We start from the raw sequence: 72089 nt of genomic DNA on the forward strand, positions 1-72089 counted from the left end.
GGTGTGCTTCATTGATTTTCACCATATCAAAATATGCAGAGCTTTCACCATACCAAAATATGCAAAGCTGGGAACCACAATGGAGGCATGATTAGAAGAGTGAGCCCCCAGCATTAACTATATAAACAAGGTACAATTGACCAAATCATTATTTATGTTCCCTTTAAGGCACTTGTCACATTCTGCCTTAAATGATAGTTATGGTTATTCATTTCTTTCTAGGCTACTTGATAAATTCCCTGAGGGTGGGGATGTTGCTTAGTACATAACAAATGGTAATTTTTATAGAATAAATGAAATATTTTAACCATTTTTGCATACTCCTCATACTTATAGGCTTCCCCAGAAGCCTATTTAATAAACACATTGATTGAGTGCCTTATCATGCAACTACTCTGTGAGATTGGAAAACATTTCAAAAGTTAGCTCTTCCTAGGTTTTTCCTTCCTAGTAGCAAGTAGAGTGAATTGAACTAGAACTTAAATTGGAATAAAATGTTCAGATGTGAATTCATGTCTCTGACTTGCACGTTTGGTGTTTAGAGTACACCAGTCTATCTTTAGTTAACGACTCATTAGGGCATTTATTTGCAAGTAATTAAAATATACCTATGTATCACCTTTTTAGTGTGTCAGAGCTAGGGACACCAAAATTTCTTTTACCTCTTAAATCTGTTTTTTACATATTTATTATCCAGTGAACTGAGAAAATGCTTTCAAAGTGCCAATATCCACCCTCTCCTCTCTTTTGGTTTTTGTCTTCAGTGTTGATTCATAAGTAATAGTAGTTGCCATTTATTCAGACTCTACTACATACTGGGTGCTTTAACCATTTTTATTTAAGTTTTTACAACCTCAGAAGGTAAAAATTGTAATGCTTGTTTTCAGATAAGAAGTAATTTGTATATAACCTTTATAACCTTGTATTAGCCAGAGTTCTCCAGAGATACAGAGCCAACAGCATGGAGATACATATACGTATATTACAAATATATGTCAAAGAAAAAAATTTCAACAAATTGAGTTTCAAAATCTGATTGGCTTTTATTAGTGACTCATTAGCCAGGTAGCATCCAGTTTACAATGTAGAAAGAAGCAGCAATGAGCTAAACAGAGTGAGTGAGTTTTATAGGTAGGAAAAAAAAAAAGAGGAAAGCAGGAATAAGAGACAAATGGAGGACTGGTAATTTTAAGGTTACTTTCCTTATAGGGATATAAGGAAAATCTTGTTGGCTTAATGGTATTTGACTATCACCTTTCTCCTGCTTTCTCAGAAGGTCAGATCTCACAAGTAAACAACTCAGGTTGTGGTTAGGTAACATGGAACTTTAGCACAAATTACTGCATTTTGGACCCTTTTGCAGTTTTAGAGATAAGAGAGAGGGAGATAGATAGTTATTGGGATTTATTTTAAGGAACTGGCTCATGTGATTGTGAAGACTTGTCAACTCCAAAATCTGCAAGGTAGGTGGTCAGGCTGTAGATCCAGGGAAGTGCACTTCTAAGGCTGGTTACTGGCATAATTCCTTCTTGCTTAGGGGAGGTCAGTCTTTTTCTATTAGGCCTTCAACTGGATGACTCTCACACACATTATGGAGATTAATCTGCTTCACTCAAAGTCTACTGATTTAAATATTATTCTCATCTAAAAAATACTGTCACTGTAACATCTAGAATAATGTTTGACCAACTATCTGGGTACCATGACCTGGCCACGCTGACATTAATATAAAACTTAACCATCGTATAAAGTAAATATGACTATCCCATGTTACAGATGAGCACAGGAAAGCTCAGCGATATTAAGTAACTTGGACAATATCAGTTTTGTATGAGGCATCTGGATTTTATAAAAGGTGTTTTTGTTTTCCAGAGCCCAGGTGTCTTTCACTATTATACTGTCTCTCAAATTAATAGCTTTCCAGTTGAGCAGAAATATGTTTTTCCGGGGCCAAACTCACACTGAAAGAAGCATTTAGTGACGATAGCTATATTTTACAGTTCTAATTTATTCACTGATAAACATTTGCCAAAGGTGATGATCTCATCTAATGAGGTCCGTGCCTGTCATGATAAACAGCTCTCCACAAGAGGCAGAGACAAAAGCTAGGGAGTCATCCTGTCCTTCACATTCTCTGGAAACTTTTCCATCCTGTCTCTTCCTAATGCCAACACTTGACCCTACTACCTCTTACCTAGAACACATACTACAGCATTTCAAATCTCTACTCTTCACGTTATATTCCCAAAATCTGCATTTAATCAGGCTGCCACTGGCTCTCTTAATTACCCATTGAATAAATCTGAAGTACTGGGTAAGCATTAAAGCTTATTTCTACAAGCTTCAACTTCCCCTCCACAGCCATTTTCACCTTCACTAGGAACAAAATACTTAGGTTAAACTTGTCCCCTGAAGGGTTCATGGGTTCACATATTCTTTGATCTTTTTTTTGCCACTTATGCCTTTGTGTTCACCTTTCTCTCTAGGTGAACTCATGTATCTTCAGACTACAGCTCTACCTATCCTTCGCTTCTCAACGAAGTTTTCATGGTCACCCCAGCTAGCACCTACTCTCTTTCCCCAAATCGCCCTAGAGTGTTGAAGTTTTAGGCACTTCGTGATCTCCATGTATGCACTGCCACCTGTTCAAAGAGAGGGCTGGAATCAGTGCCCAAAAGGAGTCCTAAAGCCGGGTGCAATTGGTCCCCCACTACGACGATGTCCTGTATCCTGCACCCTGGCCATGCCAACGTAGGTGCTCAATAAATGCTTAGCACATTGACAGCTGAATGAACCAGAGAAGTGAACTGCAGTTTGCGGGACAAGGGCGAAGGTGCCTCGGAGTGAGAGGGCCCCTTGCCTGCTTCCACCGGTCCAGGGTCCCCGCCCCCTTTTCACGCCGACCTTAGGAAGGGGCAGACACTGCGCATGCCCCGTATCCAGGGCCGCCTCTGGGTGCGCCGCTCCTGCCGCCCCGCCCCCTCCCGGTGCTCGGGCGCGCGCGCTCGCTCCCGCGGAGCGTGCCCTGCGTGCGGGTGCCCGCCGAGCCCGCCGGGCGCTGGATCCCCGAGTGCCCGGCCCGAGCGTGAGGAGCGGGCACCGGGCAAGGCGGCGAGCGGTGGCCGCGCCTGAGGCGACGAGGAACGCGGGCGGTGAGTGAGGGCGCAGCGGGCGAGCGGACGGGTGCTTCCGCGCGTGCGCAGCGCGGGACCGCCGGGGCAGGGGCGCGCACCCTGCGGGCGGCCGGAGGGGCCCAGAGCGGCGGGGCCGGGCCGGGCCGGGGGCCTGGGGCCGGCCTTGGGCCCGGGGGTGCGGGGGCTCCCAGATCCCCCGCCTGGGCTCTAGAGGCGCTGGCCGGGCGGGCGGGCTGCCCGAGGGGCTCCCTGTGGGGCGTGTCAGGCCCGCGTGGGGGTCCTGGTGCCCGGGGCCGAGGGTCAGGGCCGCCTGGACGGAGGCACCCGAGGAGGGGCGAGGCGGGCTCGCGCGGGCTCCGGCCGGCCGCACGGGCGCCGCGGGGTGCGCGACCCCGGAGGTGGGGGAGGTCCGGGAAGGGGGCGCGGTCGGGGAGCCTCGGCGCCGAGCAGGTGGCGGGGGCCGCGCCCCTCTCGGGGGAGGCGCCCGGTTGGAAACCGGAGCAAACTTCCCCCGAGTAACTTTATTGAAGCGCCGCCGGCGGGGTCGCGGGGCGGGGTCCGGCCCGGGGACCCTGGGGAAGGACACGCCAGGCTCGCCCCGCCCTGGTCCCCGCAGGACCCCGGCGAGGGATGGTGGGCGATCGCGGGGGTCGGTTTCTTTCGGGTGCTGGAGTCCGTCCTCCAAGTTCTGAGAGACATTTGCGGCCCATTTGCTCTTAATAGATGTGGAACTTTGGTGTTTCGGTAAGAAGGATGTTTGCTCTCTTGGGAAGGAAAGGCTCACACTGCCTGCTGTTTTCAAAGAAAGTATTGTTAGGGCATGCTGGGGATTCCTATTTATCAAACAGCCTATTGTCCTGTGTGTGCTTGGAGAAAGCTAGCTAATTCTATTATTAGTCTTTAAAAAAAGAGAAAGGGCGATAACTGTGCTTGTTCGTTTTCTTTTTTAAATACTCCCCGCCACCTCGCCAAATCCTCTAATACAGTTTTCCCAAAGTTGGCTGCACAGAGGAGTCGCCGGGGAGTTTTAAAACTCACCGTGCTCAATCGCACACCAGACCAATTAAAATACAGTGTATTTTTTAAAGATCCCAAGGTGATTCCAATGTGCCGCCGAGTTTGGGAACCACGGGATTAGTATAAGGAAGTCAAGATTTTAGTTTTACGAAGTAGTAGCAGTTTGTAATTGATGGGATGAAACTCTAGTTCATTTTCCCTAGACAGGAACTCACAAAGGGTGGTTTGTTTCTTTCCACGGAGGGAGGAGAGCATCTCGAGTGGTTCAAAGTTTAGCTGAACTATGTATGACTCTAGCACACGGAACATTGTTCTGAGTGGTGGTTTGAATTTCTGTTGGGGTTACTAAGCCCGCCTTCACTGACCCTCTGCCACAGCCAAGGGGTTTCCCCTTCTTCTAACCTTTCCTCAACTCCCCTCCAAACCTTCCACCCAGCTACCCTCTTTTAACCCTAACCTCTGGGTGGACTCCCCTTGCTCAAAAGTTACCGAGCATAAGGGGTTACTACAGGTTCCTGTAGCAACGAGTTCTCCAGGGGAAGTGGGCGGGTCCTCTTGCCATTGGGTTTCTAAATAGGACTTTCCTTTTCGGAAGATTTTGAATCGCCCTTTTTATTTCTTGGCCTCAGCGCAGGTAAGAGTGAGCTTTTACAAATTCCAGGTTTTCTTTCTAAGATAATTACAGAATTATTTATTAATGGGATGGTAGCTACCAGCTGCTATGTTGGTTTTCTCTGTATATTCACTTTTTCCCAATCCTTGCAGTGAGAACTTGATTAATAATAAAGTTCCAGCATGAAGTGGAAACAACTTTTCATTTTTTCCAACAGTTTTCCTTTGGGGCACACAAACTTAAGAATTGTATGCACCATTTCTCTAAAGTCCTATGACATGTTTAAACATTTAAAAAGTGAAGTATAATCCTACATCTATGTGAAAAACTTTTGATAATTTGTGGCAAAAAGAATGCCATTACCAGCTTTTAAGTTATTTTGTTCCTAGAAAGTGCTTTGCTGGCATTCTTTACGAAAAGTTAAACCACTTATAATATTATACTTTAAAATAACAAAGGAAAGGCACAATTAGTCTACACGTTCACCCACTCTTTCCCTCCCCCAACACATCCAAAGATCAATTAAAAATTTTTTTTTTTTAATGCTCAACACAGGTATTCTGTAGCCATCTAATTCCAGTTTGCCTTACAAGGAACTGTTGAAACTCTTCTGAATAACATATTGCAGAAATATTTCATTTACATGTTTCAGGTTTTTTATTTTGTTTTTTGAAAGCTTTCAAATTTCACTATGTAAGTAATCAGAATTCAGTCAATTTCAAAATGACTTTAGGATTCCAATGATTTTGGGGTGTGTATTGGGAGTCCAAATGTTTTTCTCTTACTAACATATCTCCTTTTATGTGCTAGTTAAATTGCTGTTAACTGAGCTATCAAGCAAATTCTGTAAGGCTAATTTTTCCCATTTCACTATGAGAAAGGAATAGTGGTGGAGGCCTCTCTCATTTGTTGGACCTTATAGTTCCAGAAATGCTGGGCTGCTAGGATAGTACTCTCTCAGTCTTCCTCTTTTTCATTGCACATTTTAAAATTACCATAAGCCTTTTCAATTTAGTGTCTCTTTCAACCTAATTGTCTAGTAACAAATTCCTTGAAAGTGTGCAATTACTGATATCTTTTTTCAAATTAAGCAGCTATGATTGAGAATTTATATTGTTACTGTAGTTTTTAAGTATTTAAAAATAAAAAGTAGTTACCTCTGTTGTAGACATTTTGGGAATTACTGAAAAAATATTAATACAAATCACAGTCCATTCATCCAAAAATAAGTAACTCTTTATTGGATGGTGTACTTCTGTTTGCCACTTTTTGTCTGCATGGGCATACTTTTAAACAAATTGGCATTTTTATTTTATCTGTAGTTCTAAATACTGCCCTTTTACTTAATATATTGTATCATAGATGTGTCCTCTGTCCTTAAATCCTTTGAAAATAGGGATTTTAATGATGAATTGCCCAAGTTTACTTAACTAGTTTTCCATTGTTTGGCATATTTCCATTTTTAGTGGTTGAGAATATGTATACTCTCTGGTTGCAAATCCTAGCTTGACTGCTTCCTAAGGGATTTAATTACCTAATTCTTTAATTGCATTTTCTTGGAATAAGGGTAATGGTGCCTGCACCACAGAGTTTTGGTGAGGTGGAATGAACCAAATAGAGGAAAACCGACAGGGCCTCCTGGCAAAGGATGTAGGCTCAGTAAGTAATAGCAGACATACAGGCAGAGCTGAAGGTTTAAATATTTCTGAATTACTTAGGCTAGATTTGTGGCAGTAGATTTCTGGGGCAGAAGTGAACTCTTAAGACTCTTGAGGCTTGTTGCCAATTTGTTTATGCCACGACACATTCCCTTACCGACTGCATGGTCTCCCTGTAGAGTGTCAGCATTCCAGTGTTTAATCTTTCTTGATTGTCTATAAAACTGTCGTTTTAATTATATTTTTTGTCACACTTTTCTTTAAAAAAATCATAATATACTCACCTGTCCTTTCAGATAAAGATTATTATATTTTAATTAATACATGCACATTTTTAAAACTCTAAGAGGCTTATTGTAAAATAAGTGGTCTCCCATGCCTTCCCCCCAAGTCTCCTGAGTCTCTCTCCCCAGTGGCAGCCACTTTTGACGGTTTACTGTTTCTCCTGAGTTTTTCACTAGGGCCATTTGTAAAGTCTTTCTTCTTGGGCTGGTCAGAGAGTGGTGGTCCAGTGTTCTGCTCTGAGGGAAGAGTATAGCTTCCAGTGTTCATGGAGGAATCTGGCTGTGGTCTCAGCACGTTGCAGGAGAAGAAGGGGGAGCCTTCTCCAAATGACTGACCCAGAGACCAGGTGACGGAGAAGACGAGCATTTATTCACCAGTGAGGCTCAGAGGACAGGGTCCAAATTCTGAGCCCTGAACAAAGAGTGTAGCAGTCCTTTATACATTTTTAGGAAGGGTCAGAGGCACACCTACAATGTAGTTATCTCTATTCCTAGTGGGGACAGGGTCATGGGCAGTGGTCAGGCATGCATGTGGGCCTTGAGTTCTTATCTTTTTGGTGTAGGCCTGCTCTTTGCAAGTGAGTAAGTTACAGAAGTCATAAAGCAAGTTAGCAGTTTTACAATATAGATCCCTTAGCAGATTTTACAACTTTACAGCTTTAGTCCCTGGTGCAGAGATTCTCACAGAATTTCTTCCTGTTTCATAGGGGCCAGGGACCCCTACCACAAGCATCCTCTGTGTAGAGTCACTTTGGAGAAGGTTCCCACGCTCTCACCGTCTAGACTTATCTGTCTTGTCTACTCTTCCAAGAACAAATCTCTAGCCTTGTGGGTTCTGGGCTTGTCCACTAGTGGTCTACAGTGAGATGGGGAGGACATCTAGGGATTTTAGAGCTTCTCAAACAGATTTTGCTAACCTTATTTTAGCTTGCCCCCCTTTCACCCTCAGTCTCCGAGTAGCCTGGAGTACTTCTCAGCTTTCCTCACTGCTGGGGTAGCATTTCCTCTCTTAGGTCGGAAGACAGTTAATACTTGTCCATCTGCTTTCCACTTTCCTGATTTTGTTATAGTTTCCACTGTAGTTCTTTAAGTCTTCAGGTCTGTCTTTTGGAAAGATCTCTTGCTGTCACTTTAGTGGGGTTTAGAGAAAGGGTGTAATGGAACATATATGTTAAATATGCCATCTTAATCTGGAAGACTTGGAAGATGAATCCTTAGAACTAAAAAAATACTGGGTCATGTTGTATTTTGTTTCCTTGGCAAGGACTGACATCTGTAGAGTAATCAGTGTTTCTGTTAAGGGACAGGAAAGATTATTCAGACCTTTAATCTCTCTGAGCAGAGTTATTTTCTTCATCTGAGTTTTAATATTTTCTGTTAGGGTTTCTGCTTAGGTATATGTTTCTGTTGATTTTGTGATGGGTTCTTCAAATTGTCTATTGCTGGTCTAAGATGGTTGTTGATTTTTGTGCATGTATTTTATGGCTGGCTCTTATGCTAACAGCTTTGCAGTTTTTCCTCTTAGGTTTCCTATTTATATTATCAATTGCAGATAATGATACTTTTCTAATAATTATACCTTTTATTTTGGTTTTATAGCAGGTTGCACTACAGTTAACATTCTGGAACATTATAAAATGCTTCTGGAACATTATCAAATAGTAATAGTGATAATGTACAACTCTTTATTTTAATAGAAAAAGAGTAGAACACTGTTGGCTTTTTGGTTTATCATAATTCTCCATCAGAACAAAGGAAATCTATCGTTTTTACTTTCAGTTTACCTAAAGGTATTTTTATTTTTTTACGGGATGGAAATTGAATATTAGCAAATGACCATTAGCATTTGTAGTTTATCACTGTTATTTGTCAGCAAGTCTACTGATTTGATATTAAATTGGATCAAACCCTTCCTTGTGGATAATTCTTTACAAAAACAAATTGAATTCATCAGAAGATTGAAACATAACATTATATTCAGTGCATGATCATGTCTCCTAGAGTTGAGTAGAAGATAGTCACCAGGGCTTTTTCCCAAGCAAATATTCCAAGTTGTTAAATATAAGTCAGTTCCTATCTTTACCTGTAGGCAGCATTTGATATAATGGGTCCTTTCTTGATATGCCTTCTTCATTTGATTCTCAAGGACACTGCACTCTCCTGCCTTTCCTTCTAATACCATTGGGCCACTGGTTTCTTCTGTACATTTGTTTTTAAATTTCTGCTGGCTTTGACTTCTCATCAACCTGTTAATTTGGAATGTGCCAAGGCTCAGTTCTTGTAGGCTTATTGTCACAAATAGTCACAGGACTTTAGTAAAATGCCATGTAGCTGCTTAAGGATCCCAAGTATGTATTTACACATCAGACAGCTCCAACTACTATTTTGACTTCTTAACTTGACTATTTTGACTTCCTAACTTGACTATGTGAAAGACTCCTCAATCTTAGTAGGGCCCAAACTGAATTTCTGATCTTCCTCTGCAACCTGCTCCACCTGCAGCCTGCCCCAATTTGGTAGGTAGCAGCTCAGTTTTTCAAATTATTTAAGCCAAAAAACTTGGAGTCATGCTGACTCTTTTTTTTTTTTTTTTTTATCCCATGCTATCTATGTCCAGCTTGTCAGCAAATCTTGCTGCTCTATCTTCAAAATGTATTCAGAATTCAGAGTTTAACCACTTTTCCCATCTCTGCTATCAGGGTTTTTGTCCAAGTCTCCAGCATCTGTTGCCTGGATTATTGCCATGGCCTCCAAACAAATAACTGGTCTTATTTCTCCTTCCCTGGCTTCTCCTTTTTTAAGTCAACATAACAGCGAGTGATGTTTTTAAAATATAAGTCAAATTATGCTTAAAACCTACCAGTGGCCCATGTTACTCAGAGTAAAGGCCAGATTCCTTATAATGGTTGACAAAATTCTACACAACCTAGTTCCCACTAACTCTGATTTCTTCTCCGACTTCTCTCCCTCTTGTGCTTCACACTCCAGCCATCCTTACCTCCTTGCTGATCTTTGAACACAGCAGGCACATTCTCACCTTAGGCCTTTGCTCTGAATTTTCCCTCCTCACCTCCCAGATATGGCCATCACCCTTACCTCCTTGAGGTCCTCATTAAAATAACATCTTGTGAGTGAGGTCTACTCTATAAATACAAGACACACCCCATATCCCTCTTGCAGTGCTCTACATTTTCTTTTTCCATAGCATCTATTACCTTTTAAATTACTGTATATTTATTTTATTTTTTGTGAATTACCTTTCTTCCCCACCTCTGCTATAAGCTCCATGAGGACAAGCATTTTATGTGGGTTTATTAATGTGTCCCAAGTGTCTAGCACATAGAAAGTACTCAGTAAATATTTTTTGAATGAATGACTTCTCCATTTTTTTTTCAGTGAATTTCTCATAAAGCAACATATGCATAGTTCTTTGGTATTTGTGGATCTAACATTGCTGATTTAGCATCTCACCAGCAAAGGAGAAGTTCTAGAACGTGTATAATTTATGATAGAGATAATACAGAGGCTGGTTGTGAGGATTAAATAGGGTACGGTCTGTAAAGTACTAAACTCTGCTAATGTGTAAGACCGGGACACTTAACTGACAAAAAAGCCTGGTCAGCTGCCTTGATTCACATCTGAATAATGTGAATTGTATTTGAGAATCTGCTGTCTTTGGATTTCAGTTTTTAACCAAGATTAGGCAATGGCATCACCCTGGAGATTTTAGCAACATGCCCCGTTCCCTGGTGTAAATATCAGTGATGTACTGTATTGCATTTTGTTTTTTAACCGGTCTGCAAGTGTTTGTCTCTTAAAATGGACTGTAATCTTTTGTTTCCCCCTTTTAATGCTTTCATGCTGTTCTGGACGTTTTTCACGCCCCCTTTAAGACTTTTTTCCTCTGAGGTTCTTGCTGAAATCACTTTTATAAGGTGATTTTGAAACCCTCCAGAACCACACAGAGGTACATATTTGAATGTGATACTAAATCCACAAAATCAAAGGATCTCAGTTTTTTACCTTCAGTTTCCTAGACAAGAGAACATTGTAGTCATCACTACAGCAATCATTATAGCAGTTAAAGTTTTGTTTACTGTGTTTGTAGGCTCCTGTTGTGTCCTTTAAATCCAAGGATATCTCAGAAATATCAGACTCCTTTTCCTTCTCTTTCTTTTTAATAGAGCAAGAATATTTGTACGATTGGTACTGTTGCAATTGCTGTGTAAAAAAGTGGTGTGATTTGCAAGAAAAAAGATTATATTAGAGACTGTTTAAGCAACTGAAGAATAGACAATACACAAAAACATGATATGTGTATTTTAGAAATGCATAAACCCAATAGTTGTTACCTAAACACAAAATGTGAACATTTCTTCAATTTTATCTTTTTTCTCAATATGTAGCTAGTTTCTTATGTATATTTTATCTCTACTTAATTTTTCTGTGATAGTATAGGAGCAAGAACAGTCCCATATTTAATTAGAGGGTGTAAACATTTTAGTCATGATTACCACACACATTAGAAATAAAATTTCACAAAGCACTATTATTCTGAATGCATCTACCTGATGAATTTGCCTTGTCTTTGAAACTCTGGTTAGATCTGCTTTTTGAGGAATGAAGACTCATTCTTTTGAAAATAACACTGTTAGAGATTTATTTTATATTGAACCCTAAACAGTCAGTACTACTGACCAAGGCTGAGTGGCAAGCACTGACCTACCTACCTTTCTGATGATGAATCACATTTCCCTCAATTTAGGACATTAATGGATAGCTAAGTTGGAAAACACACTTTGTTTTAAAGTTCTGCATCTGCGTTAGAGACTCCTGTATTTGCTGCCTTTGTGAAAGTTTTTGTTTTTTATTTTTAATTGCCAACTCATTTCATCTACTTCTCTAGTTTTTTGTGTTTTGAATGTGGTGGTCTTACTTAACCCAGCATCAGCAAACATAACTACTCTATAGTGAGGGACTAATTTTGGCGCTCAGCTACTATGTACTTTAGATCTCTGTGGATAGAGAAGGGTTTATAATATAGACTGCTACCTGTTTTCGTAAGCTTTGTTCATGGAAAATACAGTGAAAAAGTCAAGTGTAATGAAGTCGAACAGCATTTAATGTGTTGTTGGGGAATGATGTACATTGCTAGAAAACCCAGAAAATGATAAAATTCTTGATGATTGGGGTTACACCAGGCAATTCTTTCCAAAATAACCTTATTGTTGACATTAAAAATGGTGAGAAGTACCTCCTGGAGCTCAGGATGCAGGTTCAGCCTCCAAGCAGCTATTGCTCTCTGTTGCTGTCTCTTGCACAGCCCTTGCCCCTTCCCCACAAAAGTAGACGCCAATGCTGGCGTTGGTGCATCCCGGAATGCTCCCTCCCTTCCTGTGGTTTCTTCTCTTACCCTTTCCTATGGCTTTGAGAGATAGGATGAGTAAGTGCTTGAAGCCAGAGCCCATCTGTTCAAGAGTGGGCTGTCATCTGAGTGTGGTCAGCAGTGAAGGGAGTGTGGTTAAGTGTGCACATGTGCAGTAACTTTTGATGCCCATGTAGCCGCAGGGCAGACTTCCCCACCCTTCCCTGGATGACTTAAACACATATTTAATAAATGCTGTATAACTTCTTTATTTAAATTAGTAGATTTTCTACTTAATACCATTTAATAAGTATTTCTGTGGGACCTGTGGGATTGGCCCATGCTTAATTTTGGGTTACTTTATTAGCTACTTTCTCTTATAAATGATGTGAAAGTCTCCCCAAAATGCCAAAATTAATCCTGAACTCCTAGCTAGCAAACAGCTCCTGACATGTACTCAAGATCACCACCAGGCAGTGATGTATTTGACCAGGTGGGTATTGATTAGGGATGTCAGTGTATAATGGTGTTTGGGTTGGGTTATAGGAAAATGGGATGCTGAAGATCAGGACAACTTGTATTTTGATTTTACAGTTATTTTATAATGTTACATAGTTATGGAGTATGAAGTAGTTATGAGGATAGAATCCTACTAAAATGTACAGCCTCTAAAGTGTTTTTTAAGAATGAGGCCAATGAAGTGTACCAATGCTAGCTGTTTAGTAGAAGACTACAAGTTGACTCTTGAACTACTAGGAGACTAGAGTTAGTGACACCCCTACCCCCAACGCAGAGTTGAAAATCTATGTAGAACTTTTGACTCACCAAAAACTTTAAAAACTTAACTACTAATAGTGTATTGTTGACTGGAAGCCTTACCGATAACATAAACAGTCAATTAGCATATATTTTATATGTTGTATCTATTATATACTGTATTCTTACAATAAAGTACGCTAGAGCAAAGAAAATATTATTATTAATAAGACAACCATAAGGAAGAAAAAAAATATATTTATGGTATTATACTGTATTTATCTATACCGTAAGTTTATATCATCTGTTTACAAGATGAATTGTCTGTCTGAAGTGGATGGCAACTGCAGCTTCAGTCCTCAATGTACACGTACGTAGCAAGCAATTTAGCTTTTTCTTGTAATGTCATGACTTTTCTCTGCTTTTTAGGAGAACTCCCAGCATCACTAGTGGCACTTTGTATGGATCCCCTGGTTTTATTCAGGGTTTACAGTATTACACTAAACATGAAAAATATGCGAGAACCATGAGAGATCCCATTTTATTGCGATACATAATTTACTGGAGAGATGAAATGCTCATGCAGAGATGATTAGGGTCACATGATGTTTTAGGTTCATATAAAATTTGAGTTCACTACAGTAGCAACAGGAGGTGGCTATGAAATTATTACAGTAGTGCAGTGTATACTATTAATTTTATGCATTTATGATTTAATGCATCTTTATGTTTGCATACACTTCTCTGGACTGTATATGTCACTATGTACAGTCTGCATGTGCGTAAGTTTTGACAAATTTTAACTTTTAATAATAGATTTATATATATTCTATGGTAGTAAGTGGTAAAATAGACTATATGCATTTATGACATACCTAATTTAAAAAAAAATTTTTAGGCTGTGCAGTTAGTCATCTGTATGTTTTTCAAATTGTTGCAGATCTTCAAAAAAATTGCCAGTGTATTCATTAAAAAAATCTGCATATAAGTGGATCCATGCAATTCAAACCCATGTTCAGTGGTCAACTGCATTTTTAAATGAAAAGTTACTACTGGTAGATTAAATATTTCTTTTGGACTTTTGCAGAGACCCAACCTAAACTTTATTTCCAACAAACCATTGTCTTCTATTTAGCATATAGGAAGATTTTCATATTGTATAGTATCAGATACCATACTATTTAGCTATGGTATAATATTAAAATGGCACTGTGGAGGAGACAGATTGTGCCTAATATGTGTCTTTTTAAATGAAAGAAAAAAGTGAACAACAACTTGTCTTAAATGTTGGCAGCCATGCTGAGGTTGCTATCCCTAATTCTCCTAAGGAAGTGTGATACGGGAAAAGTTTCTAGGGATAGTTGTCTACTTCAAAGCTGATTTAAAATTGTGTTCTTAAGGTCTTCAAAGAGGGTGTCAGTTAATAATGACCTTATACCCTCTATTTTGTGAATTTTCTGAGGTTGGGTCAATGCCAAGATGCCAAACAATGACATAGAACAAACAAACAGAATAGTAGCTCCTTGACTGCTATTAATTTTTGTGTTAAAGATTGTTATCTTTATCTTGTGTCCTCCATTCTGTCTACAATGTGGAAAAAAATATTTTGGTATGAATGGTTGAGAATTATGCTCTGAGAATTAGTTATGTTCTAGGAGAGTGAAATGAAAAAGCAGGTATATATGAAAACCTGGCCCTGATCATGTAGAGTTTCTTAAGAATCTTTTTGTTAATAACCTCTAGTGGTTTACCATCACGTTTGCAATAAAATCCAAACTCCTTATGAAGCAGAGCATCAGTGGATCTTAAACCTTTTTATCCTGGGACCCTTTTGTACTCTTAATTATTTTGAAAAGCCCAGAAAACTTGTTCAATATCATATCTGTGATATTCACTGGAATAGAAATTGAAACAGAGAAAAATTTTAAATACTATTTTAAAAATAAATGTTCTGATTGAAGCATATGAGGAAAATCTGGCCTGACATAGATGTCTAGCTGGAAAAGAAAGGAATATTTAGTAGCATTTTCAGATAATAGTTTGATACCTCATCAAAACTTGCTAAGTGGTAGTTTCTTAAAGGTTAATTGCCATCTGGAATCTAAAGCCATTATCAGTGAATTTTTTTGTTTTGATATCCTCAAAATCCATTGGTCTGTCCTGTACTTTGAATGGATCTTTTACCCATGCATGATTCTTGACTGTAATTGCATTGTTATTATACAACATTGGTTCATTGAGTTATGCAAATCTTTCAAATGTTGACAGATTCATTATATAACATCAAAAAGTCATATTCATTTAATACCACTACTTTTATCAGAACAGTCTTTTAAATATTAGGAAGTTGTCAGGCTCATGGTGGCTTAATCAGGGTTTCCAAATTCTGATTTTTGCTTGAATTTTACCATCAGCAATAAATACTCAGTTTTTCTTGAAGTGACAGGCTCACTTCATTTTTGAGAAAATGTCTGCCAGATACCTAAGTGAATAAGCATATTTTGCTTATTCTCTCAAATAACAATGATGTTTCAAGAAAAAAACACTGGTTTGATTTGTAACACAGTTGCACAAGTGCTTTTTCTCAAAGCAGCTGTTCTATTTCAATTTCACCAGAAATGCTTTATGCATATTTCCCATTTTATGACACAGAATATTAAAAAGCTGTGTACTCAAGGGTCCAGGTTTAATAAAATCAATAATTTTTACTGTTGGATTTCTGAGAGATTCTCCATGAACCAGTACATTGATTATAGCAAAGAAATGCAGAGTAGCTAATTCACATTCATCCAGGCTGTTTCACCACTATGCCTAACTCCACCATTATTCAGGTGTGTATAGAGGGAGGAATGGGAGGAGAGTCAGGTGACTTGACAGGTCCTTAGCATATGTTCCCTTCTGCTGCTCAGGGTCCCCTGGCATGACCTCCAAACAGCTTAGGAACTAGCAGCAGTAGTAAAAAGAAAAGTCCCACAGCCAGGCTGTGGAGCAGTTTTTATATTTCAGAGTTCCTGGAGAAAACTCTCTTTTCTGTTTGGAGGAAAACCCATAAGGGTTTTTGGTTATGCATTACCACTACCAGATGTTGCTGGGAGTTTGCGGAGGGATTCAGTCACTTATGCCTACTTCAGATACTTTCTTAACCAGTGCAATTCAGAACTGCTTAAAATGCGTGATACTTTTAAATCACACATGCATCGAACAGGCGCACACAGAATATATAATATTTACCTCATCCCACGTTCCAGGAAATACACTTTTATAGCTAGTTGAACTTGTTATTTGAAAATTCAGGCAGCTTTAATTTTGTTTTTTGTCAACACGAAACGCAAACTATGACTTTAAAACAGTTTGTTTACATTTTCAGCACTACGAATGGTTTTTAAAAATCATTGCTGGTGGTAAAAGTTTGCTTTCACAAACATACCAACTCAGCAGGAGACTTTCCAGCTGTGGGTAAAATATTCAGCTTTTCTGCTGTTGATACTATTCATTCCCATTTATTGTTACTCCAATATTGTAAGGGAATACATAGACAGAAGTTGAGAATTCTTTATTTTTTGAAAAAATCAGACACCTGATTACTTCACACTCTAGTTCTTAGTAAAGTAAGACACACAGATGCACGTGTGGACGCAGTACACTTTTCCACTCACGCTCCTGCTCTGTAGTAATCGGAAATGAGACACCGCCCATCCTAGCAGTGTGGTTTGTTTGCAGGGGAGGCCCTGTACACATAGGCTTGTTTTATTACTTTGTTTGAAGATTGGGTGTGTCTAATGTAGTGGAAATTCATCGATTCACTGTTAAGTACAGACTAAACATATTTCAGAGCCACATAAAAAGTCTTTTTAATTATCTTTTTTGAGGATTATTCATATGACTGTTTTCCTCCTTTCATGAGAATTACTGAGAATTTATCATCCTTTCCAGTTCATTAAATCACTAAAATTCTTTACTAGCACTATAAATAAATATGCCAGACCATGAATTGAGGCTGGTTGATAAAGGCAGCTTTGTCCTGGTAACCAATTCTTGTTCCTGATTAACTTGCACTTCTCTGTGAATATTTATATTATGTTACATTTTAGCCTTGTAATGAATCAAAGCCTTACTTTGAGCATGTAAGGACTCGCTTTGAGTTGAGCTTTAGTATTTTCAGTTGTATTAGCCGCAAGATGAGTGTAGTATTATAACATTACATTTGTGCTTAAACATGTTCAGGAGAGCCCCAGGACACATTTAATAGGTGTGTAGGTTCTTTGCCACTCTACCTCGTCTAACCAACAACTGGAAACATCAAATAGTCTTGGACCATTTTTATTTAGGGCCAGTTGCGCTCCACAGATGCAGTTTAGAGTGCTATTCATAATTGGACTTGGAAGTGTTGGGTTTGAACCTCCCTGTTTTGTAACCATTGAAAGCCAGGTGTGTGGATGTGGCACTGCTAGCTCTTGTTGGAGATAGGGACATGCAGTCTTCAGAGAAAGCACACTCTATGTGGCAACTTAAGGCAAGATAAAATGTGAGAAAGTACTGCAGTTGGGCATAAAGACTCTGGAATTGTTACCAGCATGGGTCCTTGGGCTTTCTGTGCAATAGAAATTAAGAGGCCTAACAGGGGTCACAGGCAAGGCTTTATTAGGGCTCATGTTTGAGCACAAGGGGGAAAACACAAAGGAAAAGTCCTCAGGCTGGCTCCTGAGGGGAATTTGGAGAGAGTTTTAAAGAGGCGTGGTTGGGAAAAGGGTGCCATGTAAGCATGCAGAGGTGCACAGGTTTCTTAATGCATCCCCTGTCTCATTAGCATGTTAAATCTCCACCCAGGGGTGTGATTTTTAGCATTAAAATGAGATTATAATGAGGAAAAGTCAAGGTAAGGTCAGTGCAGGGGGGGTCTGTTCTGGCTTGAGGCAGTCAGGTCTGGATAGGTCTGGTTCTTTTGCAGCCAGGTGCCATGTCAGGCTGTGTCAGTATTTTGCTTCAGTGGCCCTAAAAAACATAACTCACAAGGCAAACGGTTAGGCCCCTCTCCTTATCTGGGTATGGCTGGATTTCAGTGGCTAGGAAGCCCTTTGAATTAGGCTGGGTCATGCTGTCCAATGTTATTTGCCTTAGTCAGAAGGTAGGCTCGCGTCCTGTCCCTGTGCTGTCTGAGAAGCACCAGGGAAACTTCCTTGCTGAGGTGTTCTTTGGACTGCACCTTGAATGGGTAGGCTTTTGATAGGTAGGTAGGGAAGAAGGGACAGTAAGGATGGCAGGAAGCAATGGATCCATTTGTAGTGTGGTGTGGGAATAGTCTTATTTGCAGGATGGGTGAATGAAGAAGATGAGTCAGTCAGAGAAGCTAATGGTGAGTTGGAGCCAGGTCATGGAGATCCGAAATGCGTTGTGAGCCATGTACCTACCTTCCTCTCACTGAGAAAGGTGAGACAGGATTTCTTTTCTTCCTGGACAGCTGCTCATTTGCACTCCTGGCATGCAGGAGAGACTTTTCCTCAATTCACATGATAGCCCCTTAGGAAAAATATTACATAGTGTAGTTAAGATTTGACCACATGCCACTTAAAATACCTCTTTTCATCTCCTTTTTGATGTTATATTTTTAATTTTACAAGAGAGTGTTACTTTAAGCAATTACTGACATCAACCAGATCTCCTATACTGAACTCTAGAAATCCTGGCATCCCCACAGCTCACTGGGAAAATTCTTATGCAGAGAGACCTGACTCAGATGTAAATTTTGATTTCTGCTCTTCTTGGTCTGGCTCCAGTCGTCATCATCATTACCAGGTATCTTATCTGAGTTCATGTCACTGTTAACTGTGGTGGAATGGTTGCTTCTCTGTGTTACTAAAAAAAAAAAAAAAAAAAAAAAAAATGAAGATACTGACAGTTAAGTTGCCACTCTTTGAGGATGTGTTTTGACTTTAATACTTTTAATCTGCTCCTTATAGTTGAGGCCCATATGTAAATGCTGTCCACTTATTATATGATGCAGTGATTGGGGAAACCCAAATCTAAGAACATATTTCCATGAATAGTCCTTACTTTCTAAATGAGACTTATTTAAACATTATGTTATGAGCAATTAGATTATTTTACTTCTGTACCTCTGGGCAGTTGAAGTACTGATCTACTTATATAGTTGCTTTTAATTAAAAAAAAGACTTGCTGAATATATTATTAGAATTGAATTTTTATTTGAAATGCCCTATTTTCTTAGATCTGACACATGAGATCAAGCTAAGTATAGAACCTCCTTGATTTTTATTCTGATTACAACAGCATGAGAGATGGAAACAGCAAAGGAGTATTTTGTCAGTGCCAAATTATTTTCTGCAGCTAATGGAGGGAGTCTCTGAATGTTACTTGGTGCTGATATAGTTAAGGTTATGCCAACATTTACAGTACACTGTGCCTTTATATTGTGTCCTTCATAAAAATTGCCAGGGATTGTATACTTTCAAGCTAATTAAAAGCAGCAAAAAACATATTTTTAAATTTGGTCTTAAAATGGAACAGATTTTACTTTGAGTTTTTGCCAGAAGCTGGTTTCTATAATAACCCTCTGTCACAGGCTTCTATTATAATTCTACTTGAGTTTTTTGCTAAAGAATATTATTGTTACTCGTTTTAGAAGTGTATGTGCCTTTTTCATTTTCATTTGGTGGTATGTTAGAAATTGAGTGAAGGTGCCTTGTAACTTCACAGATGCCTGTGCTTTCCCACAGCAGAATTTCTCAGGCTTTGCTTAGCCTCTAGTGTTAGATCTTGTGTTGTTTGCCTAAAATAACAATTTCATTTTAGTCACATACGTTGTAAAAATGAAGGAAGGGATTTCATTAAATAGTAATTAATTGAGACTCATGTGACATGTGTATAATGATGGTCAAAATGTGTGAAATTGTAAACGGTCTTTTCTATGTGGTTTTGTTTAAAAGGAAAAAAAGACTCGAAATTTTTTTTCTGGCCTTGCCTTTCCCAGTCCTGCCCTGTTCATTTTACAGTGAGCATAATTTATGATCTAAGATAATTTATATCATTCAGGTGTTATAGTGGTGGTAGGGGGGAGGCAGAAAATTGAACTTGAGGAGAGCATTTATTTCTAAGCACCCTCGAGTGACTAAGGGTATAGCATACATTTAGGTGACTTATATTTGGGAATCTGTTTGTATTTCTTGTAGAGACTTTTCACTAAGAGTTGTGAATATTGGGGAAATTTGGCTGTGACACTTGGAACTACACTATTAATCAGGACTGATAAAGAATATCTGGTGGTTTGGGAGTTGTCTGCATTCTTTCTTCCCAATCCAAGTGCTCATTGCAAAAGGTGACTTTCCCAAATAGAGCAAGATGTTCTTTGATTAAGTATATAGGTGAGAGGGGCTTTGAACTTTAAATGATTTGATTGGGGAGGTGTTCTTGGCAATTATCTTCCTAATATCAGAAAAAAATGTATCACCAGCCAAAGTAAAAAAAAGAAAAAAATACTGGAAACATCTTTTTTCTTTGACCAAAACACATTATTTTCCTCCTCTGTCATCCTAAGCCAACAAATGACCTGGAGAAAGCCACAGCAATGGTTGGGCAAGGGTATTCCATTCCAGCATTTCCAGTAGGATTAAAGTCCCCTGTTGGATTAGAACAGTCCCCGCCCCCTTCCAGTTTTTTCAGAATAGACCTCCTGAGCCTTGTTTTTACTTTTCTTTGGATAAAACTGTTTTCAGGTACCTAGAAGAGAGTCTCTCATATGAGGGCTGTCTGGAAATTATCCAGCCATAATTTTCATAAGTTTTTGTATTAATAGCTGGATACTTTCTGGACAGCCCCTGTATAATGGGATCATTATATTATGATAATGTTTCTCTCTCTTAAACTAACATTTTAATACAGATTCTGTTTGTTGGAAAGTAAGCAATAACTACTAAGGAATTATTTAGCTCCAGGTTCAACCTATGTATAAAGTTATTGCAAGGTAGTAAATCTTTGATTGATAAAATATCTTTAGCAAATACTACCCAGAGAGTTATAGGCTTCTACTAATTAGTTTTATGTACAGTTTATGTACAGTTTTATGTACAATTGTGCACCATGAGAAAATATTAGAAATGCGTTGTATTAATGCTGTAACTCTTACCAGTCCTAGCAATGCAAATTCTCATTTTGAGATTTCCATCTAGATATTCTACCATATCAACGGTTGTCATAGTAGCAATCCCAATTGAGAGTTGTGATTATATACTTTATCAAATGACTATTTGATGAAAGCTCAATTATTCTAATGTAGTTCAGCCAGTATTCTGAGCCATCATCTTGCCTGGTTAAGGGAATAATTAACCAACCTAAAGAAGAAATTCCTTTCTTTCTGTTGAATTACACAGATTTTACCTTATTGCACTGACTGTAAGGTTCCATCAATTATAAGACATGCCATTACCTTGTGTACCACTAAGAAAGAAAAAAAAGCCTAATAGTTATGCTCATGAGACGCCATCAATTAAAAGATACAGTCTAATTTCAGAGATGTTAAAATGTGGGGAAGGAGAAGGAACTTTAGTCAATAAAATACAGCACATAAATAAACTCACAGAGTTTTAGTTGAGTATTGGTCATAATCATATTATTAAAATGTAAAGAAAACTATATTAAATAAATCACTATTTTTGCCAAACATTATAAAATTCTTTAATCCCAGAAACCTAGAATTGGAAAAGATAGGAGATCTTGTAGTCAATACTGACACATTAGGAAATTTATGAGATCATCCAAAGCATGTAAAAATTAGCAATTGATTGCCTCTTTCACCAAAGTATCTTAAACTTTGCAGAAGAAATTATAATAGTATTCCTTTTGATAGAGGTCTTTAGAGTATCTCATGATAAATTTTATATACACCCCTTTTCAAGATCACTTCACTTAATGTTTGAAAGGGAATAATTTGGGATTTAGGTGAGTTTAGTATTACAAACAAGGTGCACACTGACACAGAGACACAGTATGTTTAAGAGCTATAATCGTCAAATATCATGTTTAAATGTCATATGGAATTTTAAAAAGAGTCATTGTTCCTGTCTTCTGAGAGTTGTCACATTCTACCTTTTGGGTATTCTTTTTTTTTTTCCCCCCCAAATTTAATGTACAGGTCAAGGTTAACTGGCTTTCTGTGGTAAAAAGGTGACTTAGTAGAACTTATCATGAGCTTTATTTTTCTAAATAGCATTGAGGTATGCCTTTCTCATATGTTTGCCTTAGTTACCACCTTTGGTGCTAGAATTCAAATTACGTTATTACTGAGAGAGGCCAAAACGAATTGCTAGTATAGACATTGCTGAGTGACTAGGTGAACTACTTGCAGCTTCTGGTTCTCTCAGGAGGTGGGTACAGCCGGCCATCAGCCAGCAGGTGGCCTCATGGAGGTTTGAAGTCCACAGTAGACACTCAGCCTACATTGTGGGTTCCAAGTGCAGATTTGGAACTAACGCTGCAGGATTTGGACACTGGATGTGGACCTGATCCACACGGACACAGCTTGAATCTTGATTATTGTTGAACCTTACCTGCGAAATCAGAGAAGATTCACAGCAACCTGGGACCTGCTTGGCCAAACATGTGGGGCTAGAGCAAGCCTGCAGATGGGATGAAATGTCAGTACTGTGCAGCCTGAAAGAGTGCAAGGAGAGGAAGCCAGATTAATCTTTGAGTTTTTGTCTTTGGGGTGACTGAATCACAAAGGATGTTTCCTGCAGTGGGTACAATTGCTACCAATAGTGGCAGCTTACTTTGTAGAGTGTTTTCAGTTCATCAAAGTGCTTTCACAAATACATAATAATCTTGTCTTCATAATAAACCTGGGGGTGGGAGAATGGGGTAATTATCCCATTTGGCAGATGAGGAAAGTGAGGCTCACAGATACTAAGTAACTAATCTTAAGGTCACTTGTTACTGGCTCTTGCTTTTTTCATTATACCATGCTGCCAATGTTTGACTCCATGTTTATTTCTAAATTTAGAAAGCATATAGTGTGTTTTCCAGCAGCTGCTGCTGTCTTTGGGGACTGCCAACATTTTCTTGCCTATCTTTTTACCTCCCAAATCACAAGCATAAATTTGCTCAGTATTGAAGGGAAAAATAAGCAAAAACAAAATGCTATTTCATCATAACTTACCAGGTTAAACACTCTCCTCTGTTAGGTTCTAGTAATAATTTTTGGAAGGGTTAATTATTTCTTCAGTCTGTCTTACTTTGCTTAAACCTCAGTTAACCTCACTGCTTTAGCTTTTTAGGTGTCTTGTAGTAAACCACATACAAGTCCAGACAAGGAGTCCAGAATTAGAGCAAGTTAAACGAGAGTTGCCAGCATTGTTAGTTGTTGACATTGAACTTGGTGTTAACCGTGAATGGCTGATTTTCTAACTTTCATTTTACCTGGTGAGCCTTGGTGAGCCTTTTCTGTGTTTGAGCAGCTTCCTTGAGACTTTTCTTCTGTTAGAGTTCCTCTCCATTTCTTTCCAGAAAGTATCCTTTCAGCATTCCTTCCTATAGTGTGCTTCTGCAGGGGTGTGGGGCATATATGTTCATGGTTTTCATCTCTGTAAACTTTGTACATGTATTTTTCTTTTAAAGTAGATTAGAAATAAAAAAATAGAGCATTATGTAAGGATGTGGGGTAATTACTATAGGTGAAAATTAGAGTGGAACAAATAGAGCATGGCAGGCAGGAGATCTGCCTTCTAGTCCAGGCATTGCCCCACTACTCAGCTATGGACTTTTCACAACCCCTTTAAACTTCTGACATCCAGTTGCTTTATATGTGAAAAAAGAGTTGCATTTAAGTGATTTCTAGAATTGCTTTTAATTTCAAACCTCAGTCCAGTCTCCAAACTGAATATATAAGGTTGTACTAAGTAAAGGTAGGATTTGCTAGCAAAACTTCCAGTGGCGAAAAGGATGATCTAAGTGAGCTTAAATTCTGTCGATAATTTTGTTATTATTGGGAATTGAATGAAGTGATTCAACTTTCTAGCGATTATAAAATCAAATGAAACCCAATATTATTACTTAACCTTTTAAGCTTGGGTCCTAATCTTGCTCATCATTGTATACCCAACACCTAATACACCCCATGTCAGCATATTGTATTTTAAAATACTTTCATAAAAAATTGATGGGCTTCTTGGCCAATTACCTCATTAGGGCAGATAACCATGTCTTAAAACAGCTCGAAAATTCTTGGCCAATTACCTCATTAGGGCAGATAACCATGTCTTAAAACAGCTCGAAAATTCACGTGGTGTAGGAACGAGTGATAGAATGCTAGTTGGAAAGAAATTATAGAGGTAAAATTTGACACTAGGTAATGTGCTGTTATCCTTTATTATCCTTCAGCCCAGTGGGTGATGTTTCTGGGCTATAGACTATAGATGAGGTTTTAACTATTTATATTTAATTAAGGGGGAAAGGAAGCCATAAATTGTATTTAATGTAGTAGATTATAGAAATGAAAAGAGAGAACAAAGTGATACTAAAGTTTTGTATATTTAAATCAATCTTAGATTTTCATAACATTTTATTGTGTTCTGGGTCATGGATTACTCAGGAGGACTGTGGCTTCTCTTTTCAGAAAATAAATGCACACTGCCAATTTCACAGGCCATTTGAGGGGTTTCATGGAACCTTCATCATCTGGTGGTCCCTAGTCCAGATTCTTGATAGAAAAGAACCCTGGAATGCCAAACCTTAAATGCCCTTAGAAATAATCTAGACCAGTGTTTCTTAACCTGTGGTCGTGAGATTAATGGAATGGATCAAGACCAACATTAAAAAAAAGAAGAGAGGAATAAAATGGAAAATATCAGTATATCATATAATATGCTAAAAGTAAGTTTTGTTTTGCAAATCGTGTCTTTGAATTTGTATTGCCTGTATGTGTTTCTGTGTTAGTACTAAGTCAGAATATAAAATGTATTTCTTTCTGTAGATTTAGCGTGAAGTGCTAGAAACTCATCTATTCTAGACGATCCTCTTCGTTTTATGGCTGAGAAAACCAAGGACCTTAAAGGCTAAATGATCTGTTCAGATCCTCCCTTCCCTCTGTTTTATTGTAAATGGCCCAATCAGAACTGAACTAGATTGATTTCTAATTTTACCATGGCACAATTTTAAATAGAATTGTGAAGTAGATTATTTAAAAATATTAAGTTGTTCATCTGCTTCACACTTGGAATTTTTTAATTCCTTATTCTTCCCACTAAAATCATCTGTGTCATTATCCTTTGAAATAATCTGGCCTAGAGCTTCCTTTCCAGAGATGGACAAATATCTTAGGCCCTCTCATTTGGCTATCTGCACATCCGAATCTTAGAATTTTGACATTTAGAGCCTAATTAGAAGAATTTCAGAACAAGATATGAGGGGTCGTTGAGTTTTTAATGTCCAAACCAAATTAAAGTACTTTGATTCAACTTGACAGTTGAATGCAAAATGTGGCACCAGGTGTTGATACTGGATCGTTGGGAAGACACTATAATAGTCCTAAGTTATCTGTGTGAGGTTGTCTCAAACTTTAATGCCCTATGACTTGAAGAGCCTTGTTAAAGGCAGTTTCTGATCCAGAGTCTGGCTGAGACTCTGGATTTCTAACAGGCTCCCTGGAGATGCTGCTACTGCTGGTCTTTGGATTATACTGTTAGTAGCAAAAACCTGCATTACCTGCCTTATTACCGTGGTAAGAAAAGGTAGCTCTCAGATAGTTTTTCTGTCTTAATTGTAAACATCCACATGCATCAGTCCCCACATACATTCGAGTGATAATGCCTCTGTTTGCAGCACTGTTCTAGGTGATTCATATTTAGCCCCTATTTTGTTTAACCAGATTTTCAGGATTTTTCTATAAAAATTTTCTAAATAACTGAAATCTTTAATTTCAGAAAGAGCATTTTCTAAAATATTGCATAATTTTCTTTCTCAAACTATTATATGCACTTTTTCCTTTAACTTAGTGGTATAAGAGCCATGTTTTTTGGAGATTTTCTTAGTGATGGGTATTGAGCTATGTGGAAAATGAATAAAAATCACAAAGCCTTCCAAGTTCTTATATCTGTGTTTTATGATTATTTTCCTATTTGGTTGTCCAGCTGCCAATTAATAGTATGTCTGTCTCAAAGCAGCTGGTTTCCCTTTCTGTTCTAATTAATTACTTTTGACCTGAAAAGCCAGATAGTAGATTTGTTAGAGATATGTATGGGATTAATCCAAGTCAGAAGGGCCTGCCTGGTGTGGGGGGTTTCCTAAATGGGAAGTGGTCAGGAAGTTCAGTAACAGTTGAGCGGGAGAGAAATCCTTTAGTTTTAACTGTATTCTAAATAGTTAGCTGAAATAGGTGCTTATTTGTTTCTTCTTCATGGCTTTCTCCATGTGCTTTTTAAACTGGTTTCTAGATCTCTCTCTAGCATTGTGTCTTGAAGGTGGTTTAGAAGTGTGTGTGTGTGTGTGTGTGTGTGTGTGTGTGTATGTTAGCCCTGCTATTGGGAATATGATAATTGTAATAAATAAGCAGCACTTCAGGGTCCGTCTGAAGTGGAGATGGGTCACCTTGTGCTAAAGACCGTGTTTCTCTTATGTAACATGTTTTGCAGTGGCTTTGCAAATGGTTTTAAGAATAATAATGATGATAATAAAGAGGGTATTGCTTGGTCCAATTTAGTGATTTAGGGTCCTAGGGATTTAAAGACTGATGTCTTGTTTATTGTCTTTAGTAGATTATTAATTATAATAACAATTGTAGCTCCCATTTGCCGAGCCCTTACTGTGTCAGGCAGTCATTATTCAGATGACTGTTGTGCAACAAGGAGGGCTGTGGCCGCGAAGGGTCCATTTGACTGGGAGCTAGCAAATGGCTGCTGCGCTTTGAACAAATGAGAGTGATCCAGATAGATAGGGGTGAGATTAAATCTCTTCATTAGTCCCTCTTACAAATAAAGAGCATGTATGGGCCCTACAGCAGGTGCTTTTGGTTTTTTTACTTGTTCAAACTGGAAATTGTTAGAGGATTCACATCTATTAAAAACCTATAGTAGCTTATATTCTAATTTAAAGCAGAGGGAACCTGTTTGTATTTTAAGTAAGTGGCATCAGAACGTTTATCATTTTGAATTGCCTTATTATTGGTTCTGTGTTAGAAGTTGTGGATTATATTTAAAACAATGACAAAACTAAATGTAACAATGAATGTTAAGTTGGATTTTCAGATCCCTAACAGGGCCTCATCTGACGTATTTTTAGTGAATTACAGCCTTTAAACACTGATTACCAAACTTGTCTCATTTGAATCTTGTTTGTACATCTAGAGTTTATATTATTCTTCAGTGCATTTAAGCATGCTGGTATAATCTTAGTCTAATTAACAGTGTTTTGTGGCCTGAAACTCCTGTCAAAGACCATTATAGGAGCTAGGAAACACTGGGAGGTAAACTGAACACATGGCCTCAGTGCTCTTCCTTTGCACTGGACAATAACTTGCATTTAAAGAGATGAAAAAAAGAAAAGGAAAAGTAATATCCCTTGCCTTTAAGCTGTAATACATGTGTTTAGTATGGTTTTGCTATTAATAATCTCTGTTAGCTTCTAGACTGGAAGATTTTATTTAAAGTGTTTAAAACCAAATGCTACCAAGAAAAAAGATTTTACTAGAAATATAAAGTAGATATCTGTCCCTACCTTTTTTTGTTAATTGACCCTGCTTGTTTAACTGGGAAAATATAAATGTACATCTACTGGAGAGAAATCTATGGGCATAAACCCCTCCCTTGTTTTCAAATATATTTCACATGTTGTTTATCTTATTTAAATATACAGTAGACAAGAGAATGCAACTGCTGTTCCTTTAATATCAGAACTACGCAAGTTACAATAGGTGTCACTGTTTTGCTTGGTCCAATCCTGATTGGTGGCTTCAGCTATTGGCTGGGAGCACTGGCTGTCTGACTCCATCTGCAGGGCTGTAATACCTACTCTCCTCCGATCCATTCACCACACAACTTCAGCCGGCTGAGCAGACTCACGCAGCTCCTGCACATCTTGCTAACCTAATTCAGAAAACAAGTGCTACAGCTCTGTGCCTGTCATCTTCGCTCAGTGTAGCATTTTCAGGTGATCTAGGAAATGGTTATTTTTATGAGCAAATAAGAGAAACAGGAATCATGATGGGGATGTATTTAACAGACCCAGTACTGGATAAAACTTAAAGCCAGTTTCTATTCAACATAGTGAAAAGGTCACCTTGCCTGGCTGAGAAAGAAGCAAAATATCAGCTTGCTGGTTTCAGTTAACCTCTTAGCTCGGGCTAGCCTCATTTCCTTGATGTTCAAACCAATTTGGGATATCTAGCTATAAAGAGAGACACACTGTACTCATGGTAGATGACAAGGAAAAGAACATGAAATGTCTCACCTTCTTCTTGATGCTTCCAGAGACGGTAAAGAACAGGTCCAAGAAAAGCTCGAAGAAAGCAAATACCAGCAGCAGCAACAGCAGCAGCAAGTTGCCCCCAGTTTGTTATGAAATAATTACCTTGAAGACTAAAAAGAAGAAGAAGATGGCTGCTGATATATTTCCCCGTAAAAAGCCAGCCAACTCCAGCAGCACCACTGTCCAGCAGTACCACCAGCAGAATCTCAGTAACAACAACCTTATACCGGCCCCAAATTGGCAGGGTCTTTATCCCACCATTAGAGAAAGGTAAGTACCGGGCCAGCATGTTTACTTTAAAAGTTTTCCTGTGTTGAAGTTTCTGCTTTTGCATAACCTGTAATGTATTTTAACACAAATCTGTGTTTCCTCTTTTCCCAGAAGCTTTATTGGTAATGGAAAACTGCCTTGTATCTTTTCCAAAACAGTACAGCTGTTTTCCTCTTAGATAAAAATGTTTTTGCAAGCTGTAACATATAAGTGACAGGGTTGTGTCTATGGGGCATAGAAGATAGAAACCTTTTATTTGTTCTTAGCGTTATGAAAAGTTTGTATAACTTTTTTTTTAACTTTGCTTACTGCCCAAGTGTTTGCAACGATTACAAACACAGTTGTTTAGTTAGAACCTTCCTTATTTTGCCTTGAAGTTACTAAACTGTTGCTTAGCTTGCGAATCTTTTGTGGGTTTTGTATGTTGGGGAAGAGAATATTAAAAATGCTGGCTGCTGTGAATTAATGAGTTGCTTCTGTTTATAGAAATGCGGTAATGTTCAATAATGATTTGATGGCAGATGTACATTTTGTGGTCGGGCCACCAGGTGGGACTCAGCGGTTGCCAGGACACAAAGTAAGCAACAGCTGCATGATCAGTTTAGTCTTGAGATTTACAAAGAGGGACCCTCTCCATAAGCCTGGAACTTGGTGTGGGCAGCTTGCTGATGGCAGACAGTGCATGTTTTACCCGATTCCAGAGAAAGTGTACCCTCTCCAAAGGGCTTTGGCCATGCTTAATTTTTTTCTTTGTTTCCTTCTACACTGCTTTGTATCTCACACAAAACATGCCCTCTTAACTCTCCAGTCATGGGAAGTTGTGACAGCTTAGTAAAGTCATATGTTTACCCTTCTAGAAATTAGTTATATAAGCTTTTATTTTATTTATTTAGTAATGAGGGGACTTGTGCATTAATCTCTTAAAGCCTTGAGATAATTGGCAGCATAGAGACTGTTTTGCATGAACATCTTATGCTTCCATGGCAAGATACCCTGTACATTGGCTTTTTCAAAGCCAGCAGGTTTAGGTACTATACCGTACCTAAACCTGATTACTTACAGTTGTTTTTCTGGATTGATTTGCTGGAAGTGCTTTCAATTTAGTGTGTGAAATAAGATTTCCCTTTCTACACAGTATGTTTTAGCTGTTGGGAGCTCTGTGTTCCATGCGATGTTTTACGGAGAGCTTGCTGAGGACAAAGATGAAATCCGTATACCAGATGTCGAACCTGCTGCTTTTCTCGCTATGCTGAAGTAAGCATCATTCATACGTTTGGAAAGAGTTTGTTTATACTGTATTTGTACTCTGCTGGTTTCACAGTTAAATGTAAATTCTGTGTAACAGAAAAGACGACTGATGAAGAAAGAGGGTGCTGCTTATCTTGTAAATGTTTTTGGAGAAAACTACTCTTCATCTCTCAGTGGAGGGCATATGGAATCATGTAGGCATTTATAATCACACCTTGACATAGGATTTGGGGGCAAGTGGCAGGTATAGTGATTTGATTTTTTAATGACTTACAATTAAAGAAAATAACTTTTTGGTATAGGCATTATCTAATAGAGCATGTTCTCTCTTAAAGCATTGTATATGAAGAAGTCTTCAAAGAAATAAATAATGTTTATGTTTTGCTTCACAATTCCAGATGCTGTATACCTTATTGAAATGCCACCACTTGAGAGATTTCTGAGTGTTCTAAGAGTTATGGTCTCCTAATGGCAAATATAAAACTTAGAATCTATTGAAATAATCTGATCTTTGAGCATACATATATACACATACTTTTATCTAAAATCAGATACTCTTTCTCAAGGATAAGAAGCATTTGTATTTTATATTAACTATTAAAAGAAATTTTTGAAAAATACAAATAGTCTCCTATGTAGTTTCATATGGATTTATACAGAAAAACTCTAATTGATAATACAGAAATACACAACTATATGATATGTTTTTTTTTAAATACTTCTGTATCTAGTGGATCTTTTGGAGACTCCAGTGTATTTAACCAGGTAGATGGAATCAGGTTCTTTACCATGTACTGGTACTACACAACATGACAGTCTACCATGTGATTAAAATCTAGTTATTTTTCTAAATAATATTTATGTGATTTTTCTTAACCTTTATTCTAGCACACCACAGTATATCAGTTCAAGGTTATCTGCTACTCTAGGGATTTTGGTTCACTGGAATAAATAAAACTTTTGTTGAAAAATATTATTCAGTGAGTCAACAAGTGGGATGATAGTCCCATAAATAGTTAAAATGTTGCTATACAATGTTTGCTTCCTACTGAAAAATAAATATTATAGTTAGTTCTAGAACTTAAAAGTATTTAATTCTGATTGCTGCTGACTGGGACTTTAACAGCGGGAGATAGGGAAATTAAAGGCCAGTGAGCATGTGAAGTACCAAAACACAAAATAATCCACCACTTTTCACCTTTGTAATCTTTTAGGGATATATGTACAAAAACCAATTTTACCTACAAGGATCTCCACCCCTTGAAGTGAGCTTTGTATTTTGGGCAGTGTTTTCTGTTGCTGTGGAGACTGGGAGCACTAGTTCAGCATTTCGGCTTCACTGCAGTCATGTAGCATGTGTGTCGTTCCAGATCTATACATAATTAGGAAACATGACCAAGAGTGGCAAAGAATTACATCTAACCTAAGTCATTTGAAAAGTATCTTTTCTCACAGATGTATTGCCTAGACTCTATATTGATACAGCTTTTCAAAATTATACATGCACACCACGGAAAGTGGTAAGAATCAGAAATGAGTCACGTGCCGTTTGCTCTAGTGCCACACTTGGGATAGTGATGGCCAGGTTTCCTCACTGCTAAAGCATGCGTGAGAAGCCAGTTTCCTGGGGTTGTCAAAAAAAAAAAAGGGGGGACAACTGTTCACTTGACGGTTCCAGGGTAAAGGCTGCAAAGTGCTCACCGTGCTCCAGGCTGCTCCTGCGGGTCCTGGCCCTCAGTCAGTGTCACCGAACTGCAGGTGTGTTGTCAGGCAGCTTTGCCAGTGGTAGCAGGCTTAGCCTATCAGAGAAGAGAAGGACTTGCTGGGAGCAAAAAGACAACTTCCATTTGTGATTGTGGTCGTTTTTCTCATTGCCATCCTTATATTTTTGTACTTCCTTACAGAAGCTATTGCTGATTTCTTAAGTTATATGTGTTTCACCAAGGTAAAATTTAATAACTGAACCAATACTTCAGATAACGTAGCTGTGCACCTTAGGTAGAAACATTTAAGTCAAGTGTTATCAGCATGTCGGTATGTATTTTTCACCAATGTGTAGTTCCCACTGATTCTCTCTTATGTCCCCATAGCAATGTAAGAGAGGCAGATGATTTTTACCTTTATGTACCACTTGGTACATTTCTTGGTACTCACTGTCTCTCCAGCACCAAGAAATGTTTCATCTCCTGAAATAGGGGCATTCGTGGGAGCACAGAAATAATGCATATTTAAGCTTTCCTACTTTGTCTTTTAGTCAAATATATCTGGAAATAATATATTTTTTGATGCTCAAGGTGAAAGGAATTTGTGGGGTAGAGAAGGAAGAGTTTAGAGCTTAAGAAAAAACAGATACAAAGGTCTCTTGGATTCCAACTGAATGAAAGCATTGAAGTCCATATTTGATAATTCATTGAACTTAGAACTACTTGAAAAATATTTCATTTAATTTCAGGTTTTATTTTGTGTTTAACAAAAAGTCCAAAAGCATCAGGATGCAATTATTGTTGCCATTATAGTATTAAAGGCATTTGTTCTTATCTGAATGTACAGAAAGTTTCACAGTATCTTTGATTAAATGTAAGATAGTATATGTAGTAGAATTTTGCTGGTTTTTCCATAATATTGACTATCTCTAATACGCAGTTTTTTCAAACAGTGTTAATACTTTCTGTTTTTAAGCAGATGCTGAATGTACCTTATAAAATAGAGGCCAGAATGGTAACATGAAGTTAATGTCTTTAATTATACAAACTTACTACTGAGTTGAAATATTAATAGTTTATGAATATATTTCAGATGTTTCTTTAATCTCTAAACATGTTTGTAATAACTGTCACATAAATCGATATTCTTGGAACAAACTTGAAAATGGTTGCATCTTTTCTTGCTGGGCACTCTCATTTTGTGAAAATTCCATTTACGTGTTATGTGCTTTTTTCCAGATATATCTATTGTGATGAAATTGACTTGGCTGCAGACACAGTGCTGGCCACACTTTATGCTGCCAAAAAGTACATTGTCCCTCACCTTGCCAGAGCCTGTGTTAATTTCCTGGAGACCAGCCTGAGCGCCAAGAACGCCTGTGTGCTCCTTTCCCAGAGCTGCCTGTTCGAGGAGCCAGACCTGACCCAGCGTTGCTGGGAGGTAATTGATGCTCAAGCTGAGTTAGCTCTCAAGTCTGAGGGATTCTGTGATATCGACTTCCAGACACTAGAAAGTATCCTCCGTAGGGAAACTCTGAATGCCAAAGAAATTGTGGTTTTTGAGGCAGCTCTCAACTGGGCTGAAGTAGAATGCCAGCGACAAGATCTAGCGCTGAGCATTGAAAATAAACGCAAGGTCCTAGGAAAGGCACTTTACTTGATCCGCATACCCACGATGGCCCTCGATGATTTTGCAAATGGTGCTGCACAGTCCGGAGTATTAACTCTCAATGAGACCAATGACATCTTCCTCTGGTATACTGCAGCCAAAAAGCCCGAGCTACAGTTTGTGAGTAAAGCCCGAAAGGGCCTTGTCCCTCAGCGCTGTCACCGTTTCCAGTCATGTGCCTATCGGAGCAACCAGTGGCGCTATCGGGGTCGCTGTGACAGCATCCAGTTTGCAGTTGATAAAAGAGTGTTTATCGCTGGCTTTGGGCTATATGGTTCCAGCTGTGGCTCTGCAGAATACAGTGCCAAGATTGAACTCAAGCGGCAGGGCGTTGTCCTCGGGCAGAACTTGAGCAAGTACTTCTCAGATGGCTCCAGCAACACCTTCCCAGTGTGGTTTGAGTACCCGGTGCAGATTGAGCCAGACACCTTCTACACAGCCAGTGTGATACTGGATGGCAATGAACTCAGCTACTTTGGACAAGAAGGCATGACAGAAGTTCAATGTGGCAAAGTGACAGTGCAGTTTCAGTGCTCCTCAGATAGCACCAATGGCACTGGGGTACAAGGAGGGCAGATTCCCGAACTTATATTCTATGCTTGAAAACTCACTTCCCCAAGCAGTGTGAGCTCTGAGGTGTACATCTGGTCCCTACTTGCTTGATGCTTACTTAGCTCATCTGCAGATATGTGATCAACGCAGGTAATTTGTAATGAATGAAGCCGTAGACAGTTTCTAATTTCTTTCAGCCTTTTAATTATGTACAGGCAAAAATGCAGCATTCCGCTTTTAACTATATGCTTAAAAGAGCCAAGTTCTTACTAAGGCTTTGTGATTTTTTAGAGTTGTGTCTGTATACCTGGAGAGATTTTATGCTCTCCAGGTGTTCCACTGACCTCCCAGTTTTGTCCCTCCGAAGGTAATTTTGGATCAGCCTGAATTTCCTTTATTTGATAAATAGAAACAAATAGTCTAAAATAATAAGAGTTATTTTTGAACAGAACCCCTCTACCCCCCAAAAAGCAGATAAACCTCAGTGTACAATTTTGAAAGAAGTTTTGCTTTGTAATAAGTAATGTAGAAAGTAGACATTAGTCATGTTTTGCTCTTATTTTATTCCTTTTAAATTTGTCTTCTGGGATTTTTTTTTCAATCCTAAATTCATAAGATTGTTGCATGTTAAATGCTTCAAAGTATCAATGTAAAATAGGAAAATAAGGAATTGGGCATTGTTTAGGCCATGACTTCCACTACAAACAGATTTATATTCTTTCAGTTTAGAAGACAAAATATTGCAATATAGACACTTCTTTTAGAAGTAACTAAATTATAAAATTTTATTGTCAGTTGAAAAAAGTTGCAGTCCTACTAATTTAAACTAAAAGAGTTTAAACAGGAAACCTAAAAAAGTCCCGTACAACAAATAGCTTAATTGATTTCACATTAGAATACACAGTTTGAAAAAGCCAAACTTTTTTCTCTCTACTTAGTCTTTGATCCCCACTGTTTGCTTATTTTTGTAAGTCGTACTGTATAGAATTCTATTCCTTTATTCCCCCTTAAAAGGACCAAACAATTCTTTATATGAATGGAGTAACAATTAGTTTTGTAGCACTACATGTTAATGTGATAAGATACTTTGTTCTTTTTTTTTTTTGTCTGAAATATATTTTACCTGATCTACTTTGACCATATACTCTTTTCTTTGTGAATTATAATTTTGTCCTGGACTGCTAGAATCTGGCCTCTGGCCATCGTAAAGTGCCAATACATGCCTGCAGGGTTTTCAAAAAATGGTCTGGAGCGACACATTCGATTATACCCAATGTTCACTGCATCGGCATCACATCCAGCTTTCTTACTTGTCCACGGATAATGTAAACAAAGGAGGGAAAAGCTCATTAAGTTCTCCTTCACTGATGGCTTATGTTGGTTTAGTGCCCGTGACCCTGGCAATGTCCAATGTGTTCACTTCCAGCTGAAGTATCCATGTGTTTCTGGGCAGCTTTTCTGCTCAATGTGATCCTGAGATGGCTTCCCCCGCCACCCAGAGTGTGGTCCCTGGCCGCCTCCTTCTCCTGCTCTGCAAGCCCGAAACTGGCTTGTCTGGAGCCAGGGGTTAGTCCTGGGGTGTGTGTGTGTGTGTGCGCCACCGTGCGCATGCAAGTGTGTTTGCCAACTCGGGAATTGTCTCCTCCCTGCCTGGCTAGTGAGAGGTGGGACAGTAATGGTCCTCCTGCTGGCCCCAGCAAGGCCCAGCGAGTGACTGCCCTTAAGTATTCACTGTGTTTCTGGGCCTCTTCCCCTGCAGATGTGGGCTTGCTGCCTCAGCCGGCTTCCCTGAGGGAGGAAAACACTGGACTAGGGGAAATGTTTTAATCGCTTTTGCCGTTACCTATGTCTGTTAGCATAGATGATCAAAAGCTGTTACTGGTGATTACAGATGAGATGAGTACTCCCAGAACAACTTTCCAAAATTGTCTAATGATTACTTCTTATTAAGGAGATTATAGGTAGTAGTTTTGGCAAAGCTGAAATCGATGAAATAAAGGAACATTTTCAAATTAAAAAAATAACTTCTACAAAAGGCTTCTGTTTTTAAATTATGGTTAAACATTTCAGTAACTCATAGCTACCATGCAAATTGGTAGCTCTGATTAGAAGGCACTCCTTTTTAAGCCAGAGGGGAAGAAACTTGATTTAGGGCTAATTTTGCCCTATCAGATTGTTGAGGTGGGTGTGAGAGCCTTAGAGGGAAGATTGTTCATTCACTAACGCTCACTGTCAGTGCTCCTGTTAGCTAACTTCCTCCATGTGACTAGGGAACTGCTGGTGAAAGCCACGTGAGATCCTGTACACTGGGTATAGAAGAACTGAATTTTATGTTAATTACTATTACTTAAAAAAAAGACACATACACCATCTGATTGGCTGGTGCCTACAACTGAGGGTAAAATTTGAAAAATGTATTTAGAGTAAGAAATTTTACATTTAAAACCCTATTCTCCCTTCTGCATTTTTAGCAAAGTGGAATGAAGATTAATGTGCTTGCTTTATTTTCTTTTGTAATTTTGAATTCTGTAGCTTTTAAAGCTAGAAACCATTGCTCTAACAAGGCAGGCAGTTCTAATGTATAAACACAACTTTATTAAGCAGAATATGCTGTAGATGCTTTTCCCAATGTACCTGGCAGTCTTTGTCATTGTTCCTACTGGGGATAAAGGGGAACTAGGCTAGCAGTTCTAATGTAACATTCTTTAAGCATATCTTAAAATAGTATTTAAGTAAATGGTCTAATTTCTACATAATTGCACTGAACTGTCATTTTTGTTTTTTAAGGTGTTTAAATAAGCTCAGCTAATTCGAGACACTGTGGCCACTTGTGCGTCAGTGTGCTTGGATTTAGTAGCTTACAGCATTATTTATGAAGGAAAAATATATAAATATGAAGTACCTCATGTTGAATGTTATTGTACTGTATTTTTAATGTAACAGTGCAGATCTTGTTAGACACCTGAATGTGTATAATCATGTTAAATGCAAATAAAATAAACCTAGTTCATAGATTTGTTTTCTTTAGCATCTTTGCGTCTCCCTTGAAATAGTAACAAATTTAATCTGGCACTCTTGGTGCCACTACATTTTGCAGAGATGGTTTCACAGGAGCATTTGTTCGCTAAGTATCCAGATATCTTTGATCCCTGAAGAAGTAAAAACTTGAGGCAAAAACATAAGAGAACAATGAATATGTTAATCAGTTGCATTGTTCAAAGCCTGAGTCTTAAGTTATTGAGAGGGAGTGAATGGATGCATTTGTATTCCCGTTGTGGAATTTGTGGTTGGCTGCCATTGTGAAAGTATAGTTGCTCAAATGTCTGCATCTCCCTTTTCTAAGGGGTGTTGATACTGAATGACATCTGACTTTTGATGTGACCAGTGCTGCTCCTTCTTGTGTTCTAGTAGCTTAAGTCTAAGGATAAAAAAGTAAATGCCATATGAGAATTTTTGAATGCAGATTTTTATGTGCTCAACTAGTTTTTAAGTATATTTCCGTATATCAAATACATATATACACCTATACTCATACATAATTGTACACATGTACACTTTTTTTTCCCCTCTGCAGTTCTGATGCTTTTCTACTGCAGTTTATTGTGAAACCTTGTATATTTGCTTAACCACTTCATCTACTCAGGATTCAGTTTCTATAGTCTACCTGCTCAACAGAGTTTTGGAATTGTTCCAAAGAATAAGGGAACTGGAACTCTCCATTCTCATCAGTTTAATCACAGTTACAACCTGAATTGCAAAGATCTTTAATCCAGGAAACCCCAAGCCATTATCTCTTCTTTGTTGCCACTTAAAACGTAATCCACATGTTTGTTTTCATTATCCCAAGACAATTGGGAATGAGCCTCCTCCATTGTTGGGACTCAGGATCTACAAAGTACATTTTATTTCCAGTTGACTGTGTGACTTGCTCATGAAATCCACGGCCTTAAATTTGGGAGAAAACAGGAAGGAGGAAAGCATTCCTCAGGAACTAAATGGTATAAAACTTGGAGGCAAAACAAGTGGCCCTGAAAACTGGTCACCTTAAGGGTTTGTTAGAGCAGGGTTATGAGTGCTTTTGAGGTGCTTCAGTAGAAGATGTGCACACTTTTTGGATTTCTCATTAATACATTTCACCATTTTTTCAGGGCCATTTGCATTTATTGACCAACTACTCCCTTTGGACTACATTTATCCTCTACTTTTCAGAATATGTACTCTAACAAAACGAATGCTAGGGAAGTAGAATTTCCTCATTTATTTCCATAACTAACAGAAGCACTGGTCATAAAGTTTCTCAACCAAGAAATTGCCAGGTGGGTGAGATGGAAATATCTGTGAAGAAGAGGTGGAGACCACTGCTGACCCTGCCACACACCAAGCAGTGTAAGGTGCTGGCAGGTACAGAGTGATCTCCAAAGAATGTTTGGATATAGTTTCCCAACTTGGGTATTTCCCTTCTCATACCCCTCACCCCCCCCCCACTCCCATTCCCATTGCCTCTTCTAAACTTTTTTCAGGGGTGAAGATCTGTGGAGAGGGTGTAATTCCTACTTACACAGATGCTATCCTTATCGTTTCCTGTTTGCCTGTCTACTTAAATGGGCCAATGGACAGCAATTTTACTAGCAGATGCTACTTTATACTCTGCCATCTAAAAAGTCCCCAACCTCGAGATTGGTAGTTCAAACAACCCACTCTTTACTTTGTCAGATCTGTACATAGGACATAATGAAAGTCATCTATTAGACTACTGGCCCTTAAAAATTAATTTACTCTTACTGATTTCTCTTTAAGCTGTCTTTGGAAGTAACCAGAGTGGGTATGTGTTAAAAGTTACTATAAAGATGAAATCCTTTTTTCACTTCATGTGACAAGAGTACTGAAAATTACTTCAAAATTAAGGCATACTTTTTGTTTTTATGACTGGTGGCCAGTTTTATATTTAATAGACTGTCTCCTTTACATCAGTGGTTTTAGAGGAGTGAAATTGCACCTGAAAAAATTAAGTCATACTAGTAGCCTTGTTAATGTTAACAAAGTTCTGTAGTAAATCTATGAACAACATAAAGTATGAGGACTTTATATTCTGGGAGAAACCAGAAAAGTCTATGAAATAATATTTTGATATGTAGCAGTCTTTACTGTGGCTATACAATTTGCATTTTTCTTCCTAAACTACTATGTTCCAAAAATAGTTGAAAGATAATGACTATTTAAGGAAGCTCAAATAATCTCTCAAAGCTTGAAGCAGAGGGTAGCACCTTCTGCTGTACTGTAGACTATGTACAAATGTACTTTTGAGAGACGTTCTATATATCTTAGGGAATTTTCATTTTTGTGCTTGTCTTAAACAGTTCTAAACTTTGAATTATTTCAGCACCCTTTATAATAGTGTTGAAACAGTGCACTGAGCCTTAACCGACTCAAAATTAAAAGCTGTGCTAGCTCTTCATTCTTCAAGAAAAATTCCAAGACTATTTGGAAGCATTAATGGACTAAAGAATATTTATAGTGTTTCCTGTATAATTTAGCTCCCCAGAAGAGACAGAGGTTTAATGAGTCATTCAAAGGATCAACCCACCATTCGTTCATTCATTGATCGTTTATTGATCTTTTGCTTCATCCTAGGCAGTCACAGAGGTGCCGGGGAGACGAAGACCAGTAAGAGGTGTTGTGCTATGAGATCTGAGAAACTGACGGTCCAGCGCAGTGCTGCTCTACTGTCAGCGTGCAGAAGAACCATAGATTGCTGGGCCCCACCCCCAGAAATTCGATTTGGCAGGTCTTAGGTGGGACTTGGGAAATTGTGTATCTAATAGGCTTCTGCGTGATGTTTGTGCTGCAGTCAGATCAGCAGATGGCACTGAGTGTCACTGATGTAAGTGAGGAGTGTGTAGAGGAGGGGGCTGTGTGGGAGAAATCAGTAGTGCTAAGGGATAGTAGAGGAATGCCTGGGGCTGCTACAGGATCACTGGAAAAGGGGCGTGCAGCCTCGGGGCGCGAGCAGTAAGTTTCCCAGAAGAAACAATGCTTGAGCTGGGCTTTGAAGGATGCATCACTAGAATTGTCTAGGTGAAGACTGGTGATGCAGATTGTCGTGGGGGATGGGGAGTAGGGTAAAAGAAATGCTAGAAGAGAAATTTCAGGGATACAATGGCAAACAGCTCAGTATCTGGCTCCAGTAAAGGGTACGGGTGGAAGAATGAGGCCAGCCACTGTGTGCCCGGTTTGGAATAGGATAAGGACTCAGGCAGGAGCAGGAGGCAGGCAGGTCAGGTGTTAGGCTTTCATCCACAAAACAAAGCAGTGACATGGGAGGGATCTGAGTAGAGATGAAACAACAGTTTTGTGTTTGGGGAGCATTTTGAACTCTGGGAAAGATAGACTTGATCAGGCTGGAGGCAAGAGGAACAGTGAGGACTGTAAGAGCCATGCAAATGAAGACCAAACAGGACATGGGATGCAGAAAAGGATGAAGATCCTAGAAGTGGGGAGGGGCGAGCCCCAGAGTGCAGCGGAGCTTTTCAGCATCCAGTTAGAAGGGCACTTGCCTTAATTTAGCCTAAAGGAGAGGGAAGAAAAAACGTTTTTCCTCTACCATCCTCTGTAGACAGTTGGCTTACAGATACCCATCTTTGATTCCATCTTTATATTCTTTTAGAAGGAAGGTAGAGAGTTGACATAGTGTAGAGGTTAATAGCTCAAACCCTGGAGCAGGACTCCCACCTGGGTTTGGACCCTGGCTCTAGCTGCATGTGACCTTGGGGAAGTTACTTAACCCCTCTGAGCCTCAGTTCCCTCAAGAAAGATGGTAGTAGCAATAGTTTCTTTCTCTTTGCAGGGTTATGATGATGATTAAATAAATTTAATATTTCTAAAGCACTTACAACAGTACCTCACAAACAGGAAGTGCCATATAAGTGTTGATTCAGTGAAACAAAATGTTAAAGACCACAAATTAAACCGATGCACTTTCCTCATTTATGCATTTATGAGAACCAGTTTACTTTTAGTTTATGTACACTTTTAACAATTTGTCAATGCAGACAATTAAAAAGTAATTTTGTTGCTGCTTTAAATTGCTATGATCAATAGTTAGGAAGACTATAAAGCCAGAAAGAGCTGTAACATTGTTGAGGAATTCTCACACTTTAACCAAATTTCTAATAAATACTTCAATTTTGTCATGTTAATGAGAGATAGAAATGATTTATTCTGATGTAGGTGGATTCTAGCACATCAGATGCTTTTTCTGCTAGAGAATTGTCTAGGATTCCTCAGAAAATTACTCTGTAAAAGCTGAACATGTGATGCATAAGGAGTTTTTGAGCCATTTTCCAAGAGGAGTCTATTTTGCAGGTAAAAAAAAAAAATCCCCTTTGCTAGGTCTGCTAGAGTCAAAACAAACTCCTTTTTTGTGGCCTACGGCCGTAGGCAATTTTAGATATAACCCCTTCTCCAAATATTTTGGGATTAAAATCAGTTTTAGTATTGGAATTGTTTGTTGTGTGTTGAAAGCAAGTTTGACCTTTATTATGAGTGATTAATGTTACCGGGAATATTTGAATGGCTAATTTTTTTATTCAAGTAAACACAGGTGTGCCAGAAGCACTGTTTGGGTGCCCCCATGGCTGTTGGCACCTCATTTTTGCCTTCTCCAGGAATGTCCCCATCTGCAGCCTCCAATCCTTGGGCCAGTGCTGGGGCCTCATTTGCCTAGGGCCCTGTCATCACAGGAGTTAATTCCTGCTCCCTTTTTCAAGACTGAATTCTCCTCTCTTGCAAAATAAAGCTGTAAGAACCTTACTCCCTAGAGATTCTCATTTAGGAGGTCTGGGGTCTCCTCTTCTTGCCTCACTGCATGCTGCTTACTGACCTCCAAATACAGCCCTTGAACTTGGGCAGCCTGCACTGCTTCCTGGCCCCCACCCCACATTGATTGGCCAGGTGAGGGGGACTTTCTCTTGCAGAAAGGCATTGACACCTCACAGCTGAAAGACCACTTCACAACAGGTGGGAGAATAAAGAGGCAGGAGGCAGGTATAAGAGGCCATAGGGGCCACAGCATCCCAGTGATAGAGAAGAAAGAGGTTAATGTCGCCAGACACCTGACCAGTGGCTGCTTACAGCCTAAATAAATGAAATGAGCCTGTTGTTGGGCTTTGCCATGTGACTGTCATTTACACAGGGCTGTGCAGTCTTCCCAAACTCCCGCTAAGACACCCTGGTTAGAAAAACAAATTACGGTGTGCGGTCAGAATGCAGTCTTTCATAGGTCATTATCAGAGCGGGTCTCTTGTCAATACCATGCCTGATTGGGAGTAGCTCTCAGAGTCATTTAGCTTCTCTTGTCAGGGGAAGATTTTTAACTGCTTCCTGCTGTCCTGTCATTTTGTGCTAACCCCAAAAGCCTATGTTAAATTAATGTCACATTTCCAATTTCTTCTCAGAAGCATTTTCCTTTCTGATTAACAATGGAGACATTCATGCAATAATCAGGGGAGAAGAGTGGCCAAACATCAATGCTGTGAAAACCCATCAGCGGGACGAATGCGTTTATGTAGTTGCACATGTCCATCGGGGGAGCTGGTCCCCATCATTCTGGACGACACAAAGAAGAAAGACGAAACTCATTCAGTGAGCAAGATGGGGGAAAAAAATAACGAAGTGAAATGAAAGCAAACCCAAACCAAGCAAAAACCCCACTGCCTTCAGTCAAAAAGAAGATTCTATTGGAGACGATTGCAGAATTACCACCTAACTAAAAAAGGAAGGAAATAATGATGATCAGTGAACTGGGTGAGAGGTACCTGAGTTTCATTGTACAGTATGTTTGAAAATTTCCATGATAAAAATATTTTAAATTGTGGTAGGGATTTGATCAAAGAGCTCATACATGGCACACAGTTCCCGGGCAGAGACAATTTTTCCCCTAAATTTAATTTGCAATGCTAGGAGGATCCACTCCAATAACTTATAGCTGAAAACATGTTTGAAAGTAAATCTGGCTCATTCTACACCTCGTGTGGACAAAGGGGTCTCAGTGATCAACTCAGCTCTAGCATCATATAACATAGTCTAAGGTTTTTACAAACACTGGACTCCTGAATTTTAAAACTTAAATTATACATCCCCATAAATGCAAGGATTGATATTTATGTTTATCTGCTTAAATGAGAACTCTTACTTCATAAAATTCCTAATTAAATAGAAAAGCATTCTCAGTGCCTGATCTTTGTTAATCATATCTCGGAGAAGCCTGGAAGTTTCGGTCATGATTTCATTAGGGCATTCTCACAGTTCCCCTGGTGGCGATGTAATCTAATGTTTGCAAATTTTAATTGCCAGTGCAGCAAGGGTTTATGTGGACTGGAGTTGAGTCTCAGTATTCTGGCTTCTGGAAGTAGCACCACCGTCCTTCTACCTCAGACCCTCCATGGAGCCGTGCTGACCCTAACAGTTACAGGACCCAGGACAATCATACAAATGGCTACCTACAAATCGTATGTCTAAATATTAACAGTTATGAATTAAGCTAACAAACTGCTAAGTAAAATATGTTCCAGCATCCTACCTTGACAAATACGTCTTTGCAGCAATCTGGAAGGCCAGGTTCAAATTTCAAATTCTCCATCCCTCAGAGTTTGGTACCAGGGAATGTGGCAGTTGAGAAGAGGTGGTCCCTGGGTCCTGGGCCCCTGCCTAGACCCTTTCTCTTACCACCGTTGACTTTATCTTGTAGCACAAGGAGTCCCATTGCTCGTGTGTAGTCTCCCCAGCTCATACATTCAACTCAGTTTACCCCGATCTGACACCAAAGAACTGCCCTTAGGGCCTAGGGGTGTACATGCTGGTGGCAAGGCCTGTCTTTGTGAAGAAGGGAGCTCCAGGCCATGAGGGCAGAGAATGCCAGGGTCCTATGTACTGTGTTGTCTTATTCTATTTGCATGGCTATGAAGGAATCCCTGAGCCTGGGTAATTTATAAAGAAAAGAGGTTTATTTGGCTTCCAGTTCCGCAGGCTGTACAAGAAGCATGGCACCAATATTTGCTTCTGGTGAGGGCTTCAGGAAGCTTCCACTCATGGCAGAAGGCAAAGGGGAGATGCATGTGCAGAGATCACATGGCAAGAGAGGAGGCAGGTGAGAAGGGAGGGAGGAGCCAGGCTCTTTTTAACAACCAGCTCTTGCAGGAACTAATAGTGTGAGAACTCAGTCATTGCAAGGACAGCACCAACCCATTCATGAGGGATCGATCCTCAGCCCCTTCCCCCCGCCCCCTCCCCACCCTCTGTGACCTAAACACCTCCTATTAGGCCCCACCTCCAACACTGGGGATCAAATTTTAACATGATTTGGAGGGTCAAATATCCAAACCATGGCACGCATGATGGAGGGGTTGAAGCATGGGTTCTAGGTGGGCATGTCCCCTTGGCTGATTTGCAGGGAGCTCAGATGATCCAGGGGAAAGGAGTTTGTTTCCTCCTCCTCTGTCAGACCCCCTAAATGTTGGCATGGCCCTGAGGGCTTGGTATTAAGCCCTGTAATCTTCCCTCTTGTACTTTTTGCCTAGAAAAGTGATTTCATCTGGTTCCATGGTTTTATATCCCTCATCGATTCATTCAACAAATATGCATCGTTTTAGGTACTAGGGTGTAATGGTTAATTTTATCTGTCAACTTGACTGGGCTAAAGAATGCCCAGATACCTGGTAAAACATTAGTTCGCCATGTGTCCATGAGGGTGTTTCCAGAAGAGATCAGCCTTGGAATCCACAGATTGAGTGAAAAAGATCCGCCCTCACCATGTGGGTGGGAATTATCTAATTCATTGAGGTTCTGAATAGAACAAGAAGGAGGAGGAGGGGAAAGTCCTTTCTTGCCTTTTTTGAGCTGATATATCCAACTTTTCCTGTCCTTGGACATTGGAGCCCCTGGTTCTCAGACCTTCAGATTCTGGGACTTACAGCAGTGGCTCTCCTGGTTTTCAGGCATTAAGATTCAGATTGAATTATACCACCAGGTTTCTGGGTCTCCAAGTTGCACACAGCATGTTGTGGGACCTCTTGGCCTCCATAATCACGTGAGCCAATTCCCATACTGAATCTTCTTTTATGTCTCTCTCTCTCTCTCTTTCTCTCTCTCTCTCTCTCTCTCTCTCTCTCTCTCTCTCTCTCTCTATATATATATATATATATATATATCTCCTATTGGTTCTGTTTCTCTGGAGAATTGGGACATGGAGATACATGGAGATTCCGGTGTCCCAGAACTTACTTTCTACTGGAGGAGACTGATAATGAGTAAGATGTGTCTCTTTAAGTATTATCCTAAATTCTTTGCTACGCCCTCCAGTATGAGATAGGGTCGAGGTCTATTCCCTTGAAATTGAGTGGTTCACAGCGCCTCTTGGAAGTGAGGCTATATGACTTCCAAGACTAGATCATCAAAGGCTGTGACCTTGGTCATTGGAAATGCTTGCTCTTGCAGGGCTGAGTGGTCTCGTAAGAGATGGGCTACCCTGAGTCTGTCGTGCTGGAGAAGCCGCACCTTGGCATCCTGGCCAACATTTCCAACTGAGTCAGCCCTTCAGCCCAGGGATGAGAGAGACATGGGAGTGGGGAGACCAGCTTGGAAATGAATCTTCCAGGTCCAGATGTTCCAGCACCAGCCATTCAGGTCACTCCCAGCTGAGGCCCCAGACATCAAGGAACAGAGAGGGCCTGTCTTCACTGTAGCCTTATCCAATGCTAATCCATAGAATCTATGAGCAGAATAAAATGACTGCTGTTCATGTCACCTAAGTTTGGGACAGGATATATAATGACACCTAAATTTATATCTTCAGCCCAGACCGGAGTTCTAGGTTTGTATGTTTAGCTGCCTTTTCACAACTCCATTTGGATCTCTAAATGGATATCTCAAAATATCCATTTCCAAAATGAAAGTCTCGATGAACACTACTTTCCCACAACAACAACAAAAAAACAAAACAAACAAAAGCAATTTGCTCATCTTCTCAATCTTAGTGAAAGATACAACTTTGCTTAGGACAAAGTCCAATTCATTAGCAAATCTTGCTATTTTGATTTTGATATTGAAAACATATCTGTAATCTGTCCGTTCTCCACGACTCCATGGTGCTGTGAGTGAACACTTCATTATTTCCCACCCCGCTCCCAAATTTGCACTGGATAATTCTTTTACATTTATACCTGTCAGGTTAGCATGCATGCTTCTGATGCATATACTTTCTTTATCTTTTTTTTTCCCTAGGATGCTTTTAATCCCTTTCCAGTTGCATTTAAAAAAACTTAGAACATAAACGTTAAAAAAAACATATTGAAGCAACACTTGATGGTGTTTCCAAGAAGAGTTACCATGTGGTTTCATTATATTGATATGTGTTGCAGGAGGAATCCCTTGTTACAGAAAGCACCGGAGAAAAAAGATATGTGTGTTATGGGCCTTGAACGCCTACGTTGGAGCCTCATGGGAAAACATGCTCTACTTAGTGCAAGCAGCTCTCTTCTTTGAAGGCTTTCTGAGCGTAGAAGGCACGGTATTCGGTCTGTTAGTATTTTTTATATGAAGTGTGAGAAAACACTAGTACTTAAAACCTTGACATTTGTAGATTTGACATTGAGGTTTCAAGAATTTTAAAACAGCTGAAATTTCAGGGCAGTCAGTAATTTGTAGTTGTGTTGCGACAGGACACTTAATCTGAATGTGCTGTGAAGTTGGCTTTTGGGTAAAAGCTGCTTAATGCAGTGGGGCCACCCTGTCATCCTCATCTCATTGCATTGTCATACACCTGGGAACTCTCACGACGTGATGGCAGGAGACAGGCTGTTTGCCCCCAGGGATGACATCCATCCCCACTCCCCAGTTTTCTTCCATCTCCTTCCTAACTATACTTGATGCTCACTCAGGTTTTTATTTCCACTTCCCCATCACAGCTCAAGGTGGGTGTTGACTGGATTAGGTCCAGCCATTTGGTTTAGAGGTGAGCCTGTGACTTAAAACAAGGCAATGGAGGCAAACCCAGAAGATCTGTGTATCAGTTAGATATTACTATGTAAGAAAGCCCTCCAAAACTTAGCTGTTTTAAACAATAAGCATTTGTTGTAACTCACGACTCTACAAGTCAGCTGTGTCATTCTCCTGACCTCAGCTGGGTTTGCCTATGTGTCTGTGGTCAGCTGAAGATCAGGAAGTGGCTCTGTTGCCCCAGGCTAGGCTCTGTCATGTGTTTGGAGGTTGGCTGGCTACAGGTTGCTCTCAGTTGGGCCCAGTGGAGGTGGCTTATCTCTGCTCCATGTGATCTCCCATTCCCCATCAGGGTAGCTGACGCTTGTTCTTATGGTGGAGGCAGGACGCTAAGAGAGCATGAAATATTTGTAATTCTCTTGAAACCTAAGCTCAGAAATAGCACTTTGTCATTTCCACCATATTCTATTGGCCAAAGCAAGTCACAGAAGCAGCCCAGATTCAAGGGGTGGGAAAATAGACTCCACTTCATGATGAGAGGAACCACAAGTTCACATCACAAAGGATATGGTTTTAGGGAAGAGTGGAAAATTGGAGGCATTTTTGCAATCGGTCTACCAGAGCCAGAGTGAAATGCCAAGATCAAGAGTGACGCTCTCTTTTTCTTAGTTCTGGATCTAAACAAGGAAGTAGATGGAAGCTCCCGGAGCTTCTGGATGCCTTCTTGCTACCAAGGGGGAGCCACCCCGAGGTCAAGGGAAGACAAACAAAAAGAATTGTGGGAGAAAAGTGTCACAGCCCTCAAGACAACTTGTGGATGGTGGGATCAAGCCAACACTCCCACTGGGCTTCACAGATGCTTAAACTAGTAAATTCTGTTGTTATTCATGTTCACGCTTTTGTGATTGTAGTTTTCTTCTTGGGACATAAAGACACCTAAAAGATACTGCAATTCAACAAAACAATACCTTTGCTTCTCCCTTCTCCTCTCCTGAGCAATTCAGCTGCTCCTGTTTCAATGAAAGTGAAGAGAATGCAAAGATACGTAAGCAGTTCTTAGAAAGTCAGTTTCCTATAAATTAAAGAGTAAAATATCTTATTCAACAGAAGTTCATATCTATGACTTTAATCCTATATTTATGGAATATTGAAGAGTCTAGAAGGGTCACTTAAAATTTTTAGTTATAATTTACTGTCTCTTATGGGGAAAATTACATGTTTAGTAGACAGTTGCTCAAGCTTTTTTTTTTTTAAGTTATGTCTTCTGAAATGCTCTCTCAGTTTATTTTCTCTCTATTCCCACCAGTTAAAGTTTTTGTTGACCTTTGTGTTTTATGTCTTACATTAAAAATCCTACTGGTATATTAAGTAGGCTTTTCTTAAATTGTGCAGTGCACAATCCTTCAAGAATTTAATAAATTCTTGGGAATTTACTATGGGAGGCATTGAGCTTATACCCTCCCCACTCAGCTTGAGAATTATAGCTTTTATAGTATTTGAAAATTTGTAGATTCACAAAGGACTTTGGGATACATCTTTTCTAAGTATTGAGAGACTACACTATTCAGTATTTATTCATTTAAACTATAAATGGATATCTAAGCTTTAGAGTACAACATGAACATCAACAGTAGGAATAAAGCCATGTGGTACCATTCTGAAGGGCATCATTTTTACTCTGCTGTGATGAGAAATCAAACATGGATGGATGGAAACACTCTGAAAGCACACAGAAAATTATATACAATCTCAGATCAGCCCTAATTCTCAGAAAAGAAAAAGTCACCATCCCCAATTTTTGCATCAATCTTGCTTTAGGCCTAGCCTAGAGAAAGCTGTCAATGTTTCAAAGAATAAAGGTTGATATCAACCTGTGTCTGAGAATTTCCACATTAATTCAATAATTTACAAGTTTATACCTAAGCAAGGCAAGCATAGACTGCTGTGTAGTTTGTGCACTGCACAAAGTCAGGGAGTACCGTTTCCATAGACAATCATGTGAATGGCTGCTCCTGTTCTCATGCAGGCACAATATACACACCTACATGTGGTAGCCATGTTCTCGAGTCCCTTGTGTCATTTATTAACTGGGTTGACACAAGTCTAATTCAATATCTGAAACTGTGTATATACTTTCCCTGGAAGCTCAGTCTTTTGGCCTAAGGTTTTCCCAATTAAGGAAAAAGTAGGCCTAGAACATCATAACCCCTCAGTTACTATGAAGCCTCTCCCAGGGGACATGACAATAGAGGGTTGGAAAGGAAGGGGCAGCATCCATCTCAAACCAACCAATCAGCTCTTTCTCTCATGAATTATCACCAGCCAAATGCTGCTATTCTCATTCCTGAGAACAGTGTTTCTTTCTGCATCCCATGAAAGGCTGTTTGGTTGAATACACATCAAGCCCTTCCTACTATTGATGAATCAGCTCCACTAATATCTGTCGCTGCTAATGGAGTCTCTTTGTCCCACTCCTATTCTCATTCTGGTCACTGTTAGGGAACAGTTGCATTGTCCTCTCAGATAACAATAATGGTAGATGCTATAATTTATTGAGCATTTACTCAGTGCCCAGCATTGTGCTAAATGTTTTACCCATTTTCCAGTTTCTTTCTCACAAGGAGGGAGTGCTTTCCCTCCCTCTCCTCTTTAAAGATGAGGAAAGTGAATTTGAAGACATTAAGGCAGTTAGGCCAGAACTGGCACAGGATTCAGACTGTGTCGCCGTCAAAGCCTTTGCTCTCAGTCCTGGAACTGGGGATTTCATGACTCTGTCTTGGCCTCAGGCAGAGAGAAGAAACAGTGCTGGACTACGATCATGGTATTCTTTAAATATTGAGTCAACACTGATTTCAAGGAGAGTCTGCTGTAAGCAGAAAGGGCAGAGTGGGAGACTACTGGTGAAGCTGCTCAGTCTCTCCTTGTCTCCAGGTACTCATTCCAGCCCCGGCCAGCCCCTCATTCAACAAAACCACAGCCCTACTTTTAACTGGTCCTACTGCCTTAGAAGGCAGGTTAGTGGCTGGGGTAGCTTGATTGCCTTAAATGCTTGCATTGATTCTGCACTTGGCCATGGAATCTGCTTTGGCCAAAGGGACTCTAGCAAATGGGACATGAGCAGAGACTGGCAAAGCACTTGCACATTTCTGCCTCTTCTCTTCTTCAACCCCCAAAGCTGTTGTGAGAACAAGCCCAGGCTACCCTGCTGGAGGCATCTCAGAGACACGTGGAGCAAAGGCAAGTCATCCAGCTGAGGCCACCCTAGTCCACCTGTTAGCAAACAGCTGGACGCGTGAGCAAGCCCTGCCAAGATCAGCCAGGCTGAGCCCAGATCAGCAGAACTGCCCATCCAATCTGTACACTCATGAAAAATAATAAGCAGCTATTTGAAGCCATAAGGTTTTCAGGTTTTTTATATAGCAATAGATAACCGATACAGTGACTGTCGGTTATTACTGGGCTGCAGGCATCAAAGTACTTTTCCCCAAGTGGCCCTTAAATGGATGCTGAGGTCAGCACAGATGTTTTATGAGAGCAAGCTTCAGCAGCCTGCACCATGTAACCTTCAGATTTGTCTGAGGCCACCCCTGCAGCTCCTGCCTTTACTGAGACTGCTCCTTGCTAAAGCCAGGATAGTGTTTGCTTGTCTGGACCCTACCCCCTGGCTGAAGTTCACTGCTACCTGGCATGTGACTAAGGTTGTTCCTAGGAGAGATGCAAAGGTCAGTATCCTCACTGAAACACTTTGGCTCACAGCCTTGCCTCCATGCATATGTAGATGCCTCCATGAAAAAAGCCTCCCCCAAGGTGAAAGCCTATGTGCCTGGCCCCTTAGACTTCAAGCCCCCTGTCTGGATCATAGCAGTTAGGGGCCCAACTGCAAAATGATAAAGCCCAGCCCTGTGGCCAACGCAAGCGTCTGCAACCTACTGTGTTCAAAACTTGTGTCCATGCCTGTGCTGCAGGCACAACCTAAGCCTCTCCGTTTGCTACTGTCATAACCAATTAGTGACATTCCCTCTATGTCCCTTGAGATTCCTGGACCAGTTTGCCAGTTGCTACAGTTTTTCAGAAGGGGGGTACCAATAAAGAGTACCCCTCTTCCCCTCCCAAGTTCTGAACCAACTGGGAAGTAAGATTTAAACACTGTGGACAGAGGTGGATTTTAGAAAATAGATCTGATATTGGAGGATGTGGCTTATCTCTGTGGGAAAGTGGATTTCTGAATATTGAGCCTCAAACTTCGACTTAATCACTCAGACATGGTAGGATGCACTGAGTAGGTGTCCCTACTTAAGGGGTTGAACCAATGCTTGTTTCTTGTGAGCAACTGGATTCTAAGAAAAACACATAGGCAGGGGCTGGGGTAGGCAGTCTCAGCTCTTGTTCCAAAACTGTTCCATCTGGCAGGAGAAGCCAGGAGGGTCACACTGATGGTCTCCCTGCACTTTGAAGGAGACACCATAGAGAGGAGGACAGTTCCTTCCCTATCAAGGAATTCTGGTAAATTCAGTTGTGGCATTAATATATATTTTTTAAATCTTATATTATTTCTTGGGATGTTTTGGGGCATCTTTTAGATATGGGCTTTGAGAAGCTGCCAGGCTGGTCTGTCTCGTAGTGTGTCTTTGAGAAGAACTGACCTTTTCACAAGTCTGGCAGGACCCCTAAGCATTTTTTGTTCCCTCTTTTGGGTTATAAACTTATCTGAGATTTATCCCTTTAATGGGGACACAGTCGAAGCCTTTTCCATAGGGACAGTGAGCCTTTGCTCACATACCACAAATATTCCAGAATTTGAATAGCCCATCCAGGCTCAAGCATTTAGGTAAACATGAGGCTGCTAATCGCAGACTGTGCTTCCGTGGTTGGTTTATGAGCCTGAAGCTTACTAAAGGCATGGCTCCCTCCCCCCACCCCCAGGCTGTGATATACTGAGGACCTTTGCATGTGATATTCTGCACGTCTGGGAAGCATTTCTTCCATATTGCTGTATGGATGGCTCTCTTGTCACTTACATCTTAGCTCAAAATCGACCTTCTGAGAGTAGCTGTCACTAACTTCCTGGTCACTCTCTATGACATGAGCCCATGTGGTAGTTTTCAACAATGTCTACAAATTCTTTGACACTCCTGTCATCAAAAGTCTAAACCTCTGCCCCTTGTATGTGGGCCAACCTTGAGAACTCTGTTAAAACCGACAGAATGCTGGCCGGGCGCGGTGGCTCACGCCTGTAATCCTAGCTCTGGGAGGCCGAGGCGAGTGGATCGCTCGAGGTCAGGAGTTCGAGACCAGCCTGAGCAAGAGTGAGACCTCGTCTCTACTAAAAATAGAAAGAAATTATCTGGCCAACTAAAAATATATATACAAAAAAATTAGCCGGGCATGGTGGCTCATGCCTGTAGTCCCAGCTACTCGGGAGGCTGAGGCAGTAGGATCGCTTAAGCCCAGGAGTTTGAGGTTGCTGTGAGCTAGGCTGATGCCACGGCACTCACTCTAGCCCGGGTAACAAAGTGAGACTCTGTCTCAAAAAAAAAAAAAAAAAAAAAAACCGACAGAATGCTGCAGAAATGGCATTACATGACTCCCATAACTTCTGAAGTCTATTAAAAGCAATAGGCTCTTGCATTGCCTGCTAGAACACTTGCTTTAGAAATCCTGGTCCGGCATGTATGCAGGAAGGCTACCCGGAGGCTGCCATGCTGGGAGGAAGCCCAAGCCACACAGACAGGCCATATGGAGGTGTCCCAGTCAGCACTCCAGCTCATGTCCCAACTAACATCACCACCAGATGCACTTGAGAAACTTTCAGATGATTCCAGCCCCTGAGGTCAAGCACCCCAGCCTTAGAATCTTCCCAGCTGAAGCCTTGGATAGCATGACAAGGACAATCCATTTCCACTGGTCCCTGTTCAAATTCTTACAGAATCTATGAGTATTATAAAAATGGTTATTTAATGCCATTAACTTTTGAGGTGGTTGGTTGTGATTCAATAGTAATTGGAACACCCTATTCAATTTTTTATGGTACTACTTAACATTGTCAAAAAACTGCATTGTTTATTTATTGACTTATTTACTTAGAGACTATCCTCCCTACTCAAATGCAAGTTAGCTCTGCTAGTGCGGGTACATGTCTGCCTCAGACCTAGGAACAGTCCTGGCACACAGTAGGCAGTTGACAAATGTTTGTTGAATGAATGAACAGACAGATGCCTTTTCCCTTGTAGAACAGAAATAAGAGTTTCTCAGAGAGTGTTTCAGTCCTTTTATTCTTCACCTCCAGACCGTGGGCAACAAAACTGAGGCTGTTTGTGTGACATATAGACTGTCCCTTTATAATATCCAGGCAAACTATCCTGTCAAACATTCAATTATTCATTCAATAAATATGTGCTAAGTGCCCGCCCCACACCACAAGCCAGCCACTATAGCTCTCACTAGGGATATTGAGAGAGAAAAAACTTAGGCAGTCTTCAAGGAGTTCATTGTTTAGGAGGATCATGGGCAAATTAAAGGATAGAGAAGCATCTTTAACAAAATGCAGTCTCAGGGGCAAGCCCCTTACGAGGCAGGGGCAGTGACTCCTGTCTGATGCCATAGTATTCCCTAGGGCCCTACTCAGAGCCTGGCACATACAGGTGGTCAAATAAATATTGGTTGACTCTTGAGTGAATAAAACAGATTTTTCTGAGCTGAGCAAAAACCAAAAGGCTGCATGGAAAGAGAAGGGTGAGTAACCATGCAAAAGGGAACCCTTTTTTTTTTGAAACAATCTTGCTCTGTCGCCCCAGGTAGAGTGCAGTGGCGTCATGATAGCTCCCTGCAACCTCAAATTCCTGGGTTCAGGAGGTCCTCCTGCCTCAGCCTCCTCTGTAGCTGGGCCTACAGGCATGTGCCACAACACCTCACTAATTTTTTCTATTTTTAGCAGAGACGGGGTCTCACTCTTTCTGAGGCTGGTCTAGAACTCCTGAGCTCAAGTGATCCTCCCACCTTGGCCTCCCAGAGTGCTAGTATTACAGGCATGAGCCACCGCGCCTGGCCCAGGAGGGAGCTCTTGTTAAATATCTAAGCAGCATTTGTCTCCCAGTCCACTTATTCTGCAATCATAAAGAATTATTACAGAAGCCAGTGTAAAATACCAAGGACCCAGCACAAACATGCTGCTGTCTTTTCAAAGCAAGCCCGTTAAAATGACATGAAAAAAAAAATAATGGCATCTTCCTCAGGTTTCTGCTTAGAGATGGATTCATTCCATCTCAGTGTTTTATCCTAGAAGCTCCCCTGAGAAGATTGCACTGGGGAAGCAATTTGTATCTCTTTTGACTGAGACAGGGAGCCTTCAAGTCTATGGGTTGTCCACTTCTGCAAGACTCTAATCCAATCATGGTTGAAAGGTCTCAGATCTGAAGGTTTTGTGTACTGTTAACTGCGTGCAATTTTTTCCCTTGGTACTTACATCTAAGGCAATGCCAAGCCTCTGATTTTACAGCCAAGTTTGCATTCTGAGAATATTTCTGAGTAGAATGTGCCTGAAATTAAGATATAGAGAAAATTTGGGCATATCATTAGGAAGAGAGGAGGCATTAAATTATGATTCGTTGAGTGAATGAATGAGAATAATTAGTAAGACTGATTTATGCTTTCTATGGTTTTATACATTTTAAATGCAATCTCCCCCAGTACCCCGCACTCTGGGAGAGGAGGAGAACAGGCTTTACCAAGACCATTTTGTAGAGGGAGAAATAGGATTTTTGAAAAGCAACACACAGAGCAGTTGCCTAGTGCGGCAGGAATCTAGCAGTTTCTGATTTCCTGAGTCCTTCTGCATGATGCTTTTTGCCACATCACACATTGGTGGCTAATATGGACCTTTCCTATCCCCAGATCTTCACTATCAGAGAAGTCAAGGGTGGGGCTCAACTGGAACACAGACAGAAACAGATGAGTCAGTGTTGCTTGGAGAAAGTGTGAATATAATATCAAAATAGCTAGTGGTCTCTGAACATCCTCAGCATTTATACATTGCTCTCTTGTGCCATTTAATCCTTAATAACCCGTCTACCAGTTCTTGTGTCTTACCTCCCTTCTAGGAAGCAGTATTAATGTACTGGGAAAACAGGTGTTTAATTTAAAAAACCTTGTTTCCTAGACTTTGTGAGCCTTGAGTTCCTCATTTATAAGTTAGGGACTATCACATCTATATCATAGAATTAGTGTGATCACCAAATGCTATTTCCTCTATGTAAAGTAACTTATACATGGTCTGCCACTTAGTAAGGCAAACAGACATTAGTGGTCTGTCCTTATTTTCAAGCCAGTATATAAGATCCTTGAAGGCAGAAAGCTGGCACAGTGCCTTGCATATGGGAAGATTTCATGAATATTTATTGAATGAGCGAATGCATGAATAACCATAGGATGAAATAGCGTATTAATCAGGTTAACTCCAGCAGCAGAAACAAATATATTGCAGTGGTTTGTCAGAAGAGAATGTTTTTGCTTCCACACCTAAGAGTCCAGTTTGGGTGTTTCCCATCAGCAGGTGGCTTTCTACCCCATGTTGACTCGTGACCCCGGGCTCAGTCCAACTGACATATTTTGGGCCTTGGAGTCCTTGGAGATCAATCCCGACTGCTTCTTAACCCCAGGCCTGGAAGAGAGGAGACACTCATCACTCCCACTCACATTCCACTGGAGAGACTTGGTCCTCTGGTCATACCTGGATGCAAGAGAAGCTGGGAAGTAAGATCCCTCCCTAGGAAGCTGCCTTTCTACTTCACACTACAGGAGAGGGAGCCAACTGTTAACTGCCAAAATAGCTAAAAAAAAAAAAAAAAAAGGAAGGAGATGGGTGAAGACATGCCAGTAGTCTGAGTAGAAGGTACTTTCATAACATGCCTTAACAAGAAACATTCTTTAATACTTGGCAAGCTCAGACGCCTAGAGGAAACAGGCAACTAAGATAATGGGTCAAATGTGGGACAGTGGGGATGAAGGCCAACTATGGCCAATTGGTGAGTGCTTAACTTTCCCTCGTATCTCAGGCTTTGGAGCAGGGAGTAGGGGGTTGAATACATCATACCCCTCAGTTCATGTCATGTCATTGTCATAGCTCCAGACTGAACAAGAGCCCTATTTTGCCTTACTGCATTTCACCTGAATTTTTAATTAAGGTATAACATACCTACAAAAAAGTGTATGGCTCAATGAATTTTTTACACACTAAACCTACCAGCACCCAGATCAAGAATCAGAACATCCTCAGCATCCCAGAAGGCCTCCTTATTCTCCCTTCCAGTCAGATTTTCTAATATTTCTAAATAAGCTGGAAGTCTAAAATTGACAGTAATTTTTTCTTCTAATTTTTAATGTATTGTGGCAGCCCTATAAGCGACATTTTCAGGCTGGAAACATCTCTTATATAGATATGAGACATTTCATGTATAGAAATGCCTACAGAAATATATAGAAATATTTGGAAATATAGACATGTCATATATTTGTTATATGATAATAGGGCTCTTGTTTAGTCTGAACCTATGACAATGACATGACATGAACTGAGACCTGATTTAAGGCAATTAGGCCACCCAACCCTTCCTCCACCCAGAGTAGGTGTCTCTTATCATTTGTGCCTAACAAAGCACCCCAAAGTTCAGTGGCTTAAAACGGGAAACGTTTATTCTTTCTCATATGTCTGACTAGGCTCACGTGAGCATTTGTTGTCATCTGGAAGGTTGTCTGGGGGCTGAGTGGTCTAGGAGGACCTCGGCCACGATGGCTCATCTCTACTCCATGTGCTGTCTCACCCTCCAGCAGCCTAACCCAGCCTTGCTCACACTGGGTGGCAAAGTTTGAAGAGAGAAATTGGAAGCACCCGGGGCCTCTGCCACCTATGCTTAGAACTATCTCAGCATCACTTTTGACACAGTCTTTTAATGAAGGCAAGTCCCAAGTTCAGCTCAGATTCATGGTGTGGCAAAATAGACTATGCCTCTTTATGGGAGGAGCCACAAAGGCATGTTGTAAAGGGTATAGATATAAAGCAGGAAAGAAGAGAGACATTTTTGCAATCAGTGCCTCACGGGGTGAGTATCCCAAGCTCCCTGAAAACAGGGGTAACTTAGGAACATCAGGCAGGAAAAGGAAACCACATAACACTCATCTAATAACTTTTTCAATTAATGCACCAGTATTTATTGAGTGCCAACTATGCCTGCATTGGGTTGTAAGAAAGCAAAGGAACAAAAAGAGCTTGTGGTCTCTGCCTTAAACAACTTGCAGCCAAGCATAGCATTAAAACCAAGACAGATGAAGCCAGGAGAGAATTAATATGTTCTCAGTGATGGTTACAATGAGAATTCCTGGATGGAGAGAACTGGAGGAGCTTTAGGGGAAAAAAGGAGAAGAACGGAGCTTTTAGAAACAGAGAAAAATATCATAATCAGCGAGGTGGAGGGAGGAAGGATGGAAGGCAGAGGAAAGCGATCCGGACCTCCAAGTTCTGTCTGCCATAGACGTGACGAGGCTGATATGTGGAGTGTGGCCTGGCACCTGGAAGCATTTTGAAGGAAGGTGCATTCATTATTTTATAAAGGAAGAGATGGGACTATGTGTGCTAATAGCTCCCAAAGATGCCCGCATCCTTATTCTTGGAATCTATGGGTGCTACCTTACATGGCAAAAAGGGACTTGGCAAATGTGATTACATTAGGAACCTTGAGATGGGAGAGATCACTGGTAAGGTGGGGAGTTTTGGGTGGGTTCAGTGTAATCACAAAGATCCACATATGAAGGAGATAGCAGGGCCACAGCCAGAGAAGCAGATGTGACTCTGGAAGCAGAGGTCAGGCTGATGCGGCCAGGAGCCAAGGAATGTCTGGAGCCAGGCAGAGGAGGCCCTGGCCATGCTAGAAGGAGCTGGCAGTGGGAAGAGAAGAGGAGATGGATCCATTTTTCATGTAATCTCTTGTTCCCCAGAGGTTCTGGTCATAACATACAGAAATAGGGAAAAAGCAAGGTGCTTTGAAAAGTGGTAAGTTCGGTACACTTGGAGAAATCATGTTTGTCACCTCATTTAGAACCTAAATCACTTTTATGCAATATGACTGCAATGATAATAGTCATTATTGTGATAATAATTATGACAGCTACTGTCTTAGGTCTGGCTTCCCAGGAGCAGTGCCTGACATGGATCCACATTCGAATGACTTACTGAGAACATGCTCTCGGGAGGAACCTGGGAGTCGGCAAGGCCAGAAAAGGGGAAGACGCCAGGCCAGGGGGCAATTACAGCCAGAGTCCCAGCCTCGGTCTGGTCCGGTGGGGAGCTCTGGAGCATCGGTTACACTTCACAGTGTGGACGCAAGGGAGCTGGGCTGTCTGACTCCTGCCCTGTCTATACTGGCTGCTTGGGATGACTCCTGGCACTTGGGCTTCCTGTCGGTCTGTGCAGGTAACGCGGCTCCAGGAGCCCCAGGGCAGGCCTCTGCAGAAGGGTTCAAGTGCAAGCTGTCAGCAGTGAAGCATACAGGAACCAGAGGATGGAAGCCCACAGTCAGTCCCTTGAGCCCCCGAGGGCTTAGACAGGGCACTGACATGTCCCCTGTGACTACCCTGAGCTCTTGTTCTGTGACAGGCACTGTTCCCAGTCATCAGAGCCTTACCAGGGAAGAACAGTTGTTACCCTCCTTCTGCAAATGTGAAAGCTGAGGCGCAGGAAGATGGAGTAATTAGACGGAGGATCCACCAGAGGTAGGAGGTGGCCAGGCTGAGACTCAAACCTAGTCACGGCAGTTCCCCATCTGCCACTTTCAGTGGCTCCCTGCCTCCGCTGTCCCACAAGCTCCCTGTGCCTGTCCTGCCCCAGGCTCCTGGCAGGGACAGACTTTTTCTGAGGAGCTGCAGGAGGGCAGTTCTCCAAGTCCCCTTTATCCAGGAAACCAGAATGAGGCTTATGTAGAAAAGGGAATTTTTCATCAACCGAGAAAGCAAATCTCAATCTATATGCTTAATTAGGTCAGATACCCATTTTCCTCTGGGTCTTTTTCAGTTCTTTGAAGTCAGAGGAAGCCCTGAGCTTTGGAGAGGGGGGAAAAAAATGCAAAGAAAATTGGGAGAAAACCTATATATGTACATGTACACACACACACACACACACACACACGCACACGAATCAATCCATCAATCCTCTTTAAGGGTTGAACGCAGATAAAGTTAGCTATCAACCTTATCAACATGGAAAAATTGCTTAAAATAAAAAGTAGGGCAATCCCCCGAAGGAGGGAAAGCTTGGCATCAGTCTGAGGACTTCACCTACCTCGTTAAGAGCCTCACTCCTCACTCTGACGAAAATACTGATCGTGTTTGCAGTCAGGCCAAAGACTCCTTGGTGATTTAGATATTTTAGGTGAAGCAGAGGACTCACAGAATAGATTTGAAATTTTCCAAGGGGGTGTGAGGGGTAGGCTCCATGGAGCCGGGTGCTCCGGGGGCTGCAGCCCTGGAGCGGTGGGAGTGGGGGTCCCGAGCTGTGGCCTCGGGGTGTCTGCTCTGGTGCTGGTCTGCATGGCAGCTCCAGAATGGCACCATCCGGTGCACCTTTCTCAGATGGTGGGAGTGTTCCGTCCCCGTGCTGTCCTGTGCAGTGGCCACTAGCCGTGTGTGACTATTAAGCATTGAAATTCAGCTAGTGTGACTGAGCGACTGAATTTCACTTTTATTTAATTTCAGTTAATTAAATTTATGTTTAAGTAGCCACGTGTGACCAGTGGCTACCATGCTGGACAGCTCAGCACCAGGTCTTAGCTTTCTATGGACTTGGTTTTTCAAATGAAACCTAAAAAATGCGATCTATGTCACTTCCCTTTGTTATGCTGATGAAGAAACCAAGTATGTCAGTTAAATTTGGCGGCATAACAAACCACCCCAAGGCAGTGGGGTTTGAAATAATCATCATTTATTTAGTTCACAATATTATGAGTCACATATTTAGGATGAGTGTAGCTGGGCAGCTTTGATTGTCTCCCTGGGCTAACTCGGGCAGCTTCTGCTCAGTGGGGAAGGGACTGGTTTAGGATGGCCTTGGCTGGGTGGCTCATCTCTGCCCACGTGCTCACTCCTCTTCTTCAGGGCTCCCCTGAGCGTCCCACGGGATGGCTGGGCCGGTTCCAAGAAAAGGACCCTCAGTGTGCAAGGTCCCTGATACCAAGTCCCAGAGCTCGCAAACTGTCACGCCTGCTGCATTCTGTCGGCCGGAGGAAACCACAAGGCCAGCCCAGATGGAGGGGCCAGAAAAGGGACCCACTTCTTGATGGGAGACACAGCAGAGCCACACACAAAGAGTGTGCAAAGATGATTGTGGCATTTTTGTGATCGGCCATACTGAGGTTCAAAAGGTAGAGTGACTGGCCTGAGGTCACTAAGGAAACTTGTAGTAGAGCTGAGACTCTGACCTGGGATTCTCCGCTCTCAGACCAGAGCTGGCCCCGAGTTTAATTCTTGGATCCCGTATATAACCCTTGCCTTCGTGGGCCTCAGTTTCCTTACCTACAGAAAGAGACAGAGATGCAACGATTTTGCTAGTTTCTTCCAGCTGCCAGTCGGTGTGAGCGTTGGACCCGCGGTTGCCCTTAGGTGGGGTGCTGGGGAGGGGGCAGAAACACGGTCTGGGCGGATCTGCCAGAGCCCACGTGGAATTCCCGAAAGCCGCCTCTTGTGCAGAGAGGCGTCTGGAAGCCAGAAATAAAGGCACACTCGACAAATGTAAGCTATTTACAGTCGAGCTCAGCCTTTTGGAAGGAAGTTCATAAAAGATTGGGCTTGGAAAGGATAGAGTTTTCCTTTCAGATTTTTCTAATTTATAATCTACCCACTTCCTTTTCCTTTCGTAAATATGATGTACATGAGTGGAGCGATCTAAATATCTTCCAGGTTCCAGAAGCTTGACAGTATTTTCACACCGATCTCCGGCTCGATAAATCAAGCCTCGCGGGTCTGTGAGCTGCGCCAGTGGGATTGCTGTGGGGGAGAGGGGCCGGGCCGGGAATCCACACGGAGGCATTCCTGCCTACGGAAACGTCTCGAGCAGCCGCCCCACAACTGTCAGCCCAAATGTGTGCGTTTTGCCAGATCGCTGGCTCACAAGTCTTTACTTGTGAAAATAAACAGCAATGAGTACAAGGAAAAAGATTCAGAGCAAAGGGGCCGTGGGGAAGACAGGGAGGATCCTGAAGATGATGATGAAGATGATGGAGGGGGGAGGAAGAGGAGGAGGAGGGAGGAAGGGCAGGTGGAGGAAGAGAGAGGGAGAGTAGAGGAGAAGGAAAGAAAGGAAGCAGAGGAGGAGGAGAGGGAGGTGGGGGAAGACAGGATGGGCAAGGGCCAAAGCCGGTACTGGAGCCTCGGAAACACTACACATCTTGCAGGCAGACAGGGCCGCTCTGTGCTCAGATTGAAAACATCTGGGTTAGACCATCTCTCTTAGGTTGGGCTCTTTGGAAGCGCACCCTGAGACAGGGGTGCAAATGATCTATTCAGGTCCTACCTGTTCCCAGGAGGGAGTGAGGAAGGCAGGATGCGAGAGGGAAGGAGCTGGGCAAAGGTGTGGTTTCAGGCAAACCCCAGCCTCAGCCCCATCCTGTGGAAGATTCTGGAGCATCAGCTATGCTTCAGAATTTATGTCCATCCAAGCAAGGGACCCGCGTTTTCATACTCTTAGCTAGAGGTCACCCACGGGGATATAGCTCCCAGTAACTCCCAGCTGTCTGGCCTGGTGCGGTGGCTCACTCCTGTAACCCTAGCACTCTGGGATGCCGAGGTGGGAGGATCGCTCAAGGTCAGGAGTTCGAGACCAGCCTGAGCAAGAGCGAAACCCCATCTCTACTAAGAAATTAACCGGACAACTAAAAATATATATAGAAAAAATTAGCCGGGCATGGTGGTGCATGCCTATAGTTCTAGCTACTTGGGAGGCTGAGGCAGGAGGATCACTTGAGCCCAGGAGTTTGAGGTTGCTGTGAGCTAGGCTGACGCCACGGTGCTCTAGCCTGGGCAACAGAGTGAGACTCTGTCTCAAAAAAAAAAAAAAAAAAAAAACTCCCAGCTGTCTGTGCTGGTGAGGAAGTTCTGGAATTGGTCACAGAGGCCACCCCTCAGCAGGAAAGTACTGATCTGGGGGATGGGCCCAAGGAGCCAGCAGAAGGGATCCCTGGGGGTCTGGGCCCCAGTCAGGGCACCAGCAGTGCCTGTCATACTGTCTTTACAAGTTTCTCCAAAAGCTGCGGTCTGTGTAGGCCGCTGTGTCCACAGAAAGAGAGCCCATCTTAGACGAGAGACAGGAGCCACTGTCGCATGACTGAGCCCAGCCCAGATCAGCAGAACCACGGAGCAGGCCCACGGAGCTGTCAGCTATGCAAACAGTGGTTGTTTTAAGCTGTTAAGCTTTGGCAAGCTTTGTAAGCAGCAACGGCTATCTGATACAAAGGGAAGGAAATTATCTGAACCCTGAATTTAATTTCTAGCCCAGCAAACATTTCGAAGGGGAATCTGAATATGGGGTCAGTACTGAACTTAGAATTGGCCTTCATCCAATTTTTATTTTACTCTCCCTCGCAGTGGCAATGAACTTCACGAGGTACCAGATAGTTCTGCCTGGAAGGAGGCAATAAGAATAATGTCTCTCTAGTTATTACTGCATTAATATTAGACAATTGACCCCTTCTTTCAAATCATCTTCAGTATTTTAAGCTACTACTAGATTTTAATCTACTGCCTTATAGTCCCCGAGGTCACTTGCTACAGTGGAATTTGTTCTTGAAGGATAACTCAGCTTCTTTTAAAAAAAAAAGGCAGCAAATAATACAAAGGAGGAAAGAATAAAATAAGATAGCATGGCTAAACAAAAAAAATGAGAGGGAATAAAAGAAGAAAGAAGGAGAAATTAATTGAACTGTGCTTTGAATGATTGGCTTGGTGGGCAGTTTCTTATACTGTTAAGATTACAGTAGGGAGGCTAGGTCAATATCTCCTATATATATATGTCAGACATTTCCTGTGACTTTAATTAAAACTATTTTTAAGCTTCAGAGAAGCCCAAATACAAAAGCTTAGTTCAACATGATCTTTCTGGAGATTTTGCTGATTGCATGTTAAGGGTGCATCCTATTCTGGCCCGAGTGAGGTACCTATCACTCTGCTTGACATCTTTCCTCCCCAGAATCACCCTATTTGCATAAGAAAATTAATATAAAAAGTGTGGTGAGCCACTAGGCAGATGGAAGCCTTTGACTAATTAGTTGAGAACAGTGACAACTTTGGAGACATGCTTCCGAACAGATTTAGTGCTGACAATGTTCTGCAAATACGGGGACACAGTGTCACTTTCTTGGGAGCTGCGAGGGTAGGAGGTACTGGGCTTGAGAGGCTGGTATCTTGGCTTTGGAGGAGGAACAACCGATAGGATGTGCAAGGCTCCTTTGGGCTGCTCAGATGACAGTGCTGCTCGCAGAACTCTCAGGAGCCTTCTCGGGTCTTGTCAGAACCTTCTTTTTCCTGTCCTTAGCCCTGGGGACTGGAGACCTTCCTCCCTGTCAGCCCCAGACCCTGTCTCAGGCCTTCTTGTACCTCTGGTCCTTGTTGTTTCTGGACCACTCATACATTTGTGTGTGTAGGAACCACCTGAAAGGCTTGCTAGGCCCAGATACCTGGGTCACACTCCCATAGATTCCAATCCTGCATTTCTCACCAGTTCCTGGGTGATGTGGGTGTTGATGTCCCAAGGGACTGTACTTGGAGTAGCTCCACCCTAAAGAAATGATATTGCATTGATGCATTGATGTTAGCACAGGGCTGCAAACTGGCCTCCTGTGGCCAATTCCAGCCCAAGGATCCATTTCTTTCCTTGTCAGATTTTAAACGAAATGACCCACAAATATCTAGATGTTTTGTCTTCTTTTGTAAAATAAAAACATCTGTCATTGTCAATGGAAACAATTGCCTCAAAGCTAGTACCAGCATCCCCTTTTAGAGGGGACATGTGCTCTTCAGTTTGCCACTGTCCCCACTGCCCCCTCCTGCACGACACCAGGCCACATCCATTGTTTCTTTCATGTGCCTGGTCTCTGCTGGCTCCTAGGTTTTTGTCACCTCATTTAAGTTTGCGTAATACAAATTAATTAATATTAACCTTCAGGGATTTCCGGAATAAGGCCTTAATTCAGAAGTGTGTTACTGATGGTAGACATCTCAGTGGACAACGTCTTCAGAGAACTGAGGGGCTTCTATAGCGATCCCACAGAATAGTCACCTACCATGTCTCCATGGAGAGGTTAACCTGGTTTCCCAAAAGTTGACATATAATGCAGTCATGTGCCACATAATCATGTTTCAGTCAATGACAGACTACATGTATCCCGTAAGGTTATAATACCATATTTTTACTGTATCTTTCCTATGTTTAGGTATGTTTAGAGACACAAATACCATTGCGTTACAGTTGTCTACAGTATTCGGTACGGTGACGTGCTGTACAGGTCTGTAGTCTAGGAGCAATAGGCCGTACCGTACAGCTTAGGTGTGCGGGAGGCTATACCATCTAGATTGACATAAGTACATTCTATGATGTTTGCACAACAATGGAGTCATCTAATGATGCATTTCTTAGGATGATCCACTTCATTAAGAGACGGATGACTGTAAAGTGGAAATAGATGAGAAAAGACTATGTTTGCCCTCTTGGGAAGAAAGAGCCTTTATAAAACCAGAGATTTTTTTACTACAGTGAATCTGGGGTAATAGAGACTTTTGTCACGTTAAATGTCAAAAGTTTACTAGGCTTTTGCTTATGAAGAACCCCATGTTTTCCTTCCATTTCTCTTTCCTCAGTTCCCTAAAAGGTGCCATGAGTAGTTTTTGACTTGGAGCCCTGCCTAGATTCAAATTCTGGCCTGGAAGTTCACATTCTGCATTGCCGTGGTTTGGAGAAGTTTGGCTTCCTCATGCATAAATCACACCAACCACACAGCATTATATCTGAAGATTAAATGAGATAAGCCAAGCAGAGGTCTTAGAATAGCCCGACGCCTAGTGAAAGCTCGATAAACGTCAGCCATTGTCATTACCATCTGCTTCTTGTCATAGAGAGTGCAATGGCTGAGGGATCAATCCAACCTAAGCTCACATTCCTGTCCCACCAGGTATTGAACCTGTGACCTTGAGAAATGTTTCTTTTATTCACTTCTTCAACAGTTATTTATGGAGCCTACATTTCTTCATTTGTAAAATGGGGATAGTAATATCTACCTTACAGAGTTATGGTAAAGATTAAATGAGAGTCTATGTAAAATATAGTGCCTGACATGGGAGAAGAACTTAATAATTGATTGGTCCATATGAAATTGCTATTTTTGTGAGTACAAAATGGCTGAATATTGACAGTTTTCTGTAGTTCAAACTATACAAGCAGTACTATTACTGCTTTGGATATCTTTTTTGTTGTTGCTGTTTTATTCCTACCAACTCTGTAGGGGGTATATCAATTAGCTATTTCTGTGAAACCAGCCACCCCAAAACTCAGACACATAAAACAATGAACCTTATTCTTTCTCATGAGTCTATGGATCAGCTCAGTGGTTCTGCTGTTCTGGGCCAGACCTGACTGATCTTGACTGGGTTTGCCCACAAGTTTATAATCAACTGGTAGGATGGACGGAGGCTTGCTAGTCTTAGATGGCCTCACTCACTTGTCTGGGGAAACAGCAGGGTACCCTGGGCTTATTCATGAGGTCCTGGCAAAGTTCCAAGAAGAGTCAAGGTCTCTGAGGCCCAGGCTCTGTACTGACATTGCATGGCTTCTGTTGCATCCTACTGGCCAAAATAAGTCACATGGCCAAACCCAGATTCAAGGGGTGAAATGCCACATTGCCAAGGTCAAGGACACAGAGAGGGGAGGAAAATGGAAGATTTCCCCCCACACCATTCTAAGACAAATGATACTTGTGTTCCTTTGCCTCACCATTTACATTATTTCTGTAATTTAAAAAATGATTTTTGACAGGCCCCAAACGTTCTCCATCCTTTGATGATCAGGCGTTTTTTTTTGTTTGTTTTTTGTTTTTTTTTTAATCTTCCCATGGTTTGGCTCTCCTGGAGTTTTAGGGGGTTCCTGGCTGAGACATGCGTGGCAGACTCACTTAGCATCTTGAATGACTCCATCTCTCTGCCTTAAAATAAAAGAAACAGAATCACCTCTGCAAGAAACCAAAGTCACTCTGGAGTACCTTGGTTGGTTTAATCCAGGCCTCTTGCTGATGAAATGCACAGGTTGCCTTTGATAATCCTTTTTATCCAGCGCCTCTAATCACCAATGAAGACTTTTAACGAGACACTGCTAAATGCAGTATATTCATATCATAAGGAGGGGAAAAACAGTCTGGCCTCATTTTTAAGACCTACAGTTACAAAGGACTTTATGAAGATTTTAAAAGGCTTTATGGATTGAGCTCATAAAAGCTACAGTTGCTGTGTCACTCTGTACGTGCATTCACCTGTTTTCTCCTCTCAACAACATTCTAACAAAGTTGCTAATACTAGCACTGCGCTATAGGTTTGAGAAGATGGAGGCACAGAGAAATTAGAAACTCGCCCAAAGTCACACAGCTAAGAAGTGGGAGAGTCAGGATTTGAACTCAGGAACTCTTGGTTGGAGGCTATACACTTGACCACTGTGCCATCTTGTGAAAAAGTAAATGGTTATCTTCTGTCTAACCAAATGATATTAAGTCATTTTTGATTCTACTGAAAACTCAGAAGCCATTACTAGGACAGTAAATCCATGGAGGCAGATTGCAGCTCAGGATAATAACAAACACATATTTTAACTTTTAAGAGTTGCTCAATAATGGAAGGTGGTGTGAGCTAGGGGTTCCCAGACGTAATTGAACATCAGTGATGCAAGAACTCAGGCCTAAGAGACTTGAGTTCAATTCTTACCATGTGACAGTGTTGAAGGCACCTAAGTTACCTTTAGTCTTAATTTCATCATCTTGGAAAAACACAAATAAAAACCAGGAACAACTATAAGTAACTCCATAAGTTATTGTGAAAATAAGGAAGCATATTTTTTAAAGCTCCTGACTCGTCACAGGGCACCAGCAAGGATTCACTTCCTTTTTTTCTTTTCTTTTCTTTTTTTTTTTTTTTTTTGAGACAGAGTCTCACTCTGTTGCCTGGGCTACAGTGCCGTGGCGTCAGCCTAGCTCATAGCAACCTCAAACTCCTGGGCTCAAGCAATCCTCCTGCCTCAGCCTCCAGAGTAGCTGGGACTACAGGCATGTGCCACCATGCCTGGCTAATTTTTTCTATATATATTTTCAGCTGTCCATATAATTTCTTTCTATTTTTAGTAGAGACGGGGTCTTGCTCTTGCTCAGGCTGGTCTCGAACGATTCACTTCCTTTCTTCCACCATCTTAGGAGTTGCCCAATAGAGCTTCCAAGTGATCTTGCAGGAAGAGGGGGTAGAAAAGAGGGGCTCTTGTATCAGGAAAGTGGTTGATTTAACTAGTTGGTACTAAAAGCATCACCTGGGGGCTTGTTAGATAGGCAAATTCATGGTCTTACCCTTGATCTACTGAATCTAGTCACTCTGGGCCCTCCAGGTGGTTCTCATGCTCTGTAAACTTTGCAATGCACGAGCCCCGCTGACCTCCAGAGACTTTCCTGCTTTAATCCTATAGTTCTAATTTTTCCATCCCTCATCACCACCGCCCATCTAATAATTACTCTCATTTGCTGAATACTTCCTTTGCTCAAGCATGCGAGTAAATTCTTTGCATGCAAGTATTTAATCTTTACACCAGTGGGGTTGGTCCTGCTGTCATCCCCACTGTGCAGATGAGGAAACTGAGAAGTTAAGGCACTTGCAGACTAGGATTCCGGTCTGAGCCAGTTTGGAGCTCTGGCTATGAAGCACTCTACTAAACTAATCCCTCCAGAAGGCCCCTTCTCTCATAATTCTGAGACAGACCTAGAGGGGAGCTACTTGTCTTTTAAATTCACTCGCCTGATAGTGCAATGGGATAAAGACATCAATCGAGTGATCCCAGACAAGCCGCAGGAGGCGTGCGTGGAAGGTCATTGGCTTATAACCTGAGTCCTCCCAAGACTAGAAGCTGCTGGGAGGACATGGGCTGAGGAGAAGAGGGCCCAGTGCTTTGTCCCAGAGGACTGGTCAGCAAGGCGTGACCTGGTGGGTGGACTTGCTGATTTAAATTCCCTGCCGAGGAGAAACCCAGCTGCAGGTAATTACTTTTTCCTAGCTATAAATGAAAGGATCCTAAAGAAGAACAAGGGAGAAAGAGCAGTTGCAGAGCCTCATGCATGCCCAGCCCACCCGCCGCTCTGGATGACAAAGCGATGACTTGATTTTAACTGCTTCCTGCCACCTGATGCGTTTTCTGCTGGTGCTGAAAAGGGAAGTGGTCTTAAAGCAGAATTTATGGTCAGCTAAGCCTGGAGAAGAGTGTATCCTCCTGCTCTGTGGTCCTGACGCAGGAGAAACCCACAGCACAGATCCAGATAGTTTATCACGTGGAGGGAGAAAGACCTTGTGTCTTACCACGCTGGGGCCCTTTCCTCCCCTCTGCATCTGCTCCAGCCACACGGATGTCTGTCTCCAGCACCGACCTCATGCCTGGGCACTGGCCACTGTAAGTGGGTCCTCAAGATGTGGACAATGGCCAGGATTTCAAATGATTTGAGAAGGATGTTTTCTGGGCCCAACTCAAACCACCCCCAGCACCAGAATTTCACAAGCTCACCATCACGCCTTTGGCAAAGCAATATTCGTCTTGTAAAATGGCACATACGCCTGAGAAGGAAAACAGACCAAGCCTCCTCTCCCATTTGAACCATTGTGATCAAAAAAGTTGTGTGTGGTTCTGATCAGCAGCGTTGCACCCCGAAGCCTGTTCAGCCATGTATGGCAAGAGAAGAGGGCCAAGTGGAAGTAGTTTAGCCTGCTGGGCAAAGCACACATAATTTAGATATAAAAGCAAACTCCTTAAAATGCATGCAAATCGAAAGCAGCTGAAAGATCAAGGCCTCTTTTCTTTTTTTTTTAAATTTATTTTTAATTAATTAATCAATTAATTTTTTTTTTTTTTTTGAGACAGAGTCTCACTCTGTTGCCCGGGCTAGAGTGCCATGGCATCAGCGTAGCTCACAGCAACCTCAAACTTCTGGGCTCAAGCAATCCTTCTGCCTCAGCCTCCCGAGTAGCTGGGACTACAGGCATGTGCCACCATGCCTGACTAATTTTTTCTATATATATTTTCAGTTGTCCAGCTAATTTTTTTCTATTTTTAGTAGAGATGGGGGTCTCACTCTTGCTCAGGCTGGTCTCGAACTCCTGACCTCGAGCGATCCTCCCGCCTCGGCCTCCCAGAGTGCTAGGATTACAGGCGTGAGCCACCGCGTCCGGCCTCAAGGCCTCTTCTCTGACCACAGGCCAACTTGTATCTCAACAGCAACATCTCTTGGTGGCCTGTTGGGGACAGAGCCCTGGACCCCACTGGACAGTAAGGAAGGTAGCAGTGGTACTGCCTGGCTGGCATCTGCTAAACAATCTTCCACAGCAAAATACCAGTCTACAGAACACTTCGAATGTGTTGCTCTCACAAATTGTTGGTCATCATGGTATCTACCCAGAACACATTTTGGTTTGCAGCCTCCCCTTGACTGTTGCTCATGAAGTGCTTGCCTTAGATGGAGTCAAGCTGTGAGCTTTCCAGAGCCTCGTCTTGATGCCTGGGAGTCCAGGGGTCTCTAGGTTCTTGAGGCTAAAGGTGGAGAAGAATCATTGTCCTGGGCACTGTAGGTAAAAGAGGTTACAGACTTGCTTCCAAAAGATTATTACAAATCAACAGTTTAGTAATTTCAATAGTATCTCATAGACTTATACATTTGGAGGCTCCTAGTCATTTCCAGTGGATCCTCAGCTGACAGTGGCTTTAGGTTCCCCAGGCCCAATTTCACCATGAGCTGCTTTGCAGCTCTAATCTGAAATGTTCATGAATGGGAACTGCAGTCTGCAGGAACCTCTAGTGCATCCTCTGTAACAGGAGGCAATTTTGTAATCCTGATCCCACTTAGGGTGACTTGGGCTTTCAGGTTAGGGTATATCGTCTTCTGTGAAATGGAACACACGTATATGATGATTTAGCTTCAGTGGAAATGTTGAATCCTAACAAGATGCACAGAGACTGCTCTGGTACCTGTGGGACCGCACTGCTAAGCTCCGCATGCTGTCTGCCTCAATGTGAATCTCCTCACCACCGTGTCTTCGTGTATTTCATTCGGTTTGAAACTCTTGAAGATTATTCTATCATACCCACGCAGTGAGTAAGAACTGGGGACCCTGGCTGGGGAGGGAGCAATTTATAGAAATGAAAATAGGTAATTAAGCTTTAAACGGAATAAAATAGTTATGAACTATTTACTGAAATGAAACAAGAGAATTCAAATGAGGCAATTTTCTGGTGCAAGCTCTCGGCAGGTCTAGATTTTCAGGGAGAGGCCACCTTTCTTGTTTACAAGCCAGGCTTTTATTGCACAAGGTTTAATTGGGGATGCTAACACATGCGCCTCTCCTCAGTCATGATGTCTCATCCACAATAAACTCTAAGATTCTATCTGCATCGTAACATTTGGTAGCCTGTGGAAGGATCTCTATCCCAAAGCATGGGTCTCTTTCCCTTACTGCCTCCTCTAGGTGTTCCTAACAAATTAAATCCACCCCAGTATCCACATTCCTTTAGTCTCATTTACTCAGGCACTGCTCTAGAGATAGGACAGACCTTGCTGTCATGGTGCTGACATTCCACTGGAGGAGACAACCAAAATACATGCAACAAATACACACCTAAAGACATGAGACCAAAAAGGACACTAAGACAGAGTGTAACTATCGTGGGTGACTACTTATTGTTCACGACAGTCAAGTAGGATGAGGTCCAGACTGATAGAACTGAAAAAGCAAAGGCCCTGAGGCAGGAATGAACTTGGGGTATATATTTAACAAACTTTTGTAGTGCTTATCAAATACCAGAAACTGATCCAAGTACTTTGCAAATAATAACTCATTTAATCCTCATAAAAACTCTGTGAGTTAAATACTATTGTCATTTGTAAAATGCTGTATTTTACAAATGAGAAGATTGAGGCACAGAGAGTTGAAGTAGCTTGTCCAAGGCCACACAGCTGGTAACTCATGGGGCCAGGATTCAAATCCAATCCTGACCCCAGTGTCTGTGCTTATAACCATTTTGCCAGTGGTGTGAAAACACCACTGCACATTAGAATGTTCTGGGAATCTTTAAAAAAAAAAAAAAAAACTGATGCCTGGCCTCCTCCCGTAGCCACTTGTGTATAATTGGGTATAATTGGGGTGGGGTGAAAGTTGAGCATTGGGAGTTCAAAAGTTGCTAGGCAATTGGGATATAGAGCAGATTTGGGGACCAAGTACACTGTGCCATGCCATGTAACATTTGAGAATTTGAGGGCCTGAAAGAACACCAGCATGTCTAGGCTTGGTGAACAAGGGAGAAAGGCTTTCCCTGCCCTCTTGCTCCAGTGGTTGACTTTTGCCTGTCTATGCCTTTGCCAGAATCAAAATTATCCACATATAAAAGAGATAGGCTACTTTGAAGCCCATCTTTGAAGCAACCAAGAGGACCCTGGTTGCAACAGAGATATCATTCCCATCAGTGGTGTGGAATCAGACCCCGGGTGTGTGCTTGGCTTTTGTCCATTGCTAGTGCACCACCATCTTGCTGCCCGACCTCAGGAAAGCATCACAAAGGCCACCAAAGGCCAGCCCTGTTGGGATAGTGCCAGGGACAGGCAAAGCTAGTCTCTGACCTCAGAGACATCAGCTCATCATCACTGAGTGGGCTTATTTTCTATTTTCTGAAAAAGCTGGTGCTAACTCAAAATGGACTTTGTTCTTCCTCCCTCTACCAACTGTCTTGCTTGTGCTCATGCTGCACGTTGCTTCTTGCCTCACCAGAAAACTGTGTGGAGCCAGCTAGTGGTCAGCTTCAGGCAGTGGGGGAATGTCTAGGCTGTGTCTGCATTGGGATCACAGTCAGCGTGGATACTCTGGAAGATGCCAGGGAATTTACTTTGCCTGTAGTTACTACAGAACTAGGGAGGGACAAGACTTATGTCATTGATTCCAGTTTTTGGCCCAGACACATTCCTAATATCTCTCCAAGTTTGGGAATTAGGGCAATTTTCCAGGTGCCAAGATTGTCCTTGATAGAACTCAGAGCAGGTTAAGTGGTCTCTCTGGGCCTTT

General features: G+C 41.4%; 1 protein-coding gene across 5 annotated transcripts; it reads left to right on the top strand.

Annotated features, from left to right (window-relative positions):
* Positions 1-2929: 2929 nt before the first annotated feature.
* On the top strand, positions 2930-39430 carry BTBD3 (BTB domain containing 3). Of its 5 annotated transcripts, none has more exons than XM_045529546.1 (5): positions 2930-3152; positions 28298-28565; positions 29052-29142; positions 29701-29819; positions 32756-36751. In XM_045529546.1, the coding sequence occupies exons 2-5, from the start codon at positions 28423-28425 to the stop codon at positions 33786-33788; spliced, it is 1386 nt and encodes a 461-aa protein (XP_045385502.1). In that variant the 5' UTR covers positions 2930-3152; positions 28298-28422; the 3' UTR covers positions 33789-36751. The 5 variants fall into 5 exon arrangements, 4 of the variants coding, with proteins under 4 accessions (XP_045385502.1, XP_045385505.1, XP_045385501.1 ...); XM_045529549.1 differs by lacking the exon at positions 2930-3152 and adding an exon at positions 3837-3878; XR_006729657.1 differs by lacking the exon at positions 2930-3152 and adding an exon at positions 39369-39430 and having other exon boundaries at positions 26215-28565; positions 32756-33887.
* Positions 39431-72089: the final 32659 nt, after the last annotated feature.

This window comes from Lemur catta, chromosome 17 (genome assembly GCF_020740605.2).
Source record: "Lemur catta isolate mLemCat1 chromosome 17, mLemCat1.pri, whole genome shotgun sequence".
Taxonomy (NCBI): domain Eukaryota; kingdom Metazoa; phylum Chordata; class Mammalia; order Primates; family Lemuridae; genus Lemur; species Lemur catta.

What these genes read in the sequence shown, in the direction of transcription:
- BTBD3 (XM_045529545.1), top strand. Translation starts at nt 28,240, where the DNA reads ATGGTAGATGACAAGGAAAAGAACATGAAATGTCTCACCTTCTTCTTG. An exon ending in TATCCCACCATTAGAGAAAG is followed by an intron (nt 28,566 to 29,051) that starts GTAAGTACCGGG and finishes TTCTGTTTATAG; the next exon opens with AAATGCGGTAATGTTCAATA. An exon ending in GCTTTTCTCGCTATGCTGAA is followed by an intron (nt 29,820 to 32,755) that starts GTAAGCATCATT and finishes GCTTTTTTCCAG; the next exon opens with ATATATCTATTGTGATGAAA.